Source organism: Rhinichthys klamathensis, unplaced genomic scaffold (genome assembly GCF_029890125.1).
Source record: "Rhinichthys klamathensis goyatoka isolate OS25496 unplaced genomic scaffold, OSU_Roscu_1.1 h1tg000564l_1, whole genome shotgun sequence".
Lineage (NCBI taxonomy): Eukaryota > Metazoa > Chordata > Actinopteri > Cypriniformes > Leuciscidae > Rhinichthys > Rhinichthys klamathensis.
This window is the reverse complement of record NW_026607030.1, coordinates 147,774-219,862: the sequence shown is the minus strand read 5'-3', so window position 1 is coordinate 219,862 and position 72,089 is coordinate 147,774. Positions and strand designations below refer to the sequence as shown.

The 72,089-nt window shown below is 40.1% G+C and overlaps 1 protein-coding gene across 1 annotated transcript; it reads left to right on the top strand.

Moving 5' to 3' along the window:
* Positions 1–24,494: 24,494 nt before the first annotated feature.
* gabra6b (gamma-aminobutyric acid type A receptor subunit alpha6b) lies at positions 24,495–65,074 on the top strand. The gene is made up of 10 exons (XM_056239442.1): positions 24,495–24,751; positions 24,833–24,951; positions 25,194–25,261; positions 25,835–26,055; positions 26,384–26,466; positions 26,555–26,698; positions 26,975–27,127; positions 40,845–41,092; positions 49,904–50,154; positions 65,065–65,074. The coding sequence occupies exons 1-10, from the start codon at positions 24,717–24,719 to the stop codon at positions 65,072–65,074; spliced, it is 1,332 nt and encodes a 443-aa protein (XP_056095417.1). The 5' UTR covers positions 24,495–24,716.
* Positions 65,075–72,089: the final 7,015 nt, after the last annotated feature.

Below are 72,089 nucleotides of genomic sequence, written 5' to 3'. Positions count from 1 at the left end.
TTACGTATGTAACCCTAGTTCCCTGATAGGGAACGAGACGCTGCGTCGTTCTGCCATACTCCCGGTATTCCCGTTAAGCGCTCCTTCAAGCCTATCAGAAGCTGATGCACTGTCCTCCAATTGGTGTTCTTAACCAAAATTAGACAGCCAGCCAAACTCCCGTCATGAAAAAACATGAGAGTCAGAATATAGCTTCTTAGCTCCGTTTAATAGAGACTCTTGTTGAGCATGAAGACATAAACAAAGGAGTGAAACTGAAAATAAGCACAAAAAATACACTAAGGTGAAATTGTCTCTCGTACAAATACCAACAAAGATAAATTACAATGAAATATAATGTCTCAGTAAACAATCTGTTCATAAATCGAGATCAAAGATTTATACTCGTATATGGTTTTAAATCAACATGAAATCGTCACAATCTATTAATAGAAATACTGTAATACAGAAAATATATAAACTACTTACAGGCAGTTCTTGCTAAGGAGAAATTGAAACATATCAGAGGATTGTTGCAGCTGGAACGATCTTTACCATGTGCTTTGACTAATAAACTGACTTCCTGATTCAGCCTGCAATACCATACTTGACCGCTAGAGGTCCTAATTACTCTAACAAAGACAATACCCAAAGGGCAGAACAGATGCGCTTGTGTTTTTGGGGTGCTTTATAGTTTCCTGGTCGATGACGTCACCCGCCTATGACGTTCCATCTCTCCATTGGGCTGATTCCATACGTGCTTCATGATGCACAACGCAGGGGCGTTCCCACAGCGTTTGACGCAGCGTCTCGTTCCCTATCAGGGAACTAGGGTTACATACGTAACCGAGACGTTTTTTGGACCAATAAGTAATACCTCAGTTTTATCTGGATTTCATAGCAGGAAATTACACGTCATCCAGCATTTTATATCTTTAAGACACTCTGTCAATTTAGATAAGTTGGTGTTTTCATCTGGTCGTGATGAAATATATAATTGAGTGTCATCAGCAAAGCAGTGGAAATTAATTCCATGTTTTCTTATAATATTACCAAGTGGCAGCATATATATTGAGAATAGCAGAGGGCCTAACACCGATCCTTGCGGCACTCCATAGTCTACTGACGTTATCTTCGATTTTTCCCCATTTAAACAGACAAAATGGTAACGGTCTGATAAGTACGATCTGAACCAGCTTAATGCCTGTCCCTGAACACCAGTGTAGTTTTGTAGTCGATCCAAGAGTATTTTATGATCGATAGTGTCAAACGCAGCGCTAAGATCGAGTAGAACTAGTATTGAGATACAGCCTTGGTCAGAAGCTAAAAGTAAATCATTTGTAATTTTAACTAGCGCTGTTTCTGTGCTATGATGCGGTCTGAATCCTGACGGAAATTTTTCATATATCTCATTTTCTTGCAGGAAAGAGCACAATTGAGCGGACACAGTTTTTTCTAGTATTTTAGACATAAATGGAAGATTTGAAATGGGTCTGTAATTTGCTAAGTTATTTGGATCTAATTGCGGTTTCTTAATAAGAGGTTTTATTACTGCCAGCTTGAATATTTTTGGAACATGACCTTAAAATAAAGACGAGTTAATAATATTGAGAAGAGGCTCTTCAACTACAGGTAACACTTCTTTCAGTAGTTTAGTGGGTATTGGATCTAATAAACATGTTGGTTTAGATGCAATGATAAGTTTATTTAGCTCTTCCTGTGTAGTTGTTCTTGAGGGGCCATAATTGAGGCTGAATCATAAGACACCATAGAGGATTGTACATTTACAATTGTGTTTCGGATGCTTTCTATTTTCTCATTGAAGTAATTCATAAAATCATTACAGCTATACTGTAACAGAATATTTTGCTCTGGTGATGTCTGTTTATTTGTTAGTCTAGCCACGGTGTTAAATAAAAACCTTGGATTATTTTGGTTATTTTCTATTAGTTTGCGGAGATGCTCAGCCCTGGCTGCTTTTAGAGCCTTTTTATAACGTGACATACTGTCTTTCCACGCGATTCTAAAGACCTCTAAATTAGTTTGTTTCCATTTACGCTCTAAGTTACGAGTTTCTCTCTTGATAACGTGCTTAGCACTGTTGTACCATGGTGCTTTAGTTTTCTCTCTAACCTTTTTTAATCTAATTGGTGCAACAATATCTAATGTACTAGAGAAAATGGTGCTCAAACTGCTAGTCATTTCCTCTAGTTCATCTGTTTGTTTGGGTTCACTTAGCAGCTGAGATAGATCAGGTAAGCTATTTGAGAATCTATCTATAGTGGTCGGAAGGATTGTTCTGCCTGGTCTATAACGTGGCGCAACATGACAAATTTCAGCAGTGCATAGTATAAAAGTTACCATGTAATGATCAGTGAGATCGTCACTTGGCGGTATAATATCCATATCGGTTGGATTGGTTCCGTATGATATAATTAAATCTAGTGTATGATTTAGACGATGAGTGGGACCACTGACGTTTTGCTTGACCCCAAAGGAGTTTAATAAATCTGTAAACGCAGTCCCTAACGCATCATTTGTGTTATCTACGTGTATGTTAAAATCTCCAACAATTATTGCTTTATCGGCATTGACCAATAGATCTGAGAGAAAGTCTGCAAACTCTTTTAGGAATTCAGCATATGGCCCTGGAGGTCTATATACAGTAGCCAAGGCTAGAGATAATAGGGATTTCTTTCTTACATCTAAGAGCGTAACATTTAGCACAAGTACTTCAAACGAATTAAACCTGTGACCTGTTTTCTGAGTAACATTAAGAATATCTCTATAGATTGTTGCAACTCCACCGCCACGACCGATCAGACGGGGCTCATGCTTATAACAGTATCCTGGCGGGGTAGACTCATTTAGACCGAAATACTCATTTGGTTTAAGCCAGGTTTCCGTAAGGCAAAGTACATCGAAGCTATTATCTGTGACCATTTCATTTACAATAACCGCCTTAGGTGTGAGCGATCTAATGTTTAGAAGACCTAGTTTTAGAAATTGTTTTTGTTTACTGATATTTAGATTTTCTGGTTTAATTACAATAAGATTTTTCCTAGATCCTACACTAGATTTATTGTTTGGCCTCACTAGACGAGGAATAGACACAGTTTCTATATAATGTTCTACACTACTTAAATCAATTAAGTTGGGACAGCAAAGACTGTGATTTGGACTTTGACTTACTAGTCAGATGGAGTGTAACGTCTTGGAGATGTTGTCCGACAGAACAGCCGCTCCGATTCTGCTGGGGTGCAGGCCATCAGCACGGTAGAGCCTAGGTCGCTCCCAGAACAGATTCCAATTATTTACAAAGAGCAGTTTCTGTTCATTACACAATGACATTAACCATTCATTTAGTGCAAATAATCTACTGAACCTTTCCTGTCCTTGTCGGTACGTGGGAAGCGGTCCAGACACGATGATTGTTGCTTCAGGCAATGTGCTGCGTACCGTCTCGATCAGGCTCCTGTAGTCCTTCTTCAGAACCTCCGTCTGCCGCAGCCTGATGTCGTTCGTTCCCGCGTGCAGCACCACAGCTCCGACGCGCTCGTCACCGTTCAGGATCTCGGGAACCTGTGCGGCGACATCTAGAACACGAGCACCAGGAAAGCAGTGAGTGCGCACCTTACCCTTACCTGAGGTAGCACGGACATGATGGACCATGTAAGTGCCGATGATCACGGCGTCGTCGCGTTCCGACTCGCGAAGAGGGGAGAAGCGGCTCCGGGTGGAGATCTCGAAGACCGGGAGGGGCGGAGAGGTTCTTGCTCTGGTCCTGGCTCGTGTCTTCCGCTGTGGGATCACCCAGGGTCCATGGTGTTGTGTAGGTGCCAATGTATGCATGCATTTTATGTATGCATGCAAAAACTGCATTACATCAGCCAAACGTTTTAACTTAGGTGAGCAGGGTTCTTAGTCTTACAAAATGCTAGACTCTCTATGTGCAATGCATATTTTTCTTTTCGCTGGAATAATTTGTTGTACTGTCCTATTCAAATAAATAAATAAACAACTGGGAAACTAAACTGCTTCCCATTATCAGTTACAATATGTTAAAGAATTCCAAAGCTTGTTACTGACAAGCTTTTGAATGACTGCTTCACTTGATCTTTTAGAGAGATCTCCAGTCAACGTGAATAATAGTTGATGACCACCAAGTATGTTTTCCTGTTTAACTCACATAGGTCAGCTGTAAGTTTCTGCCATGGGAGTTCAGGCAAGGGTTTAATGATAAGCGACTCTCTGTGTTGACTTCGTCTATGCTCATGTGGCCTTCTGAGCACTTTCTCAATACCCCTAGCCATTTACAGGTAGTTGGGCTATAAAAAAAAAAAACTAAAATATTATCTAGATGCGCTGTAGGCCAATACAGGAATTACTCTAGATCATAATTAAAGGACAAAGGTGGGCGCTGGTTTGAAGAAAACCATAGGTAACACTTTATTTCTTCTTGTTACACAACAATATACATGTTTAAATACTAATACTTTCATTCCAAACCGGGCATAATAGAAGACCATAATGAAATACACATGGGCAAGGCAAGTGGTGAACCCTATAAATGTTAAAAACCCAATACACACATAAAAATGTAGTCACACCAGAAATTGATCAATCACCTTAAACATGATACAACGCAAGCAGCACACTACCCCAGGAGTATAAGCAAATTAGTTACAATAATAATAATTTAAAAGAAATACGATTCTAAAATACACACACACAAAAAAAAAAAAATACAGAGTAAATAAAATACAAAACAATCTCAATCTGCTGGGCGCTTAGCCTAATCAACCAAAGATAAACACAGGATCATTGAATTAATATGGAGGCATAAGAAAAACAGTGGCTGACAAACTCCTCTACAAATGAATAAAAACAATCATGAGATCAAATTACTTATAAACATTTACTATTCGCAAGAATATTCATACCTGGAACATGGATAAGGACTGCACAATTGTGCCCTTCAAAACGCGAACTCATGCCACGTTACTATTATGCAAAAGCAACAAGTCAAAATCCAAAAGAAAAATCTCAATCATTTAAAAACATACATCTCGTGTCATGTAAGACTCCATACCTGCATCGATTAATTTAGAATGAAATCAAACTCAAGTACTGGTCTCGTCAAACAAGGCTGTTTCTGTAAACAATTAGCGCCTCCACAAAATGTCAGTCTAGAGTATACAGACTTCTTCAAACAATGGTGCTTCTGCAAATGATTAATCAAAATGATTTCTTTCAAATTTACCGCATTTTTATTCCGCTATTGAAACATATATAGACAGCTGACCTAAAGTCACATTTGCTGACACTGCCTACTTGACCCAATTTCCCATTTACCACACTTATTACAATGTGGACACCTCAGGACCTTTTTCTTCATAGCTTTGCTGATAGACTTGTTCGACTTCATGCAGCTCTGCGCAGACCGACGCGATAGTTTGCACGCAAAGGTTTATCTTGAGCACGAGATACGTTTCTTGTGAGCACGTGAAAGTCTGTATATATATTTTTTTGCAAAGGTCGTCCACTGCATGACAATGATCACTTGTGTTTCGTGTTTATTCTCACACCTTCAGTTCCACTAATGCTCACAAATCTGTTTTTTATAACAGTAAAATCTCTTTTCATGTAGTTGCCATGTTATTTTGTGTCATGTTTATCAAAATCAAACACTCCCACTTCATTGATAGTACAGGCTTATGTTGAACTTTATTTTTGTACAAACAGATGCTGTATTAAGTAATACATAAAGTACTGAATGAAAAATCTGTGCATTTGACAAATTTGCATTTATTTTACTTCAGCTGTGGTAAAGTATGGGAAAACGTCTCGGGTTATGACTATAACCCTTGTTCCCTGAGAAGGGAACGAGACACTGCGTCGTAAGATCGACACTTTGGGGACGCTCCCTAAGCGTGCGCCTCTGAAGTAAGAATGAAACTAATCCAATCCTGCGTCGTGACGTAACATGTGACGGCATAACCGGATGCATAAAAGTGACGCTGACACATACCATGGAGAAATAGTATGACCAGTTGGTGCCTCCCCAAAGGCCCAACATTTAGTGGTGCATGGAACGCCGCAATGGCAGCCACGTACACCCTACGTGTGGATGGGGAGAGATTCGCAGAGAAACGATCTTGAACAAACTCCAGAACTGAAGCCATTTGGCAGTTAACTGGGCCTAACTCAAGTTCTCTACACCAAGTAGAAAAATATTCCACTTGAGGCCATATAATCTCCTAGTAGTCGGAGCCCTAGAGATAAGTATGGTTTCGACCACCCCAGATGATAGACCAGCATCTAGGTACTGAGCCCCCTCAGAGGCCAGACCCACAATTTCCACAGCTCTGGTTGAGGATGGAATATAGTGCTTTCCGCCTGAGACAACAGACCCCTCCTCAGAGGAATCTGCCATGGCGGAGCTATCAGGAGTGAAATTAAGTCTGAAAACCATACTCGGGCTGGCCAAAACAGGGCTATCAGAAGAAGACTGATGCCCTCCTGACGGACCCTCTCCAGGACTCCCGGGAACAGAGCGATCGGGGGGAAAAGTGTACAGGCGAAGCCTTGGCCAGGCCTGTACCATGGCATCCAACCCCAGCGGGGCTGGATGAGTGAGGGAGAACCAAAGTGGACAGTGGGACGGACGTCCCTCGAGACGCAAACAGATCCACTTCCACTGGTCCAAACCTCTGCCATATGAACTCCACCACCTCTGGATGGAGTCTCCATTCCCCGGGCCTCAGCCCCTGCCTCAACAGGATGTCTGCTCCCTGATTCAGAACCCCCGGGACATATATTGCTCTTATAGATAATATTTTCCCTTGGGACCATGAAATGATCTGATGCGCCAATCTGGATAGAGGGCGCGATCTGAGTGTCCTTTGTCGGTTTAGATAAGCTACCACTGAGACATGGTAACCTTTGATGTCTGTGAGGAAGCTCCTCAGAGCCCTGCACACAGCCAACATCTCTAGGCAATTTATATGCCAAGAATGATGATGGTCCTGCCACAGACCCCTGGCAAAGCGGCCGTCCGAGACCGCGCCCCAGCCAGCGAGGAAGCGTCTGTCGAAACAGTTTCCCGGCGACATGACGCCCCTAACACTGGCCCTTGGGACAAGAACCAAGGTTTCTTCCATATTAATAGGGAACGAAGGCATCTGCGCGTAACCTTTATTATACGGAACGGATTCCCCTTGGGGAAAAAACCCTTGGCTTTGAGCCACCACTGAAGGGGCCTCATGTGAAACAGGCCCAAAGGAATTATGTTGGATGCCGCTGTTATGAGGCCCAGCAGTCTTTGAAATTGCTTTACAGTGATGGCCTGGCCTAGCTTTATCCCGGACACCATGGCCAGGATGGATTCGATACGAGCGGGAGACATACGTGCCCGCATTGTACCGAATTCTATACCACGCCCAGAAGAGTAGTCTTCTGAGCTGGGTCCAACACATTCTTCTTAGTGTTGAGCCTCAACCCCCGGTTCTGAATGTGGCCAAGGACGACATCTCGATGCCGAACTGCCATTTCTCGAGACTGGGCCAGTATGAGCCAGTCGTCGATGTAATTCAGTATACGGATGCCCTGAAGCCTCAGTGGAGCCAGAGCCGCATCCATACACTTTGTGAACGTGCGGGGAGAGAGTGCTTGGCCGAACGGAAGAACCCGATTTTGGTATGCTTCGCCCCCGAAAGCAACCTCAGGAACCTCCTGTGACACGGAAGGATGGAGACATGAAATAAGCGTCTTTTAGATCCATCGTGACAAACCAGTCCTCGGATCTGATTTGGTTCACGATAATGGGAATAGTAAGCATTTTGAACCTGAATCTCCTCAAAGAACGATTCAAAAAGCCCTAGATCTAAAATTGGCCTCAGTCCGTCATCCTTCTTTGGAACTATAAAGTACCGGCTGTAAAACCCAGACTCCCTGTCTGGTATGGGAACACATTCTATGGCCCCTTAATTCCAGTAGAGTCTGTACCTCTTGTTCCATAACCCGAGCCTGTTCTGGAACCACTGCAGTCGGTACCACCCCAGCAAACTAGGGAGGTCGGTGACCGAACTGCAATCTGTACCCATATTTTATAATATTTTATAATATACAGGACCCATATAGATATATTCGGAAGGCATTGCCATTCTTCTACAAAATCTACTAAGGGAACCAGCCCCTCGAGACTGGCCTCGGGTATTTTTCGAGCACTATTCTCAACTTCCTGAAGCGGAGGACCGGCAGAAAAAAAAAAGTCGATACAGATTTTGTGACCATAGTCGGTGCCCTGTTGCAAGCTTTTGGGGCGAACGTCACGGTGTGCGTTCGCTGGAAATCGATGTGGCCCGAAGCGTCAAAGACGGCGGGACAACATCTTCTTCCCCGAGGGCACCTGCTGCTAGAACAACCTCGATTGTTCCACAGCGGGGGGGCAGCCCTCAGAGGTCCTACACTACCATTAGGACCTCTTTCCCGAAACCTTCTCCGCCTGAAGGACGGCCCTCAGGTCACCCTTCTGGCTGGAGGACTTCGGTTGAGAGTGCTTCCTCTGTTGCCAAACTCCCGCAGGAGGGGCTCTAGAGGCAACACTCTTTTTTTTTTTTTTTTGCTTCCTGAAACCTGTCAACGACTGTAGTGACAGCGTTGGAAAACAGGCCAGAAGGAGATAGCGGAGCGGCCAACAGGAAATATTTTCCTCACTTAGATCTTTAAGAAGATCGGCCTGGTACGCCTGCAAAATCGTCATAGAGTGCAGGCACGCACCAGCCTGACCTTTTCTTTTCTAAATATTTTACCAAAGGAACCAGGCTCTCGAGCCGGGCTTCGGGTATTAATCGGGATTCGTTCTCGACCCCCTGAAGCGGGCTTCCGGCAGGGCTGGACCGAAAACGATTCTCGATTGGCGAACGCGAATGCTGCCTGGCCGCAAGCCTGTGGGGCGGACAGTGCAGCCTGCGTTCGCTGGAAACCGATGTGTCTCGAAACGTTTTTAATGGCGAAAGAGCAACATCGATTTCCTGCACCATATAAGCCCAGCCAACCAGTGCAGAGGTGTCCCTGTACGGTTTGTTGGGCAGCGCCGGGGCTTAAAGCGAAGATGCCGGATCAGGAGAAAGATAGCTCGCTAAAGGTTCCTCCATCTGCGGCATCTTGCCATAACCCGACTCTCTCGCACCCACCACATTCGAATAAACATAATGAATGTGGTGAGATACGTAAAAAGTGGGGTTTTTCCCAGGATCTACACATAAATAAATATTTTATAAAGATCTGGGAAAAACAGTAAGCCCCGCCTCTGAGGTTGTGAACGGTGCTGCAGGAATCTCTCGTCTAGTTCATTTTGACAGGGATCATCCTGCTTATTTTGTGGCCAGCTGATATATTTTATATATATATATATATTTATTTATTTATTTAGTCTGGCCACAGCACGCATCACAACCTCCACGAGCTCTACATAAGCAGAAACATAAGCCGGCGAGTGTGACTTATGTTGCTCGTTCCCGATGCTGAGCACATTAACTTTCTTATAAACAGATAGCTCGAGCACCGGGCACTCGTCACGGGCAGAAGAAGCCGCATCGCGGGCTTCTGCGTCGTGAACGAGTGTCATAGAATCTGCGGATGATGAACGAAAAGGTGCCTCAGCAGTCTCGTTCTCATCCGCGAGATCCTTCTGCGATCTCCACGATCTAAGCCGTCGCGCCGCCTCAACGGACGCGGGACCCGAATCGCGGGGATCGCGAGCCTAGCCATCATCAGGAAATAATATAACCAGGCGGGAGCGCAGCACTCTAATAGGAAGTGCTTCACAGTGTTCACAGGCAGCCCTCTCGAGAGCTGACTGTGAGTGCTGCGCCCCTAAACAATACACACACACACACAGCTGATGCGTGTCCCCACCCGTGGCACATATATATATAATCTTGGGCAGGGGTGCACACACTTAGTGTATTGTTCACTCGCCATATATATAGAGCTTTGCACAGACAAACAACACCAAATAAGACAGACAGTTTCACAGAGAGCGCTTGCTGAAAAGCGAAAGCTGATATGTGTATGTGTCAGCGTCATTTTTATGCATCCGGTTATGCCGTCACATGTTACGTCACGACGCAACACCAATCAGGATTGGATTGGTTTAATTCTTACTTCAGAGGCGCACGCTTAGGGAGCGTCCCCAAAGTGTCGATCTTACGACGCAGTTCGAGTTCCCTCGAAAGGGAACTGCATGAGCGTCACTACGGGAAGCAGTAAGTGTCCACCTTCACATCTCCGTGTTCAGCTCCTCTCCGCCTGCATGCGGCAACTCTCGCCGATCGGTTACATCCAGCCGCAGCCGATGTCCAACACACCTGATGTGTGAAAATCACACCACATCCCTATCCCAGATTGCAAGCAATCACTGAAACAATCTTGAGTCAATGTTGATGGGTCAAATGCTAATTGCATTGAATTAACATTACAAAGGGATGTCAATTCAATATCACTTTTGCACCTGCAATAATATTGAAACAATGGTAAGATTTCAACATAAATATCAATGGGAATGCCATTGAATCTACATTACACTATGATTGATTCTACATCACTGCTGTTCAATCAACATTAACAATTAACAAATCCAATCAATGGTAATGTCAGTGAATCAACATTACACTATGATTGATTCCACATCACAGATGTTGAATCAATATTGAAATTAACAAAAATGATCAATTGTAATGTCAGTTGAGGCAATTTATTTTATTTTACAGTTTAACAAATCAATGACAAACAGGTGTAATATAAAATAAAATAAAAACAATGAAAAAAATAACATTACTTTCAGAAGTCCAATATCTGTATAACTACAAGTGGTCCAACAGTTCAGGTTTAAAAAATCTGGCTTGCATCTGTAACGGTCACCAGCTGGAGTGCCTTTTAGAGCCACCAGAGGGCACTCCACATCAGACTATTGTCATTCCCTCACAAACTACATCTCCCATAACTCACTGCACGGACTCTGCGGATTACCCTTTCAATAAAACTGCATTTGGATCCTCGACTGCATTTGGATCCGTGTCTCGGAGCAGTTTGCTACAAAAGACTCCCCACCAATGGATCCAGCAGTGCAAATCATTCGTTTGCAGCAAGGTAATCGGTCCCTCGAGGACCACATCCAGGACTTCTTTAGCATTGCAAATTTCTCTGGTCTTCCTGACTATGCTCTCGTTGACTTCTTTTGTTACGGACTCAATGCTTATTACCAGATTAAGCTTATCCGTGTGGTCCTCGAGGGTCCCTCATTGAATTTTTGGATTATGCCATGCTTTTGTGTGGTTCCTCTTTCACGGTTGAGGAGGACATGTCCCCTAAAAGTTTTTTGGGGAGGGGCACCACACACCAAGATCCAGTGCTTGGCCCACCATGGTCACCAGCATCTCCAGCCATAATGGTCGCTAGTCCTGTGGTTCCAGTAGATTCCCGTCCTGAGGTTTCTAGACCAGAGATTCTTCACGTCATGCCTGCCGAGCCTGAGCTTCTTCACGTCATGCCTGCCGCGCCTGAGCCAGTTCTGGAAAAAAGACCGCACTCATCATAGTCGCCACGGCGATTTTGAGTGTGTGGGCAGTACCTACATAAGATCCAGCCCGTGAATCCTTGACCAAGATGGCCGCCGTCCTTCCAGAGTCTCGTCCCATCATGGGTGACCATCCAAAGTCTCGTCCCATTCATGGTCGCCCTTCCAGTGTCTCGTCCCGTCATGGCCGCCGTTCCAGAGTCTCGTCCCGTCATGGCCGCCGTTCCAGAGTCTCGTACCATCATGGCCGGCGTCGTTCCAGAGTCTCGTCCCGTCATGGCCGCCGCCATTCCAGAGTCTCGTCCCAAGTTGGCCGCCGCCGATCCAGAGTCTTCGGACAATATCCAATCCAATCCAAATTTATTTGTTGAGCACCTTTAAAAAAACAAAGTTGAACAAAGTGCTGTACAGAAAAAATAATCACATACGACACACAATTACATACAACAAAAATAAAAATATGCCCGACTCTACGCCTTTGTCTTTGGACAAGATGGCCACCTCTGCGCCTGACCAGACTGCATTTTCCTGGCCCCCTGAAGTGTCGGATCCGCCCTGGATGCCTGCTCCGCCCTGGATGCCTGCTCAGCCTGCTCCGCCTCAGTCACCAGGCCCTCTTCCGCTCCACGGGCCTGGCCCTCCATCCCGCCCCTGGGTCCGCCTCTGCTCCACCTCCCTCCTGGAAAATTTTAGGAGCGTCTGGAAGCCGCTCCTTCTAGGGGGGGCTATGTAGCGGTCACCAGTTGGAGTGCCCTTGAGAGCCACCAGAGGGCACTCCACATCAGACTATTGCCATTCCCTCACAAACTACATCTCCCATAACTCACTGCCCGGACTCTTCATCCATTAACACATTTACCTGTGTCTCATTATCTTGTTTAGCTCACCCCTTATAAGCCTGGTTTTCTCATTAAGTATCTGCAAAGTCTTGATTAGTGTTACACTGCCATTCCGAGCATTCTCCCTGGTTTCATGTCTCTTGGTTTTTGGATTTCTTGCCTGTTCCGCGGATTACTCTTTTGCACGTGTTCCCTGTGATTGTTATTGTTTGGACTGATTACCCGGTGTTTATGACCTTTTCCTGTTTTCGACTACGATTGTGGATTACCCTTTCAATAAAACTGCATTTGGATTCTCAACCTTTGTGTCTCGGAGCAGTTCGTAACAGTATCAGACTACTGCCTCTTTTCCTTTGGGTTCTCAGAAATCTGAAAAAGAAAGCATGATGTTACGTAAGAGCAAGTCAATTCAGTTGTCACAATTCAAGAATGTTAATATGTTAAACAATATGTTTCCTTTTTTAAATTGCTCATTGCTCAACTATATTTATAATGCTGTTAAATTCTGTAAATATAATCTATTTATCTAAAATCTACTAACTTTTCAATCTCAAATGGAAGCAGTATGGCAAGGTGTCCAATCTTTCCAGTTGAGTTTTTCTCCAGCCCTAATTAACACACATGAAGCAGCTAATCAAGGTCATTATGATCAATGAAAACTTCGAGGCAGGTGTGTAGGAGCTAAAGAGGAATAAACACCTCTGAACTATGGCTATAAATATCAGTTAATTTTCCATGAAACTACATAGCATTCAAGTGACAAGTTTATAAAAGAGTGTAACAGTGGCTACCTTAACTATAGGAATTTAATTGAAATTCTTTACTAATTCGGGCATCAGGCAGAATTAAATCCACCAAAGTTAATAATTTAATCCAGAAGAACAAAAACAACAGTCACCTAATTCAAAACAACAAACACACCACTACAAAAATAACTTTTTTTGCCTAGGAATTTTTGCCCAGCATTAATAGATATTATCATATATATCATCTAAAGCAGGGGTTTTCAAACGTTTTGTGTGTGTGGACCACTATTTGTAATCAAGAATTTTCACAGACCACTTTATGATACACATAATAAAATATGTCTACACACAGTCCTACCTGAATTAATCCGCACCTCTAACTAGGCTTACTAGCACTAAAACTATAACTGGTCATCACATCAGTACAACAGGCTTGTTGTAAACTAAATAAAGTTTACTGCACACAGCGGCTGCCACATATTTTATTTATTTATTTACTCAAGCGCCTGAGGGCATAATCAGGTTAATTTCAACAAGAGGCTTATTTCCATAGCAATGGAGTATGACATCTATACAGTAATAAGAACACTTGGATATAGTCAACATTTCAAAACCTTTGGCAATTTTAGGGGATTATTAATCTTCAGAGTTTTACAAGTCCTCAAAAAGTAGGCTCGAGTTTGTCCACTTAACAGCACATCCGCAAAACATTTCAGAAACGCGAGATCAAGAAACTAACTGGAAATTAAAATAAGAACAGGCCTTATTCATTCCATTCATAAACATTTTGTTTCATATAAACTGCCTATAAAGGCTATGCGTGTGATGTGATAATGAGAACATATTTGCCTCTACCTCTTTTCTCTTCAGAGAACCTGTTGCTATCCACTGATCCATGTTGTGGTTCTAACGGCACTGAACTTGAACGTCACGGCCAAGCGCCACTAGCCTATTTTAGTAATTACACAATTACATTTTATATCAATAGAGGCCTACATATTCTTTTTACTTTTTTTTTTTTTATGGGAATTTCCTGGTAAAATAAAGGTAAAAAAATATATATATTTTATTTTGCCTTTCCACGGACCACCTGCAGTACCTTCACGGACCACAGTTTGGGAATGGCTGATCTAAAGCAATTACAAGAAGTTTCTAAACAACGAAACAAAACATTTTTAAACATATAAAATTAAGTCAAAGATCGTACATTTAAAGGTGAATTATTTCAATCTGCAGGAGCTTTAAACCTAAATGCTTTCTTTCCAGAAACTTTCTTAACTAAAGACATCCATCCATCCATCCATCCTATTAAAACCAGTGGTTGTATCTCAGAACCAGATGCTTCTCAAACTTCTGGTCAGAGAGCCTATTCCTCTTTGGAGTGATGACAAGTTTCCCCAGACTAAAGAGTCTCTCTACTGGGGCACTGGACGGAGTGGCTGCATTATCTGAGCGAAATTTTCTTTATCCGTGCAAATCCATTTAGAGAGTCTATCTCTTGTGCTCCTGATTTGAAATAATCTGGGACTTGACTTTCAGTGGTAGAAGAGGTGTCATCCTCCTCCTCATCCTCAAAGGAAAAGAACTCATCCCCTATGGCTTGCTGGTCTTGGTCTAGGACAAGTTTACGGCACTCTGCCAGTAGACTTGCCTTGGCCTTGTCCTTCCAGTCCTGTGTCCGAAGCCAACGTAGTTTGAACTTGGGCAGGGTCACAGCAGCCAAGACAGCATCCTTGCTTCCCAGCACTTCTGCAAATCTTGTTTTGATTGCCTGAAATGCTAAGAATGCAAAAAACAAATGGTAAAATGGTAAATTAACTGCATTTATATAGCGCTTTCACAGACCCAATGGCCACCAAAGCACTTTGCAATTTGCCTCACATTCACCCATTCACTCACTCATTCATACACCGACGGCGGTGTCAGCCGTACAAGGCGCCATCCAGCTCGTCGGGAGCAGCTGGGGTTAGGCGTCTTGCTCATGGACACCTCAACACTTGGTCAGGTGGAACCGGGGATTGAACCACCAACCTTCCGGTTTGTAGACAACCTACATGAACCACTGAGCCACTGCCGCCCCAGAACATAATCGGAACTTGAATATGAGCCACTGCTGCCCATCAGAACATATTATACTATTTGTCTATATCCACACACACACACACACACACAGAGAGAGAGAGAGCATAATACAATATTATCAGTTTAAAATTATATTTGTGTATGACCAGCCTCTACAATTTCTTTACAACAAAACGCTTTGCAGGTCCATCATCTCTAGTAGGGCTGTGCGATTTGGAGACAATATCTAATTGCTATTTTTCTGACAGACATTGCGATTTGATTTGCAATTTAATTTTGTAAAGTCAAGCTTCAGCTCAATATTCTCAAATCTGGCAACCGCAAGCATGAATGCTCGTAGCGGCTTGTTGAAAACAGTCTGTAATTTTTTGCCGTCTCTTTTTTCCCCTGACAAAAACAAAGAGTGATTTTGGTCAAGTTTAAAAATGTTTTAACTACATTTAGTCTTGTCTTTTTTCTCAACGATATTGCATGTTTATTTAGTCACAGTTATCATTTAATGACGTTGGTGTCGTCTCGTCTTAGTCATGGAAAAAAAGGTTGTCAACGAAAAGTTTTCGTCACGGTAAAGAAATTAACACTACTATCTATCCAATTGATGGTTAGCTTCTTTGGGGTAGAACGGAGGTGCGTTCACTCAGGTTAGTAAGACAGCCTCACAAAGAGGACAGTGATGCTTTTGCTTTAGGACATATTTTTCATATTGTATCCACATCGCAGCCTTTTGCGATTAGCTAATAGCAACATTTCAAATCGCAATCGTTCAGGCTTGATCTCTAGTTACAGATCATCACTGTAAAGCCTAGAATATAAAGATGTTGATTTTTAATCCATCCAAATAAATAAAACTTGGGTGACTGGTTAAATATATTTCAATAAATTAAAGTTCTTACCGTGACAACTGCCTTTGGAAAGTCAACTAGGATTTGCAGGCCACTCTTCAGTTCCAAGGTCTTGAAAATCAACGTCTCCAGTGTGGGTAGGAGTGTACCATGGCAACAGTTGTCTTCTCCCTGAAGAATGTCTAAGGCTACTGTAAGTGGCCTCATGACAGTACAGTACTCCCTGATGAACTGATGTTCTCGTTCTGTGATGGCTTTCATCCCGAACTTGGACGAGATGGTGTAAAGCTCAGCCATAGGAATCTCACCGATTCGAGCCAGGGCATCATAAAACAAATTCCATCTCGTACTGCAAGGGACCAGTAGCTTCTTTGCAATGATGTCATCTACGGTCTCTGCAGCCACCATTGAACGACTAGCCTTGTTCCATAAGCCTGTACATTTTGTGGTAGCGCTTCTGTATATCGCTTTTGACAGGAACCACTTGTCAACATCAGTACATGAAAAAAGGTTTAAAGTGTGTGCAGCACATCTCTGATGTGGAGGAAATGTGATCACAACTTTACCACCATCATCATCATCACCACTGTTTTGCAATACATCATTAATGTCCGTAAAAGTCACCTCATCCTCGTCATCCTCCTCCTCGACTGGCTGGTATCTTTTGATGGCCTTGACGAAATTAGAGCCATTATCCGTGACAGTTGATGTAATTTTATGGGCTATGCCATGAGATGAGTGAATGTTGTCAAGCTCAATTGCAATCATGTCATGAGTATGACGACCTTTGAATCTTCTGCATGCTAGTGCTACTTTCCCTCACTCCATGCTGTTTGGATTTATACAATGCGCAGTTACGCCAAGATAGCTTTTATTATGTCCTGTCCAAATATCGGCTGTTGTAGAGATATATTCTACAAGTTCAAAGGCACTTCGGCATTCATTCTGGCATACTCTGCATCTACGTACTTTGAAAAAGTATTTTTGCATGGCGGGCCTACCCCCCTCTTGCAGGTATTTTCGCAACGATTGGCCGGAAAGAATCCGACTCAACTGTAAACAACGGCAGCATGTCATTTTTAATTACTCGCACTCGCGTCTCGCCTCCCTCTGCTATTGTATGCTACCGCGACAAAGCACGTATGCGACAAATGACATCAGAAAAGCGACAGTACATTATAATCGGTTATGGCCTAAGATTATTACTGAACCGATAGCGAATCGTCCTCGTCTGCATCGCGATGCATCGTAGAAACGATTAATTTCGACACCCCTAGTCTATACCAATGCCACCATAGTGAGAAGTGTCTGTCCTGTGTGAAACACCTGGGACCCTGGTGTAGAGTTCAAGTTCGAAGAGTAGAACCTTACAAAAGTGTGTGGTGAGGACCACCCTGCCGCATCACAGACATCTTGGAGAGCAAATCCTGACATAAGGGCCTTGGAGGCCGCCATAATCCTAGTAGAGTGGGAACGGACTGCCATAGGTGAATGTTGTCTAACCATCCCATAACCAAGTGAAATAGCCTCAACCACCCACTTGCTCATTCTCTGCTTTGAGGCTGGGACCCTTTGTTAGGTGGGAATTGAAATTGCAGATTTTACCAATGCAGAGCAGAAGACCATGGTGGAGTCAGTGAAGCTGAGGACCACAGTGGAGCCAGCGTAGCTGGAGACCACATGGAGATAGTGAGCATGGAACCCTGGCAGGAAAGAAAGCACAGAAAGTTTATTGATGGCCAAAATTACCGTGACAGGGCAGGCAGGGGGTTCAGAGTCAGCCTCCGTGGCTGTGACAGGAAGCACAGAGAGTTCAAAGATGGCCTTCTTAGCCGTGACGGGACAGGCAGTGGATTCAGAGATGGGCTCCTTGGCCGGAACAGGACAGGTAAAGTGTCCAGAGACATCCTCCTTAGCTGTGACTAGACAGGCAGAGGGTTGAGAGACAGCCTCCTGGGCTGCAACGGGACAGGCAGAGTGTTCGGAGATGGCCTATTCGTCTGCGACTAGGCTAACAGAGTAGACACTTCCTCCGGAAGAGATGTAGCGGATACCACCGCCTCAGGAGGAGCTGTAGATGTTTGTGTGGCCCAAACACACCAGATGGCGGTTGCCATCATAGCACAGATGAAAGTGGAAGGACCTCCATGACCACCGGGCTTGGGACCATCAGACTTGGAAGTGCTGACACCACCAGATTTGGAAGCGCTGAGACCACCAGACTTGGAAGTGCTGAGACCACTTGACTTAGAAGCGCTGAGACTACCGGACTTGGGGCCACCGGACTCGGGAACACTGGACTTAAAAGCACTGAGACCACAAGACGTGGGAGCGCTGAGACCACCGAACTTCCTTCCAGTTCAGACAGTTAGCAAGGGCACAGAACTGCAAGGTGTAGTCCTCTATGGTGTTGGTATCCTGCAGGAGGAACAAAATTTTCTCTGCTGGATCCATTCTGGTCAGGTCTTCTGTAGGGCTGGGCGATATATTTCGCATCACATTGTTATGCGCATCTCGTCAGTAAAGCCGGTTCCTTGATTAGTAGTAAATCGCCTTCACCTGCTTTCAGATGGAGCGGCATTTACTACAAAGAGCCGTAATTAACTGACAAGCTGAGCCATATCGCATTTATATCGCGGACGTATCGCTCTAGTCTTCTGTAGGGTTGGTGAAACTCAAAACGAGGTAGAGCTCAATTCAAATCCAGAACAAGATTGAATGAAAATAATATTCAAAATAATAGTTGATATCGGGCTCTGATGCTCCGACGCAGCTTTTAAAGCACTATTGTATCACACACTGCACCGATACTTGTATCGAAATGACAATACCATGTGATAGATGAGTTTGAAGCTTTAAACGTCATGCAGTTTCTGAAGGTCGGGACAGCTGGTTTGAAAAAAATTGGCGTTTCTCGAACCCCACCTGATTGGGAAATTATTATCCTGTCACTTTGAGGGCTGTCAGTAGGACGACTGTGTGTGTGTGTGTGTGTGTGTGTGTGTGTGTGTACACACTTATTTGGGATTCAGTAGAATAGTTGAGTCAACTGTAACCTCAACACCAGACAGAAACTGAATGAACGTCACACCTCTTTTGCATTTAATCATGTTTTATAGCTGTGGTCTCAGAGACCCCGAACAGAACATAAGGGTTAAACAGCTCACCCAAAATATTTTTTCAACTAGCTACTCATGTCAATTATTAATTATTATTATCACATACTTGTATATTTCATATTATTGATCAATATGTGAATCCGTTGACCAGGCTACACATGACACGATTTGTTGTGGCACAAATTAATTTAGATGAGATTAATTGGAAATGGGAGCTCTAGTGCAAGTTCTACCGGGAAGAATCTAATATCACGCCATTCATTAATCATGTCATTCATTAACCACAGTTCTAGCCAATCACTACTCGACATATGTATTATTTAAGCCCGGTTAACACCCATTACTACGTTCGCAGAACCTGACGCCGGTGTTGCGCCGAATTTCGACCCCCGCTAAATTATTACCCCCCTAGCATTGGTAGGTTTAGGATTAGTTGTGGGGGAGGGGTTAGGATTAGGGGCGGGGTTGGGATTAGGCATTCAGGTACTGACTTCAACGAGGGGGGTAATAATTTGGCAGGGGGTCGAAATTCGGCACAACACCGGCGTTCACCACCATCACCAGATCGGCCCCTGTCCATCCATCGGGGGTAGGCTCCGCCCCTGCCTTCATCTTCAGGCAGGAACTGCAACTGTCTTCTACCCTACGGATTTGGATTACGGATGGGGCCTACGCCAAAGAACTTTAACATTTAATTTGCATACAAACTTGTAACACACCATCTTAAATTTCAAAAGATAGAACGAAATCATTGTAAGAGGTAGGGTACCATCCGTTGAGTTTTGCAGTGATTTTATTTAAGTGCCGAACAAGTAACATCAAACGTGTTGTTCACCCTCCACTCAGAAACATACCATATTTACATATCAGTTCAATCGTTTATATGATAAGAAAAACCTGAGTATCCAACGTTGCTTGTCACAAGTCCAGCATTCTCAAAGTCAATGAAGGCACAATGATTTCAGTCAATAAACATCCACAAGAAGTTCGACAGGTTTAAGCAGTTCGAAGATGACAAACTCAGTCAATAAACCATTGATAATTCCCACGCGCATTAAGCGGTCGAACTTAGCATAAAACAGTCCAATAGACAAACTTGTCTCAAGACTTATTTAGGATGTGCTCAATTAGAACATAAGGCTTAAATGAGTAGCAACGAAAACAACAATTTCTCCTCAAAAACCAAACCACAGATGAATACCTTGAGCTACAGCTCACATCCATGTTTTTTGTCACCTCCCTTAACTTCACTTCTTCTCTGCTTATATCCACATCCTCCACCCTCAAAACTGAGGACATCGCCCCCTAGTGTAGCGGAAAAGCACAAATAACTGTGAATTCAACCTAGAACTATGACAAACTGTTAAATAAATCTTATTCATACTTTCTCTTGCCTACCAAGTCTTTCTGGTAGAACTGTATTGATCCCAGATTGATTGCACTCTTGTATGTCACGGACTTCCGAAACTTTGTTTGGTCACGTGCTTTTTCAAACCGTATATCCTCTACTCCGTGATGATTTCTTAGATATGGTGGAGAAAACAAGTCTGATCACCAGATATTAGTGATGATGTGACATTTGAACCGAGGCGTCAGAGCTCGTTTCGAGCATAAATAGGCGTGCCAGATGAAGCCGCGATTCAAGGCTTGTGTTGTTAACGTAGAAATCACGTGACCAATGTCAAACGAAGCCTCACTTTCTGTCAAGTCACGTGCGCGGTTCATTTTGCGTGTCGGAATGTTCAAACACCCTGGTCTTACTTTACTGGTAAGTTTTCATTTAGACTTATTCAATTACATTTTTAAATACCCAGTCATACAATTAAAATGAATACAAATTATTTCAGGAAAAAAATATACATATTTGCCATATGCAGTACATTATTATTCTATTACATAATTGATATTCATACTGGCATTAAATTCCACAGCTTAATGGTTAAACAAATTTATCACAGAGAGAAATTCAACACACACACATGCACTGTTAGGCTATTATTTGTGCACATAACATGAAACTAGGGAATGTACGGTGGCTGCGTCGTCCGATGAAGCTTCTTTCACAGGGTTTTGGCTGCTTTATTTTTTGCTAAACACCAGATGGCGTTGTTTTCGACACTCTCGAAGCTTTGAATCTATTCCCGGAACAATCAGGGGAAAGCCTCAGTGCTTCATGAGGCTTCATTTGCCCATCCCTACCAGATGTCGCTAATGCACATTGTGTTAAAAGCTTCGAGCAAAGAAGGCTTCAGAAAGCCTTGGTTTCCCATCACTACAAAATAATACAAATAATAACTAAACACCAGGGAAGACAAGGATCAAAACTGAACACCAGGTGCAGAACTGAGACCACCAAAGAAACAGTCGTACAAGGACAAGACCTGACAAAGAACACAGGAAATACTGGGGCTTAAATGCACAAGGGCTAACAATCTAAGACACACCTGGGAACAATCAAGACTAATTAAAAGGGGCAACCAATTAACAAAAGGACTACAAACATGGAACAAGGAACAGGAAACCCTTCAACATAAGTCCAGCGGCAAACAGAGGATGATCCAGCTGTTACATGTTCCATATGTTATTGTTCAGTACTCCCCATCCGTCGTTGTTTCACCTTGTGTGTATTTACCATTGACTGATTAATAAATATGGCTTACAGCAGTCTCCTCCATCATCCTGATCCTTCTGTGACAAGGATATTATTCATCTTATTCTTATTCAAATTATATGAATACCAAATGATATGTGCCAGGGTTAAAATAATGCAGCAATTTTATTGAATTAACTGGGTTGTCCAGCAGGAACCTTAAATAGATTGTTTGTCTAGTGATTTAACAGAAAGATATTTCATAAGGTACACATCTGTCACCGGTATAAATATAATGTCACATACAATGTGTCAGGATTATGCTCTGTTCATTGTGTTTGGTTCTGTCATTCTAAGGCCTTGTCCACACTAATACGTTTCATTTGAAAGTGCATCTTTTTCTTTCCGTTTTGGCCTTCCTTCCACACCAAGACGGCATCTCTATTTATGAAAACAAAGCTTTTTGAAAACGCTCTCCAAAGTGGGTACATTTGAAAACGGCGTTTTCATGTTATAGTGTGGACTGTAAAATTGGAGGCATTTAAAAACAAGGACATAAGTTTAGTCATGTGGCGCATATTGTACTAATAGATATTCATGTTTATACCAGTATTGTGCCTGTTATGTGCTATTCACTTTCACACTGTTGCTAAAATATGTTACTTTGCACACTCTTCATATCACAGTCCTGAAGATTACAGAATTTACTCACATTTGCTGTCCTGCGGCAAAACATGAGAGGCGTTGCGTTTTAGACCAAACTGTGCTGACTGAGTGCGACCTGGACGCATCAGTGAATGGTGAGGTATTTTGCTAAATGAAATGATCCTTTCAGAAGAATTGCACGATAACGTTATTATTTATTTTTCCGTATGTATCATGTAAGGTGTGCATGCGCAGTAAGGTGAATTTCGCTTTTTCAGGCGTTTTCCAAAAGTTTCGCATCCACAATGAAACGTAGGAAAACGCCTGAAAACGCTAGTGTGGACGGACGCCGTTTTCAAATGTATCCGGATTAATGTCGATGTAGTGTGCCTGTTTCATTCCGTTCACCTGAGGTTCATTAATTAACTCGTTAGTCCCTCCATTTGGTCATGTATATATTTTCCCTGTCTTGTTGTTTTCCTAGTATCCGGTTTCATCTTCGTTAAATGGCTGCTGTTTTGCTCCTGATACCTGCGATCTGTTGGATTTTTTAAAATAAAAAGAACATTCTATGCATTCTTCGTCTTCATGCGCTCTATATATCATCCACACATGACACAATGCCAGTCTGTGTAACTTGAATTAGAGGTTGGTATGATGTTCATATCACTGCCTTCAGTGCCCTGTTCATACCCCCCCTCCCCCTGTAAGAGCCACAAAACTACACTGTTATTTACAAAGTGCCGCACTGACCAAACAGAGAACATTTGCTTGGGTGTAGTGTTATTGTGACCAGAAGGACAGGATCCATGTCTGCTGGCACACCTTCAACCCCTGTTCATGCTCCAGTGACCCGCTCTGCTTGGGTTTTGCCTCCCAGTTGTTGCCATGCTTCAGTAGTCAACAGGCCTGCCTCTGTTGGTATTTCGCATTCAATCTCATTGTTCAACAGTCATATCAAAAACATCCTCAGCCATTATTATATTTCCTGAAAGCTCTATGATTCTCATATCTGGGTTTGGTATGGATCCAACTGACCTTATTTCATGAAATTATTGAGAGTGGACAGCAACTGGAAGAAGTAACCTAATGGCAACTTCACTTATCCAAGGTCTTTGATGAATCTGTGGAAGACTTTTAAAGCCTGCTGATCACATGTCACCATGTTATTGTCACACACTGATAGTGCACACTGAATGGCCATAACATTTAAGAGAAATCCAATGGTGGATGATGACTCGATGCATTAAAACCTCATGACTGTGGATTAGGATAATGGCTCAGAGTTGTTTCAATGTGAGTGGTGAAGGATTCGAACAGCATCATTTAAGTAAGCTCCTGTGGAAAGAGCTATCATTGGGGCAGATGTGATCCCATCAATTCTGAGTGTGTGAAAAAGGCTGTATCAGCATATAGAAAGAGCCATTTTATCACCATTTCATCAGACAGCCGATGATATAACTGAGCATGAAATTTTATTGCATCAGAGATTTTGTATTGAATAATCACAAAAGAAAAATAAATAAATACATAGTTTATAAAAAAATCCATATTTCAACAAAAACCAATAACAACAACATTTTTCTACTTAATATTATACATTCTCATCCTAACGGTAAGCAAAATAGCCATAAAATATAAACAAGTGAAATTTTTTCACGGCAACTAATAAAATCGAACTTCTAAATCTAAAGGCTATTTTATAACGTTTGGATATTACATAAGAGGAAACCTCTAAAATGTAGTATTTATCATTGAAATATGTCTAAGTAAGCAAACACAACATTCTTTTGGTAACACTTTAAAACAACCTTCATTAATAAGTAATTGGCAAATCATATTATATGATGCTTAAAAGATCAGTAGTGGCGAATTTAATTATACATATGAATATATTAAGTAAAGTTTCACGACATGTTTAGTTTTTGAATGTACATTAACTAATGATCAAGTTTGTAATCTGACAGAAAAGCAGAGCAATCATTATGCAAATTCAAACAGTAGAACATTCAGCAGTCTTTCTCTTCTAATCCCTCATAATGCTTCATTCGATCTTTGTCAATGTCCTTTGGTTACATCTCTCTGCCTCTTTAAAAGCACTTTAGTTTTCCATCAGAGTGAGTCAGAAGAGGAACTCCACTGAGGAACTCCAGCAAGACTTCACGCATAAAAGCTTTAGGATGCGCACACAAGCCTCGCAACCACACCAGCTCCTTTTGCACACATAAATTATGGGATGTGCAACTAACACCAGTTGACAAGGGGACACTTGGATAGAGAGTGCGCGTAAAGCATGGCTTGGATACGCACATGTTTTTTCCTGTCTTGGTAAGTAGCAAAGTGTTTTAATCAGACTTCACACATGTTTGTTTTTCTGCTTTGCTTATTAATGTATGGAAATGTTTACAGTGTTGGGCAGGTGTCGGCAAATCCACCGACTGAGACAAGGATTTATTTGGATAACATTACGCGCATTTTGGATAGGTTGTTAGATGGATATGACAACAGACTCCGACCTGGTTTTGGAGGTAAGCAACTGCAAGAATTACCTAACATATTAAAGTGTTACTTAATGTAGTTTATTAAATAGATTTACTTAAATTTTCTCCGTAAATGATTATGGACTTTGCATGCCAGACTTCCTCAAGTTCATCATCAGAAACTGCCTTACTGCTTTATAAGGTCATTATGTTTCAAATGTTTGTAATGAGTGAACTAAGGAGCATCTTTCTTTCTTTCTTTCACTTTTGTATATTTGAAAAAACTGTAGGTCCTGTCACAGAGGTTAAAACGGACATATTTGTCACCAGCTTTGGTCCTGTTTCTGATGTGGAAATGGTATGTGATTAAAAACAATTATATATGATACATGAAATCATGCATATAAACCTAAATCCTCTGTAATTGCATGTTTACTATGACCACTGCCTCTATTCATGTTGGCCTGGCTTCATTATTCTGACATTTGGGCAGGATGTCATTATAGAAGCTTAGGGATTTTAATCTGGTTGACAATCCCTGACAGTGAGGGTCCCGGCTCAGCTTTCTTTCCTCTGTTACACACTACACTATTTTTCCTACAGTGTCCAAAGCCACCTCGCTTGCCATGTGATGTACTGTGACAATCCGAAAGACAGTAAAGATAAATCTCTGCCAAGATTAGTGGGGAAAAAAAGATAAAAATACCATTCCTGATGGTGAATGTATACCAGCCTGATTCGTAAACATACCCGATGACCTGATGTGTTCACTCATACAAATGTATCGTGGGTTGCTGTTTATATAAAAAAAGAAGAAAATCACATGCTCGGCACATGACAGTTTAGATTTCTGTTGATTTAAAACTGCAGTCATGGAAACCACATGTGAATATCTAAAACACAAACTCTAAAAAGAATAATCATTTCTTAGGAATACACAATGGATGTGTTTTTTCGGCAAACATGGATTGATGACCGGCTGAAATTTGAGGGCCCCATTGAGATCCTGCGTCTCAACAACCTAATGGTCAGCAATATCTGGACACCGGACACTTTCTTCCGAAATGGCAAACGTTCTATTTCGCACAACATGACCACTCCCAACAAGCTGTTCCGCATCATGCAGAACGGAACTATTCTGTACACCATGAGGTAACCTGCGTGCCAGAACATTTGCTCTCCAAGTCAAAAGATGGACTGCACACTTGCTCTTTAAAATTGCAGTAGAAATGAAATAACACATTCTCTGCAGTCAACAACAACAACAGTGGATTATATTACAGTATATACCATGTACTGGTTAATTATTTGAAGAAAAAAAAACTGTAATACAATGTATTCTTATTCGTTTATGCCGATAAAATAAATAAATGTATTGTATACAAAGGATTTTCCTATATGAACTGCCACTGTATATAGGGTATAACAAGGTCAACTGTTATTTCACATAAATTAAAGGTAAAACGTGTATTGTTTTCAGGTTAACCATCAATGCAGAGTGCCCCATGCGATTGATAAATTTCCCAATGGATGGACATTCATGCCCTTTGAAATTTGGCAGCTGTATGTATATGTTAAAATGGCACATATTCCCTTTGAATGGTTTTACTGGTATGACTGACTTTAGTTTTGATTTGTGCCTATAATATAGATGCCTATCCAATGAGTGAGATTGTTTACACATGGAAGAAAGGACCATTATTTTCAGTGGAAGTTCCTCAAGAGAGTTCCAGTCTACTACAGTATGATCTCATTGGACAGACAGTGTCTAGTGAGAGGTTGAAGTCAAACACAGGTATGATCTTTGGGACGTTTGATTTAGTGACAAATGACTGTTGTTTTCTGGTTTGCTTACTTAATACCAACCTCTTGCCAACATCATTTTTTTCAGTTGAAATACTAAATGTTCTTTGTCCTGATTTAAATCAATCTTAAACATATGTGTTGAATGTGACATTTGTTAAACAGGATTTTATATTCGTCTTTAATGTATTTCTACGGAATGTACAGTTTCTTGAACACTTGTTTAGGATTGCCTGTGCCACTAATGTCGTATGTCCATCTGTTGCAGGTGAATACATAGTCATGACAGTGTACTTCCACCTGCAAAGGAAAATGGGTTTCTTCTTGATCCAGACATACATCCCTTGCATTATGACTGTGATCCTAGCACAGGTCTCCTTCTGGATTGACAAAGAGTCAGTACCTGCCAGAACTGTGTTTGGTAAGCATGGTTTTTGCTTCCTCACAAACTGATTGACTCACTGCGCAAGCACCAGTATGATAATACTAAATCCAAACAGTGTAAGATATAATTAATAATAATTCATTCAGTCCTGCAAAGTATTCATTAAACAGACTATAGACCCGTTAGACTATTTTACCTTTTGTGTGTGCTATTTATTCTATGTTCATTGTTAACTTGTTAATGGCTGACTCATTTGAAAATGTAGATGCTAGTAGCGATTAAGGGGCCAGATTATTTAAGATGATTGTAGATGATTTTAGAAAAAAATTATAAATACAATCACTTGGAATATGATTTCATTGCTTATAACTTTTGACCAATTTGTGGAGGTAGTGGGGTTGACAATGACATGCTCAAAGTTTGGTGTCAATCCAGCAAAAACTTGAGATACAGCCTCAGATACAGTTTGGCATCATGCCATCAAACAAGTTGATATGTAAAACGATAACGGTTTTGTCTGTCAACACAAAATCTATAACTTTTTGCTGGCATGGTCTGAAGATGATCTAAATTGAATTTGGTGCAATCGGACCAATGGTTCGGAAAAGTAGGGTTTCCTCCAAAATGGCCTATATGGAAAAATGATGTATCGTTTGACTTGGCATGCTGAAACCGAGTCAAACGAGATCTAAAGATGTTTGTGATTTTTGGCCAAACTGTTCAGAAGTTATAAGCAAAAAGAGCCATTTTTCATATCTCCTGACAACTAGCTGGCACTGCGCCGAAACTATGCAGGTATCCTCAGGTCATGGTAGTCATAACACAAACCAAGATTGGTCTGAATATGCCAAAGCTTTGCTGAGACACTATCATTTTGCCGTTATTTGAGAACGATTTGACTAATGATGAGAAATTATGTCATATGGTGTAATCGAATTGTCTTGAGCCAAGGAATCTGAGGAAAAAATTCTAGTCCTTATTGTTCAAAAGTTATTCGCATAAATGTGAGTGCAAATTTGGACAGTTGGTGGCGCTAGAGGGATTGAGGTAGAGACTCCAAATTTGCTGTGGTAAATGATTAGACAGTTTCCTATCTGTGTGCCAAATGTCCAAACTTTCCCTCAAGTGGTTCTATGGGCTTGACTTGACTCCCATGGTGGAAAAAGAATAAGAACAATAAGAACACTAGCGATCACAATGGGTGCCTGCGGACTTTTGGTGCTTGGCCCCTATTGACTATGTGTTGAGTCATTTGAATGCTTTACAGAAGTAGCACTCTGAGTTGCCGCCTATTTAGAGTGTTCCAAATCAGTCACACATGAAGCTACATTTAAGGTATGATGCGGTTTTAAAAGGCAGCAGCCTACATAGGCAATAGAGGACAAAGCAGCTTACTAAGTTTTGGAACTGAGCCAGAGAGAGCAGAAGAAGGTGTTTGAATTTTAAGCACACCAGATACAAAACAAATTATACTACACGGAAAAGTTACGGCACAATTTAAAGTGAAGAGTTGTGAATTGCTAGACTGATACTGAAAGTTCTCATAAATATACATCAACAAAATGGTAACACGTCTTTATTTAAGGGTCGAATTCGCACTTCTAACTAGTTGCTTATTAGCATGCATATTACTAGTATATTGGCTGTTTATTAGTACTTATAAAGCACATATTAACGCCTTATTCTGCACGACCATATTCTACATCTAAATCCTACCCAATGCCTAAACTTAAATGCTACAAAACTACAGTACTAAGTATTAATAAGCAGTAAATTAGGAGTTTATTGAGACAAAAGTTGTAGTTTATGAATATGTGTTCTCCATACTAAAGTGTTACCACAAAAAGAAGCCAGATGAATTTGCTAGGCCCCTATTAATATCTTGATGAGATGATGCATATTTTACTTTTTATGTAGATCTCATTTCTGCTTCATTATCTTAATGCACTCTTCTTGGCAGCTGTTGGCAATGGTCCTAAATCACTTAACATGCTTTGGCCCTTGTTCTGTGGTGGTGCAGTATAAAGAGCAAACATTTTGAGATCCTCTTCCTTGCCTTCCTCTGTTTGCTCTCTTTTCCATTTATAAAATAGAAACATGGGTAGATTTCTCAAGTTTTCAGTTGAAGTAAAGAAGAGTATGGAAATATCTTGCATTAAACTTTACTACACACTAAATAGTGCTACTTAACCCTTAAAGACAGAGACAGCCGAAATATATATTGGTTGTTCCTCTGAGCCAATAAGAATTATTGTTGAAGTGTAGTCCCACCCCCATGCCCAGATTGGTTAAAACTATCATCTGCTCAAACAATAAACTTAGGTTTTGGTCTTTTGAACCACCAATTATTAGCATGTTTCTTTGGAAATTTAAACAAACGCAAAGTGAAAGTAGTTGTGTGCATGCATATTTGTGTGCATGATACACATAATAACAGATTTGCATGAGAATACTTTTGATTCATTGTTCTGGTATTAAATAACAATGTTTCTATTGACTTTACTTCCTGAAAATTTTTTTTAGGGTCACATCTACATGGTCAGTAAACCAAAAAAACTGAAAACTGAAGTTTTTCACTGAAAAGCGCCTATATATATATATATAATACTATAATAATAATGTTGTAATAAATGGCTATAACTTGCTTAAGGATTGTTACATTTAGACAAAAATGTATCTGGAAGTCTAGAACATCCAAGTATAACTTTCGAAGGGAAAAAAAATCCAAACTTCAGGAGGTTCTCACGTAAAAAACCCCCACCAATATTCTGGTAAATTCATCCATTCTCAGACAAAATAAATGTAAAATTGGGACTTTAAATGAGCTGGATTGAAACTTCAAGTTCTCCTCTTTAAAATGATATAAGGCACTCGATTCTGTCTTCTAGAATGGGTTAGAAAAACGAAGGAAAGTACAGGTGAGTCAGGTGCCCAATGTTCTAGGTCTTTATGAAGTAATCTTAAAATGTATTAACTTTTACTTTGTCCTCATTGATTTTTCAGCTGATTAATTTTGCTATGCAAGAACCATCTTTGTGGTCTCCCGCTTGTGTTTCATTAAGGCTATTAGAATTAGTTTTTTGGCAATTCGGAGTGCATCAGTCTATCTGAATTTTTTCTCTTTATGAACACATCAGCATTTGAATTTTCAGTGCCAAAATGTGTCTTGGTAGGGACACTAAACGTATACATGTAGATATTAAAGATGATTTGACTATCAGTCAGGGAAGCTGTCAGGTGCATTTCAGCTTTAGTTGCCTGTAATTGGGATGTGTTCTTCTTTTGGTGATAAAGTCACAACTTCAGTATAAAAATGGCTTGCTCTGAGTGAGGTGTTAATTACAGCATGTCAGTAGATTACAAGCAAACATCGGCTCATGTGGAGAAGTGAGTAACCTACAGCATGTTTCTCAGTTCTGAGGTGAGAGTGTTATGCCTGTGAAAAATAGATGTGAACTTCAAACAGTGTAAAAAAGAAAGGGAGTGAGAGTTTCTGACAAATGACTTGCTTTAGAGAGTAGAGATGAATAGGTAGAGGCATTCACTGTCCATTTCTATTGTAGTTGCGCTACATCACAATCTTTCACCACTAAGAGCTGAAATAACCCAAAGCATTTGGTTCAGAGATGTAATTGACTGAGGTTCATTTGGACCAGCTTTTTGCCCTTAAAAGCATTATTTTGTCCCTAAGGCAATTAGTGTTTGTTCCTTTGCTTTCTTTCTCTTTCTTCACTACATTTCTATTCATGCTCAGGACACGGTAAACATGTTCTCGTGTACAAAAGCTCTGTCTAAATCTCAAACTTTGATTTGAAACTGAAGTTGAACATTCAATGATATTTTTAATAAGATTGTGAAGACAAAAGCTTAAATTATATTTATTCGTGGAAGATGTCAATTTGGTAGGGCCATGAAGTTGTAAATGAAGCTATGTGTGATATTCAATACAGTAGTTATGAGTGTAAGTTATGAGGTCAACTGACCTATTTAAGTGCATTGCTTTGAAACATGAAGTGTAAAAGTTTTCATGTCCCTTCTGTAAGAAATCCCACTGGGCTGTCCTCATAGAAGATACTCTCTCTCCCTCTCTCTCTCTCTTGAATGTAGTCTCTTCTTGGATGACAAAACTTATCTGCTCAACCAATTGACCACGATCTGCCCTATAGATCCCCCACATCAGTCCAACAAAAACACAGCAAGCTAGTCCTGATGTGGACAGGAGGGCAGATTTGATCAGCAACACCTTTGGCCTTAAAGTAACATGTTTTGAGAAGGTGGGGTAAAGTGTGGTGAAAATCCAAAAAGGAAAAGGATTGTTTTACTGATGAGAGACGTCTGTAAGAGTGTCCTTTATTGATGGTAGCGAGCGTGACATTGACTTTTTAAACATAATCATAGCAAATAGAAAGTAAATTGACAGCATATGACTTGGCTTGTCATCATGCTCTTGATAGAGAATAATAAAAGTTGCGACCCAGACTCATTGGAAATACGTGCCTCTACCTAATTTTTCTCATTTATTTATTTATTTGTGGAAATTCCAAAATAATACTTTTATTTATCTAGGATGCAAAAAAATACTTCAGCTAAAATAATATGTTTTGCATAATGTCTAAGTTCACTTTAGAAAATAATACATTTTTGTTCAATAAATATATTGTCATTAAAATATGCTTATTTTAAAAATACAGAAACAGAATTATTTAAAAAAGTTAAGATTCTGAAAGCATTGAATGAGATCCCATAATAATTTAATTTGGCTTTACTGAAGTAACAAATAAATATAATATTGTATTATATGATATTTTTTTAAACAGGATGTTTCATTTTAATATGGTGATTAGCATGTGAATGTAACCATGTCATGGCATTCTCATTTGCTACATAAAATCAAACATTTTAAAAACATTAAATATTAGATCAAAATTGCGCAGAATCAACGTTGTGCTTCTGTCCGCGATCGCGTCAAGGATCAGGCAAATTTCCACGTGCATCATCAAAAGCGGTTGTCAAGAGAAGTGAGAATAAAGTGAAATGTGCCTTTCCCCCGGTGCGCCTTCAGCCCCTTTGTACCCTATATAGCAAGATGGCAAAAATACTGAGAGCACTAAAGAAGGGGATACATGGAAATGCTGCTATAAGAAAGTGCTAAATGCTTTATAAAGTGTAAAAAAAAAATTACTACAAGCTTACAAAAAAAATTTACATTATTTTGAAAAAACCACATAGCCATTTAAAAATTAATCAGTATCAGTTTTTGTGACAAAAGGTATCAGTATTGTATCAAATTAAAAAAGTTTAGTATTGACCATGTCTAATACGTAAGATCACCATCATAATACTGAACGCATTTTAGCGCCACTCATTAGACATTTCACTTTGAAAATTTAGCTTGAGGTTATATCTATCGTATTGGTCTTAACATAAAATGTTTTTCTCCAAAACACTTTGGCCACAATTTTTGGCACCCCAACAATCCTTTATGAGTATAATATCTCGCAAGAATATTACCATTAATATTTAATTTTATTAGCACACTAGGGTGACTAGGAATATGAAATTGTCTAGCTATGACATCTTGTTTCACAGGAATATAAATATGAGGAGACACAAAGGCCAAATTCCCTTATTCATTCATCACAATGAGTAAAACCAAAGAATATAGTTCTGATGAGCATCAAAAGATTGTTGAGCTTCACAAAATATAAAGTGGCTGTAAGAAAATAGCTAAAGAATTGAAAATTCATCAGGGGCCGGTTTCACAAAGCTATTTTAGACCGGTCTATAGTGTTAGACAAGTCTAAAATTTGCTCATAGACTAGTCTAATGCAAGTTAGACTGTTTCACAAAAATAAAGACTAACTTAATTTAGACCAAAAAAATTAGACGCCTCCAACCCCCCCCCCCCCCCCCCCCCCCCCCCAGGCTAACTTAGGTCTAAGACTCTGTTACCTTGGCAACCGACAGTAACAATCAGTTGCATTACAAACAACCAAAAGCAAAGGGAAAATGTCCCTTTCCAAATTAAACATTTCTTCTTGTTACTACATTCTCCGCTAAATTTCCCAAGTAAAATGTCCTTGTAACTGTTATACTCCTCCAACAAACACATATTTTCCGCTGGGGTAAACTGCACTGAGCGGATGAATGCGCTTACGCGATCCGCCATGTTTACCCAGAATGCATTGTAGTGTAGTCCTACTTAAGATAGTCAGAGTCTTTTTAGATGTCTATGTGAAGTCTGACTATCTACTATATCTAAGATATAGTCTATCTTTGTGAAACCGGCCCCAGGGCAATAATTAAGAAGTTCCAATCAACTAAATATGTTACGAATCTGCCAGGAAGAGGACGTGTGTCTGTATCGTCTTAATGGATGTTGAGGAGGAGAGTTTGAGTGGCCAAAGACTCTTCGAGGATCTCAGATAGAGAATTGCAGAGATTAGTTGAGTCTTGGGGTCAGAAAGCCAAAAAAATAAAATAAAAATCAAACAACCCCTACATCACCACATGTTGTTTGGGAGGGTTTCCAACTCCATTATTTGTCAGACACGACTGGAACTTAAAAAGAGACTGGATTATATGGTCAGATGAAATTAAAAGGACATTGATCCACAAAGCATTCCTCTGCCTATTTTTTATAGCAGTTTTTGAACGCGGTGAGTTTTTGCAAGTTTGTGGCTCTGTGTCCTTGATTATTCCAGCCCGTTCTCATCCCAAGGCGTCATCCATGTGACGCTTTTGACATTTCGTCGAAATCTTACGCACATGGCATCCTTTAGCGTCAATCTGAGACGCAGAACCCAAGGCGTCATACAGGTGACGCGCGTCTAAATCCAACGCACATGGCATCTTTTAGCGTCAATATGAGACGCAGATCCCAAGGCGCCATAACCGTACCCTACCCCAGACCTAAACCTACCCATAACAGTGCATGTTATATTGACGCTAAAGGATGCCATGTGCGTAAGATTTCGACGAAATGTCATATGGCCTCACCTATATGACGCCAAAGGATGAGAATGTGTTGATTATTCACTGGAGAAGTGCGGACAATGAAATGAGGCGGCCCACGCTGAAACTGGATGGTGTAACCAATGTATCCCTAAAGCACTGTTAGCTAACTATGGTCGTAAATTCAATTGAATTCTATTGGTAACGACAGAACTTGCGACCATAGTTGCTTTTGGGAAACTCACACCTGGATAGTTCGCAGAACCCAGCGAGAAACATTCGTCAGAAGTTGCTATGCTGTGGAACATCTCACCCAGTGTTGTGCCTGAACGCGTTCAATGAATGATAGTTCATGAACTCGTTCATATTTTGGGCGAACGTGAACTGAACGTACTGAATTACTGCCTGATGAACGTTACTGTGAACGCGTTCATTCTGGTGTGTGTGAATGCACGCTCTCTCAGTTTAACTTCGTTCAATAGGGTGCCAGATTTCTATAGAGCCTTCCAGGCGAAAACCTGGCTAAAACACACGTAAACAGGCCTTAATATGTAGCGACAAAAACACCCAATCTGGCAACACCAGCCACCAGTGTCGCACACACCGCCGCATGCGTCATCAAAACAAAAAGCAGCATCGACAAAGCAGCGAAGGGCGTCGTATGATCATTTAAACGAGTTTTATGACAAGGTCTGTGAGGATGGGAAAAATCTTACATTTCTGTGCAAACCTTGCCCGTCGATAAAATAATTGCTGTCTGTGGTTGTATATGGGCTGTGGCAATCATTTTTTTTAAAAAGAGAAGAAGCTCGCAGCAACATATGGAAAAAAAAACCTATGAACTAGTTCATTTTTTGAAGTGTGAACTATGAACTGAACTAGTTCATTTTAAAATTTGTGAACTGAACTTTGAACTAGTTCATGTAGAAAATGAACTTTCCCAACACTGATCTCACCAGAGGTGCCAGCCGATCTCCGACTGCACCTTGACCTTGAAATCTACCGTCAGCGACCAGCCTAGGGTCCTCTCCAAACCGCACACTCACTGGAGCACACGCCAACCATAGAGAGCAAAGGGTCTATAACAGCATAAGGCACCGGCAGAACACAATCGTCTCTTGGGCCTGCTGGAGGTTTGGAAGTGCACTCATGTTGATTGGCACATAAATTGTCTAGAGATGCTAGCGTTATGCCTGGCTCTCAGGAGATTCCTTCTGTACCTATAAGGCTGTCATGTGTTGGTCAGGACAGACAATACATTGGTGGTCTCTTACCTGAATCATCAGGGAGGGTTGGACTCTCATGCCCTGTGCAGGCTGGCGAAGCGCATTCTACTCTGAGCGCATAAAACGTTTTTGTTCATCAGGGCGATCCGTGTCCTAGGACATCTGAACCTGGGGGCGGATTTACTCTTGAGGCAGGGGCTGAGGCTCGAAGAGTAGAGGTTTCATCCCATTGGTGGAGAACATGATATGGCAGAGATTCGGTTGAGTGGATACTATGATTTGTGACAAAATTGTTTTACAGTGTAATGAAATTAGTAGCAGTTGAGTTGTTGAAAGAAATCTGTAATCTAGCCAGCTATGGGGATAACTGGTGCAGTGTTGTGTTGTTGTTGTTGTTGTTGTTTTTGGACTAGACTATTTTACTAGACTGTATGACAATTGGATTGACAGTACTAATATCTTGATGTTGATTTTACTAATATACTAGTATTTTTGCAATAATCTAACAACATCCAAACCAACTACAAAATCAAAAACATAATGAATTATAGCTCCATTTATACTTATTTATAGAATAGTATTGCTATTCTATAAATACATTTATAAAGACCCATTTAGACCTATACTGGATTATGAGAAAAGTTATTGTTCATTTATATTATTTTTTTATAATTTAGTCATGCATTTCCTTTTTTAATGCGCATGCTCATAATCCATTATACCCTGATTTATAAGTATTAATTAGTCAGTCGTATGATTCCATGAATTTATTTATAAAGATGCAACCTGCATTTCTATAATGTTATTATATTATAGTTACAATGACATTTTAGTAATTCAGATATTTCTGTCAAATAAGTGAATATATTGTTATTAATAGCAGTGTTGTGTTCTTATAAATACTTCTTGTGAATGATAATACAGTTACTAACCTCTATAAATGCATCATCGACGGCTTTAAGTAAAACATAGAATGCAATTTTCCTAAAGCAAATATTTAAAAAATCCTGAATATGTGCTCATTATACATTTGAAGTTGTTTATTTGTAAATGTAGCTAATTAACAATAATTCCTGTAATAAAATTACAAATAAATTGTTGATTTTTTTTCATCTTTTTTTATTTTACATAACAGAAAAACACCGTAACAATATTTTTTTAAGTACAATTTCAGTAAAGTATAACTGCTATAAGCAATACCATGAATATGGCTGAGGAGCTATAGATTTTAACAACATATTAAAATCACAATTCATGACCTCTAATGCAAACATTAGCCATTAAAGACATTAATAATTAATTGGTACAGCAAGCAAGTTTCTCTGTTTTTTTATTAGTTTTTTTATATATATTTGATCATTTATAAATCAGTGTATAATAGATTTTGTGCATGCAAATTTAAAAAGCAAATGCATGACTTTTAAGCAATTATAAAAATAACATAAATGTATCTATAACTGTTCTTATAATGCAGTTTAGGACTTAACAAGTCTTTATAAATCTATTTATATAATAGTAATACTTAATTCTAAATAAATGGGGCTTTATAGAAAGTGTTACCAAAATATTTAACACAATAGAAGATTTATAGATCCAAACATTAAGAAGAAAGAACTGAATGAAATATAGAAAGGCCCTTTTTTTTTGATCATAAATTAAAAATCCCTTGCCTTTGGGTAACCATTCTGTATTTTATTAAACGAAACAATACTTTTCAAACTAATGCTCAGATGTAAAATAAAGTTATCTGTCATCTTTTAGACAAATCACTTTGAATCTGAAAGGCTTTTCAGTCCTTACTGTACTAATGGTTACTTATCCCGGAGCTATTCCATGGGAGTTCATGCAGAGCTCTGAGTAAATGACCTATTCAATAGAGCCAGCACGCACCAGCAGACCATGGGTCTCGATGATCCATTATGAAATAACAGTATATGTCTCCCCACCCCCTAGTTTTCCCATCAGCCTCTTTATGTTGGTTAAAGGACAAGACCTTACCAGAAACACAGGAAAATGCTCTTCGTCCATACTAGCATTTTCCAAGTTCCTTGTCCACTCTGAAATGTCAGAAAATGCTTAATTCATCTTACTGTGCATGCATAAAATGTATAAAAACTTACTAAGATGATACACAGACCAGACATAATCAAGTTCTCATGCTTTTTCTGGCACAATAGTTTGTATTAGCAAAAAACCCACCACTTGTGCATCCAGGTCGTTCTCAATCACCGTTCCACGTATGGTATAAAACATAATTACAGAAATATAATATGAAGATTATACAAAGTAACATTTACAGTATCTGTGCAAGTAAACAGATATCTATGGGTACAATACGTGATTAAATGTATCAACAATTTCAAATACCTACTGTCTCAGTGTAGACGGATGATTGTAGACATGGCTAAATACACAAAACTTTAAAGGGTTCAGTCAGGTGCTTAGCACCTTTTAGAGGTTCCCATAATTGGACCATTTTTATGGATTTAGCTTTAATTGACAGTTTTTTTTTTTTTTTTTTTTTTTTTAAGAATGGTATCATGATAATATGGAAGTTAGTTTCCGCCACAGATAAAAAAATTAAAAAGGTAATTGCGACCTTTTATCTCACAATTCTGACTTTTTTTCTCACAATTGCGAGTTTACATCTTGCAATTCTGACTTTTTATCTTTGAATTGCGTGATATAAAGTCGCAATTGTGTGTTATAAAGTCAGAATTGCGTGAAATAAAGTCAGCCTTTTTTTTCCTTAGAATCGGACATTATAACTCGAAAAGAAAGAATTGTCAGAAAAGATGTCAGAATTGCGAGATATAAACTTTCAAATGCGTGATATAAAGTCAGAATTGTGAGATATAAAGTCAGAATTGTGAGATATAAAGTCAGAATTGCGAGATATAAAGTCAGAATTGTGAGATATAAAGTCAGAATTGCGAGATATAAAGTCAGAATTGCGAGATATAAAGTCAGAATTGTGAGATATAAAGTCAGAATTGCGAGATATAAAGTCAGAATTGTGAGATATAAAGTCGGAATTGCGTGATATAAAGTCAGAATTGTGAGATATAAAGTCAGAATTGTGAGATATAAAGTCAGAATTGCGAGATATAAATTCAGAATTGTGAGATATAAACGTACAGTTGCGTTTTATAAAGTCAAAATTGCGAGATATAGACTAGCAATTCTGACTTTATATCACACAATTCCGACGTAATATCTCGCAATTCTGACTTTATATCTCGCAATTCTGACTTTATATCACGCAATTCTGACTTTATATCACGCAATTCTGACTTTAGATCAACGCAATTCTGACTTTATATCTCGCAATTCTGACTTTATATCTCACAATTCTGACTTTATATCTCGCAATTCTGACTTTATATCTCGCAATTCTGACTTTATATCACGCAATTCTGACTTTAGATCAACGCAATTCCGACTTTATATCTCGCAATTCTGACTTTATATCACGCAATTCTGACTTTAGATCACGCAATTACGACTTTATATCTCGCAATTCTGACTTTATATCTTGCAATTCTGACTTTATATCACGCAATTCTGACTTTATATCACGCAATTCTGACTTTAGATCAACGCAATTCTGACTTTATATCTCGCAATTCTGACTTTATATCTCACAATTCTGACTTTATATCTCGCAATTCTGACTTTATATCTCGCAATTCTGACTTTATATCACGCAATTCTGACTTTAGATCAACGCAATTCCGACTTTATATCTCGCAATTCTGACTTTATATCACGCAATTCTGACTTTAGATCACGCAATTACGACTTTATATCTCGCAATTCTGACTTTATATCTTGCAATTCTGACTTTATATCACGCAATTCTGACTTTATATCACGCAATTCTGACTTTAGATCACGCAATTCTGACTTTATATCACGCAATTCTGACTTTATATCACGCAATTCTGACTTTATATCACGCAATTCTGACTTTATATCACACAATTCCGACTTTATATCTCGCAATTCTGACTTTATATCTCGCAATTCTGACTTTATATCACGCAATTCTGACTTTATATCACGCAATTCTGACTTTAGATCAACGCAATTCTGACTTTATATCTCGCAATTCTGACTTTATATCTCACAATTCTGACTTTATATCTCGCAATTCTGACTTTATATCTCGCAATTCTGACTTTATATCACGCAATTCTGACTTTAGATCAACGCAATTCTGACTTTATATCTCGCAATTCTGACTTTATATCTCACAATTCTGACTTTATATCTCGCAATTCTGACTTTATATCACGCAATTCTGACTTTATATCACGCAATTCTGACTTTAGATCAACGCAATTCCGACTTTATATCTCGCAATTCTGACTTTATATCACGCAATTCTGACTTTAGATCACGCAATTACGACTTTATATCTCGCAATTCTGACTTTATATCTTGCAATTCTGACTTTATATCACGCAATTCTGACTTTATATCACGCAATTCTGACTTTAGATCACGCAATTCTGACTTTATATCACACAATTCTGACTTTATATCTCGCAATTCTGACTTTATATCACGCAATTCTGACTTTATATCACGCAATTCTGACTTTAGATCACGCAATTCCGACTTTATATCTCGCAATTCTGACTTTATATCTTGCAATTCTGACTTTATATCTCGCAATTCCGACTTTATATCTTGCAATTCTGACTTTATATCATGCAATTCTGACTTTATATCTCGCAATTCTGACTTTATATCACGCAATTCTGACTTTATATCACGCAATTCTGACTTTATATCACGCAATTCTGACTTTATATCTTGCAATTCTGACTTTATATCATGCAATTCTGACTTTATATCTCGCAATTCTGACTTTATATCACGCAATTCTGACTTTATATCACGCAATTCTGACTTTATATCACGCAATTCTGACTTTATATCACGCAATTCTGACTTTATATCTCGCAATTCTGACTTTATATCTTGCAATTCTGAGAAATAAAGTCAGAATTGCAAGATGTAAACTCGCAATTATGAGATAATTATCATTTAAAATGTTTTATTCTGTGGTGCAAACAAGCTACCAAGATAACCCTGTCCAAAAATCATGTCTGGTGTGTTTTGGTTTTACAAACTGCAAATGACAACCAAATGACTAATTGGCCCTTCTTTAAATGATAGTAACACCTAAACTTCCATATGAAAGAAAATAAATAAATATTTCAAGTTTATGCCCTTACATTTGTTTTGCTTTTGACTGTATCATTAGCCAAATGAAATGTGTTTACAGAAGATATTTGAAATGCTCTTAGAAAATGTTCCTGTTTCTACATTTTCCCAAATAAAAGTTCACAGCTCAGATTTGCCATAAATAATGAAGAATTTTTCTTTTTGAATGAGCTATTCATTAAATCACTGTTTTTAACTACTGTTTAGGATTAGGTTGAACCGAGGCTGTTTACCAAAACTTCCTCTGGAAACTGAAAACAAAACAGAGATCTTTATCAAGCTAACAGTTTTTTTTTTGTCTGTCTGTTTTTTGTTGGATTTTCATGTATTCTCGACAGGCATCACCACAGTGCTAACCATGACCACGCTGAGCATTAGCGCCCGTCATTCGTTACCAAAGGTCTCCTATGCCACCGCCATGGACTGGTTCATCGCCGTCTGCTTCGCATTTGTCTTTTCCGCCCTTATCGAGTTTGCTGCTGTCAACTATTTCTCCACCTTGCAGGCCAATAAGGAACTTCGGCGGGCCAACTTGGCCTGTGCTGCGGCCCAAGCAGCGGCCAAAAGTGACGGAGAAGCCGTTTCGGTAATTCTTATCTACATCTTTGGTTCTCCATTCATTCCACCCTCTCTTCTCTCTGCCTTCCATGGCTCACTCTCGTTTTAGCCGATAACAAGCACACTAGACGAAAGGAGACAGCCAGTGGCCTCCCTAGCCCCTAGCCCTAGCTGCTGCAGATTATATAACCAGTTCAATGTAGCAAAACATCCAAGCGAATGCATGCCAGACTCGAAGCGAGGGGATCTATCCTCTTTCTTGATTGCTGTAGGGGTAGACGCAGTGGCTTAGTACTCTTGCCCTGAGTGAGTAAATTACCATGTGAAGTCACAGACAGATTCCCATTTCATGTCATTGATGTCACAGGCATAATGACAAAGTATGTGGCTCAGTTTTGTTTGGTACACATTCAGAATTGTAGAACTGCTTCAGTTTGCTTAACCTTTATCAGCTCAACAACAGATTATATTGGCTTCCATGCAGTTTTAAAGCTCTAGACAAGAATATTTAACCCTAATATAGTTAGCTCATGACACAAGTGTATTGTACAACAGTGCTAGGTGCAAGATATTGCCTTCTTTCAACAGGCTTCCTGAATACTCCCCTGTCTGCCATTAATAGGACAACCTGTAGGCTTGCCACAAACACACCCCATTGGTTGAGCCAATCTGTCTGTGCTGTCCTGTTTGGTAGCTCAAATGTTTTAATTGCACCGAGTCACACTGTTCACACTCTTTTAGGCTGGGGATCAACCTACAAATAGCATTTTACATTAAATTGGCTTGGGATATTTCTGCTAAAAGTGTCTCATTTTAGATTCATTTCATATTTCTGCAAGAGAGTCACACGGACGCACACGTCACGTAGCCATGCATTGAAGACCTATGGCCAAGGTCTGTATTTTTGTTAAATAATACATAAAATTTCATATCATATACCCCCAAAACACTTGGAATATATGACACACGTCGCATGGGATCATTCTGCGATACGTATGCGTCTTTTTTAAAATGCTTGATGCTGGTCGTTATATGGACAAGCGCGAGTGGGGCATTTGTTTCTTTTTCTTTTATTCTCCTTTTTTTTTTGGTCCATAAAAGAAAGAAGGGTATACGGCATTAGAACGACACCAGGGTGAGTAATTTATGATTTTAGGGTGAACTATCCCCTTAATGTTTCCTTTGTAAAGGGTTCATAAAGGTGGTCATTAATGACTAATAACTAATTTACAAAGGCATTATAAGTAGTTGATAAACTGTTATAACTGCACGAATAAAAAGGGTGATTTTAATGCGGTAACACTTTATTTTAAGGTGCTTGTAATAAGCAGTAATTAACAGTTAATAAGACACTTATAAGACCTTATAAGATGCATATAAGATGCATATAAGCATTAACTACTTCATATAAGGGTTAATTAAAGGTCCAGGCCCTGAAGAGATCAGGGAAACTACTCCCTCTTGGGAAGGTCAATTTTTAAGGGCCTGGGAGTTTGTGTTACCATTTATGTTTGTTCGGCTGTTCTAAAAGTGCAATGTATTGATACTTGAGAAATGTATTATTTAATTTAATTTATTTATTATCATTAGTTAATGCTTATATGCATCTTATATGCATCTTATAAGGTCTTATAAGTATCTTATTAACTGTTAATTACTGCTTATTACAAGCACCTTAAAATAAAGTGTTACCAAAGTATTCATACGTGTTTCATTCCTGATTGATTTAATGATACAGCAAAAACAGACTAATATAGTGAGACTGAAGGGTGTTGCATTTGCAGTTATCTCATTAATATCTCGTCACGTTTCTTATGATGCACCAGAAGCTACTATTCTTCTTACTCTGCAAAAAGGTCATCCACAGCAATGTATAAAAACTATTTATTGTTTATCAAGATGAAAGTATCAATCTTTATTTAAAAAAGCAACCATAACTACTGTATATGAGAGATTCAAAATGAAAAAATAACCTGTGAAAGTGAGCCTTAATGTAACGTGGACACACAAATTATTTATTTATTAATTAATATTACACATACAGAAGAGATGATATTTTGATATATTATTCTGGTGAATTTGGTGAAATGTATTTTATTGTTGATGCACTATATCAGTTCAACTTTAAATTTGAAAAGAATAAACTTATTTTACGGCACATTGGAACATTACTGAGTATGAATTCTCGTGAAAAGTGGCTTATAAGTAAACTCACATTAAACAATTCAGAGACATTTGTCAATTCAGTTTTTTTTTTAAATGGGACCAAATACAATAACCTCGGATTTATCATTATTAAATTTCAGAAAGTTTTATGTAACCAAATGTTGATGTCAGAAATACAGGCATTTAATGAGTCAAGAGAAAGAACAGAAGCAGAGCAAGCAGAGATGTAAATGTGCAGGTCATCAGCATACAAATGATAGCTAAGACCATGACGATGGATAATATGACCAAGTAAATATTCAAAAGAAGAGGTCCAAGAACGGAGCTTTGAGGGACACCTTGAAAGAGAAAATAGGTGGAAGATTTGAAGATATGGACAGCAATGAATAAGTGTCTATTAGTGAGATAGGATGTAAACCAAGAAAGAGCGCTGCCCATGATGCCTATAGCTGAAAGACGAGAGATAAGTATGTGATGCTGTTATATCAAGCATGCGGACAGTAAGACAGCTCGAATCAGCAGATAGGAGAAGCTCATTGGTCATTTTCACCAGTGCAGTTTCAGTGCTATTGCCAGATTGAAAACCAGATTGATAGGGATCAAGAAGATGAGAGGGAACAACTTTTTTTTTTAGCATTTTAGAATGAAAGGTAGATATAGGTCTGAAATTATTCATAGCAGAATAATCTAGTACTGATTTCTTCAAAATAGCAGCAGCAGTTTTAATGATAGAGGGACAAACCCAGAGGAAATAGAGCAGTTGATCAGGTGAGCAATAGAAGATGAGATTACAGATAGGCAGCCTTTTAGAAGTGAGAAGTGAAGTGACACTGCGATTACACATACAGTATAAACACTTTAAAAAACATATTCTGCGATGTCACCTCAGTTAGCTTACCCGAAAAATCGGTGAACACGATGTGAGATTAAAATGTTGCTTCAGAGAACGTTGGAACCGTCGTGACAGCGTGACTTCTCATGAAAAGTGGCTTTATCGGATGCTCACTAGCGCCAACTACAGGCTTTGGTGATGTGAATCTTTTTTTATTTCCAAAATGTATCAGTGTAGCCTATTACAAACAATGCAAAACAAGATACAAATGATCAGAAATGATATAATAACATATAATTTACAGGAACTTCCACATATCTCTAATGTTGATAATCTAACTGTATTATTATAATAACGTGCAGTGTATTAATATAATATTGTCACTTCTAGTTTTGTAGATTCTTCTTTTGATTTGACTGTATTCTGTTGTATTTGTGTTCAGCTCCTTGTTTTGTTCCTGATTTATTTGGTTTCTAAGTCCTTGTTTGTTTCTATAGTAACTGATTTGGTTCAACCTATCTTGTTTTGTTGCTCATTTAGTCTCGTGTATTTATAGCCCTGAGTTTTATCTTTGCTTGTCAGATTTCATTTGCATGTGGATGGATTGTTCTCCTATATTTTTCCTATTGCTCTTCACAAACAACTGTGACAGATATGTATAATATGCAATGCATTCTTTTCATTTGTAATATTAGTAGGAGATACTTTTTATACTCTTTCAGCTTCACATCACTAAAGCATGTGGGTTCTGACATGTGACAGGAGTTTGCACAAGTGAGCATCTAATAAAGCCACTTTACATGAGAAGAAGTCACGCTGTTAGGATGGTTCCAACGTGCTCTGAAGTACAAATTTTATCTCATATTGTGTTGCTGATTTGACAGGTAAGCTTACTGAGGTGACATTTCAGACTATGGTTTTCAAGTGTTATGTGTAATTGTTGTGTTACTTCAATGTATTAGTAAATAACCACACTGGCGCTCCCGCGAACAGTTCTGTTTTATTGAAAGACATTATCTAACGTTCTGCATTGTTCTGTAATGTGTATTCAGTAATTGATTGAATGATTATTACAAAACTGTTAAAGCAGATAAAATATTATTTTTTTAGATGCCTTTATTTAGCTTGTATTTATCAAATGTTTTTGCCTTATAGATGTTATACTAGATTATCATTTGTTGGAAGACTTGATTGTTTCTCTGAATTGTTTAATGTGAGTTTAAGCCACTTTCCAATGTGCTGTAATAAAAGTTGAATCTTTTTAGTTTAAAGTTTACATTTCTGTTTACTTGTATAGTTTATCAACACTACCCACACAAACTCTTTTTTTTCTGTGCATTAATAATTAATAAACAAATGCTTCACATGTGTCCACTTTAAGGTTCACTTATACAGGTTACAAACATTTATAACTCATGAATAAATGGTTTAAAGGTGTCCACTTTACGTGTTATTCATGTTTTTTACTCATGAATAGATGGTTCACAGGTGTTTAAGTTTTGCAGGTAACTAATATTGGAACTCAATTTTTCATTTTTATCTCACCAAGTTATGGTTGTGTTCACAATATAGATTGATACTTTCATCTTGATAAACAAGAAATTAGATTTTATACATCGCTGTGGATAGGCATCATGAACTATTTGAAGAGTGTCATGAGTAAGACACAAAGTAGCTTTTGGTAAGCAACATAGTAAGAAAAGTGTCACGAATCATGAGATAATGTAATATGTAAATAAGTTATTAGTCATTAATGAACACCTTTATAAACCCCTACAAAGGAAACCTTGATGTAAAGTGTTACTTTTTATTCTTTTATCCCAGTTTAAAAACTCTTGAGGCTGACTTCCTGAAAAGTGGAAACACTGTGGCTTTTTTTTTAAACATCTTCTTGCTCAACCAATGGCAGGAGTTTGGGGTAAGAGTACCTCATAATTGGAAAAAAATGTGAATGGGATACGGTAGGAGAAAGAGCATTATGTGTGTTTGGGAAAACAATCACTGATTTTGCAATTCTTTTTGGTGACGCTACTTAGAAATAACACATTTCCCCATATTCTAATACATACATGGGGTGGCAGTGGCTCAGTGGTTCATGTAGGTTGTCTACAAACCGGAAGGTTGGTGGTTCAATCCCCGGTTCCACCTGACCAAGTGTAGAGGTGTCCTTGAGCAATACACCTAACCCCAGCTGCTCCCGACGAGCTGGATGGCGCCTTGTATGGCTGACACCGCCGTCGGTGTGTGAATGGGTGAATGTGAGGCAATATGTAAAGCGCTTTGGTGGCCATTGGGTCTGTGAAAGTGCTATATAAATGCAGTCCATTTACCATTATACCATTTTTACCATTTTAACATTTTTACCATATAGAGAGCCAGGCAAATGATATAATTGTGTGATTGTCCCATTGCCTTGGATATTTAGCCTGAGTTAGCTGCTGCCTGTTGCGGTGTCAAAAATAGCTGCGGTATTATGGCAGCTTGAGCCAGGTGCTCCCTGGGCGATTTCCCATTGCAGTAGGGGCGACACAGTGATCTGCAGCTGACACTCACAGCTTGGAAACCTGTTCAATGATGGAACCGAGTCATAGCCGTTTTCAATGCCAAAACTTCCGCAAGCCAGAAAGGGCGAAGGCGCTGCAAATAAAAGCCATAAATAACCTTGTTCACTCAAAGCAAAGATTTTGTTTTGCTTGAAGATAAAATAACACAATAAAATAAAATAAAAGAGTTCAGCTTTAGATCAGGATGTTAGTAGATACTGTGAACGTAGTCGATTTGGATGAAACAAATAAATGTATGGTCAAAGACAATTTCCAGTGTATATTAAATTGGAAAATGCAAATTTGTAATATTTCCTTATTATTAATTCCACAGTATAAATCACGCAACTATTCAACACTAATCAGCATTAGTCAACACTTCTGCAATGAAACTTACAGCATAACTACACAATTCTCTTCACACTCCACACCACTCCCCAACGAGATTTTATTTTCAACAAAATCAAAATAAATATGAATGACAAGGGTTTTTGCCATTTTAGCCTGTCCTTTATTTAGATAGGACAGTATTGATAGTAGCCAGGATTTGAACTTGAGCATCCCGAAGTGCAATAACAGTGCATATCAGTGTGCTGCTTGCAAAGCTAAATTGTTTATGCAAGGTTTCCATTCTGTTTTATGGACTTTTAGTTTGTTTCACCTTGTTTTCATGTGCTCTGTTCCTGTTCCTGTAGTTACTGATTATTTTCATCATCTTGTTCTAGTTGAGTTGCTCATTATCTGGTTACCCTTGTGTATTTATTCCCCTTAGTTTCTTCAGTTCTTTTTCAGTTATTGTCTTAGTTACACTAGGCTGTTTTGTTGTGCTTTATCCCCTGACTACTCCTGATTTCTGTGTCCTGTTTACTATCCTGAATGAAGAAGCTGCACTTACTAGATCTCAACTACTCCCTGCCACAACGTGACAGAATAACCGATCCAACAAATAGATCTAGCTGTGACATTCACCAGCCGTCATCACATGGGACTTCCTCTTATTCGTGAGTTGGATAATTTCTCCAAGTTTAATGATGTCAGTCTGAAGACTATCTATTGGGTCAGCATGCAGAATAGCCAGTAGATGGGGGATCTGACTAGGAGGGAGTATGTCCTCAACTGTTTGGACTCTTCCCAACCCGTGGTGATGGGTTCCTCAGACCCAGACCCAGAGACCACGCCCGCCATGGACCCAGAGCCCATCTAGCCCTTTAACACACCCACTGCAAACACAAAGCTAGAGCCTACCGCAGAACCAGATTGTTTTGGATGAATTGTTTGGAGTTAGATCCCGCCTACTTCTCCACCCTTCACATAGAGTTGCTCGCTAAGAGCTCAGTTAATTTAATGGACTCGCTGGTTCTGCCCAGTCTCCTGTTTCCCTCGTTGCTTCTGGTCCCTCCCAGCCTCCAGTCTCCTTTGTCGCTGCTGGTCGAATCCATCCTCAAGACTCCTCTGTCGCCACCAGTCTCACACTCCCTCCTCCTCTCACAACGCATTCAGTTCCTCGGCACCGCCACCACTGGTTCCCTTCAGCCCCTCTGCTCCTTCTTAAGTGGCTCCACCCAGCTACTTGGATCCACCTTGTGCTTTTAGGTCTCCAGCTTCGCCCCGGTGTGTCGATCCCCTAGTTTCACCTCGAGCCTCCAAGTCCCGGACTCCACCTCAGCTCTCTGACCCATCGGTTCCACCGTGGCTCCATGCTCCCACCGTGTTCCGCCATCCCTCGGGCTTCGCTGGGCTCCCACGTCCTTCTGGCTCTGCCTTGTTCCATTGTCATTCTAGTTTTACCTCAGACTTCCGGGTCTCCGGTTACCCCTTGATCCTCCACCACTCTGGCTCCGCTGGGCCCCTCCTTCCCTCTGGTTCCAACATTGTCCACAGTCCCCCATGCTCTGTCCCGGTCTGCCCAAGCCCCTGTCTCCAACTGTCTCCTGTGGCTCTGCCTTGGTTCTCCTGGTAAAGCCTGGTCTTAGTCTCCTGGGCTCCACCTTGGTCTCTCCCACTTTTAGTTCCACCTCAGTCAGTTGGTCTACTGGCTCCATCATGGCTCCTTCCTCCGTCGGTTCCACCGTGGCCCTTCGTCCTAATGGCTCTGCTCTGGGTTGCTTCCTGGCTCATGCCTCTGTGGTCTCCTCCCTGGCTCCTCCCTCTAGCACCTCCTCCTTGGGCCTTCCCTCTGCTTTCCTCCTCCCCCCATTGACTCTTCCCCCTGCCTCTCCTCCAATTAACTTTTGGTTTCTGTTTTTCCCTCTACATCCACTTATGTGTAGTTTCGGTTTATGGCACAAGGATGCGCCTTCCGGGAGGGGAGGAGTAATCTTAGATTTTCATTCTGCTTTATTTTAGTTTGTTTCACCTTGTTCTCTTCCTGTTTCCTTTGTTTCCCATGTTTCCACTTGTTACTATAGTTTCTGATCATGTTCCTGTTTCTAGTTGAGATGCTCATTATCTTGTTTCCCTTGTGTATTTATACACCTTAGTTTCTTTAGTTTTTTGTTGGTTATTGTCTGTTACACTAGGCTGTTTTGTTGTGTTTTATCATCCTTCATTGTCGCTGTAATTAACCAAATTATTATGGTTTAATTAGCTTATGTGTGACCCTGGACCACAAAAGCAGTCTTATGTGTCCATTTTTAAAATTGAGATTTATACATCACCTGAACGCTGAATAAATAAGCTTTCCATTGATGTTTGGTTTGTTATGATACAACTATTTGAAATAGGGAATCTGAGGGTGCAAACAAATCTAAATATTGAGAAAATCGCCTTTAAAGGTGTCCATTTCTGTTGGCGATTGTGCTGCATCCACTTACAAAAATAACATTTTGATATATTTAAGGTAGGAAATTTACTAAATATCTTCATGGATCATGATCTTTACTTAATATCCTTTTGACATAAAAGAAAAATCGATAATTTTGACCCATACAGTGTTTTGTTGGCTATTGCCACAAATATAACCGTGCAACTTAAGACTGGTTTTGTGGTCCAGGGTCACATATGTAGAAAGTTAGATAATGTTTTTATGGAACATTTTAAGGAAGACTGAATATGCTAATAAAACTATAATAATTGTCTTAATTACAGTTATTAGATAGTATGTGTTAGTTTGTTTGTTTCATTGGAGGAAAAAAAAAACTGTAATATAATTGTCTATAGTATCACATTACACTAGCTGCACTGTGTTTGTTTGTTATTGCATTTGCCCAAATTTAAACATTTAAATTGTGTCACCAGTCAAAAAGTTGGATAACTGTTTGCCTGTTCTTATGTCACAAATGATTCTCTCTGTGCCTAGAATCCTCTAGACCCTGGAGGTGTGTTGAAGAAAAGGCTGAACTCCCTCTCCCAAAGAGATGCTCCTGACAGGTTCTCCAGACCACCCCAGTGTGAGTTCCATCAGCATGGTTCCACTTTCCCTGCCAACAACATGCTGATAGGAACTAGTATTATTGACAAGTACTCACGCATCCTCTTTCCTCTGTCCTTTGGGGCCTTCAACCTGGTCTACTGGATTGTCTATCTCACCAAAGACACTATGGAGTCCAGGTAGGGATCTGCTCTGTTTGGTAGACCATGCCGTTTCATTCTTCTAAAGAATATGAATAATAATAATAATAATAATTCATTACATGTATATAGCGCTTTTCTCGGCACTCAAAGCGCTTTACATAGAAGGGGGCCAATGTGCAGCGTCCACCTGGATGATGCAACGGCAGCCATATTGCGCCAAAAAGCCCACCAGCTTATTGGTGGAGAGGAGACAGAGTGATGAAGCCAATGAGTATATATATATATATATGGGGATGATTAGGAGGCCATGATGGACAGAGGCCACTGGTCAAATTTGGGGGATTTTTTGTGACCACAGAGTTTCAGGACCTCGGTTTAACGTCTAATCTGAAGGACGGTGCTCTTTGACAGTATGTGTCCCCGTCACTACACTGGGGCGTTAGGACCCACACAGACCACAGGGTGAGCGCCCCCTGCTGGCCTCACTAACACCTCTTCCAGCAGCAACCTATTTTTCCCAGAATGTCTCCCATCCAGGTACAACCAGGCTCAGCCCTGCTTAGCTTTAGTGGGCGACCAGTCTTGGGCTACAGGGTGACATGGCTGCTGGCCATATATGAAGAATAGGCTTTGACAGGAAGTTCACAAAATTACTTGAAAAGACCATTTTAAATGTAAATTCAGGTTCCTGCCTAGTTATCATTTCACAAATATACTTTGTATAATAATAATCATTATTATTTTTATTACATTTATAACATTTATTTAAATATATTCTAACTCTATATAAAATAGTTGATTAGAGAGATTGGAAGTAGGGAAGAAAATATTCACTGGTTGAAAATTGCTTACAACAACTTTTACTATGCATCCAAATGCAAATCTGAACAAATTATAAAGAATATATTAAATTCTTGCCATCTCCGAGAGAGAGAGAGAGAGAGAGAGAGAGAGAGAGAGAGAGAGAGAGAGAGAGAGAGAGTGAGAGAGAGAGAGAGAGAGAGAGAGAGAGAGAGAGAGAGAGAGAGAGAGAGAGAGAGAGAGAGAGAGAGAGAGAGAGAGAGAGAGAGAGAGAGAGAGAGAGAGGTAGGCAGAGAGATATCATGCAGCCTATTATAACTTATAAGGTTTAAAGCATCTAAATAGACATATCAAGTATCTAGTAGAAAATGTGTATGATTCAGTATCTTAGTTGATATTACTCTTAACAGAGAGATGGCCTCTGAGAGACGGTCAGAGACAGTCTGTTGTGCTTCTTTCATATATTTGTGTATCATACAAAGCTTAAATCATTTATAAGACATATCAAATTGTAGAAAATGTCTATGATATAGTATTTTAGTCATTATTACTCTTGTCAAGCTATGATTTCTGAGAGACACATCTTTTGTAACGAGTTGTCTGGGGTTCAAAACTGGCCCATGTACAACTTTTATAAAACCAAGCAAAATAGCTACAGCAAAGCAGTGGCTGTACTGTAAATCAAAATCAGGACTCATTTGGTTGCTTTTTGTTTTGTAATTTCACTGAAAGAAGAACAGGTCACAGACTGTGTTGAGTATGCGTCTGAGTGCTGTCTGCTGGTCTAAAGAACAGTGCCATTCTCGACTAATGTCTCCACTACCAGGGGTTGCTTCTGACTAAAAGGAAGCATAATGCTTAATGTAACTTAAATGATTTTTTAAAAGTGTACACTCACTATTAAGATGAAACCTGCGTACTGGCTCAGACAGAAAAGGGCGGGAGTATGTATTGAGGAGTTCCTCCCAGATCCAAAAAGCAATTAGTAAGACTATGTTGCAAAAAAAAAAAAAAAAAAATCTCATTCTGAAATATTTGACCCACATTTACAAAGTACTGTCCACATATACACATCAGTGGGGCTTATTGAGTCTTCAGGAACATGGTAGTGGACCCTTTTCACAGAATGTGATGATGCATTTCCACAGTTATTAACATCATAAATCTTTTTTATATATATATATATATATATATATATATATATATTTTTTTTTTTTTTTTTTTTTTTTTTTTTTAAAGTACAATTATAACAGTGTGCTTTGTTTGATATTACCTTGTCATTCAATTACAGAAAACTAGTTAATGCTGCTGTGTGAGTGTTACTAAAATGGCCAACAACATTTTTTTTGTTTATATCTTTCTCTCTTATGACAGGGTTATAATAATGCCCAGGGTTATGTTAGGTTCTGTTTAGTTTCACTGTGTTTTGATGTCGTTCTCCCTGTTTTGCCTGAATTCTGTTTGCTACTTAGGTCCATTAGTTACTGATTACATTCACCTGTTGTTCAATGAGTTTCTTCATTATCTTTGTATATTTAAGTCCTCAGTTTACTCTGTTCATTGTTCCGTGTCATCAAAGACAAGGTTGTTTTATTTGTTTCCCCTGTGTTATCTCCTGTGTATTCCTGCTTTGGATTTTTAAATTAAAGGGCCCTATGCAGTGCCGTGTTTTTCACACACAAAAAAAAAACAGTTTTTTGCTATTATCAGCCTGACGCAGTTATCATTTTCACGTCCTGTGCAATGATGTTTAATTAGCAAATGCATTTGCGCCCATCTGTGCGCCCATGGGCTGCTGGTCTGAAAGCGAGGTGTGTTCAGGCGCATTGTTGACGTGTTGCTATTTTGAGGCAACTGAAATAGACTGCGCCATTGACCAACTGAAACCTGGTCTAAAGTCAATGGCGCAATATTTTTATTTAAAGGGCGCATTAGTAATATGAGCCTATAGGCGGGTCCACAACGCGCTTACACTCTGTTTATTACACACACAAACATGCCAAATATTAAAAATAAAAGGATTACAATGTAAAATATTATTATTGTGTACATAAAGATATGGTGGAATCATTGGCTCCTCCCACTATCACCTCGATTCACCATTTCCTACATTACTCCATATAGTCCACTTGAAGGAGTGAATGAAAACGACTGAGTGAAATCGGACACTAAGTGCGCCGGAAGGGCTGCCAATTTTGCATAGTTTGAGCTTGCTGTTTAATAATCATTTGAAACGTAGCATACTAGCAGCTTCAGTAGTAATGAAAAAATGTATCTTGAACTCTGACATGGAAACTAGCATATAAACCTTAATTAAACAATTTAATAAATTAAAATGAAATTTATACCTGCATGATATTACACTGGACCAGCACGGTTTGAAAAAGGCTGGATGATTAGATTCAGCTGCGGACGCCATCTTCTGGCGACACGCGGGAATTCATTCGGCACTCGACTCTCACAGTGCGTTATGGGTATTCTCTAGCCGTTGAGCGTATCGGTTGTTCACTCATTATTGCGGTGCATTGTGGGACTGAATGAGTGCACTCAATAACATCCACTACGGTTTCGGACACAGCTACAAATGGCTGTCCCCTCAAATAGTGCCCTATTAAAGGGTATAAGGGCGATTTCGGACACAGCCCTAGATTCAGTTTCCTTTTTTGAATGACAAATGTAGATTGAATGTAGAAATGTAGCCATCTGCTGGTATAGACAGTTATCTCCTCACATGCAGGTGCTCAGACATAAAGTATGTGCTAGTTGGCAGTTGGCGGTTGGCTGTTGTCCATTGTTTCCCAACCCTGTTCCTGGAGGCACAGCAACAGTGCACATTTTGGATGTCTCCCTTATCTGACACATATAATTTTGGTCTTGGTGATGAGTTGAATCAGGTGTGTTTGATTAGGAAGAGTTAAAACAATGTGCAGTGTTGGTGTGCCTCTAGGAACATATTTGGGAAACACTGCTGTAGTCTTTGCAGAGTGGAATAGTGACATGACGAGGGGCGACAACACAGTTACCTTCCGTCGCTGCTAGTTCGTTGATGTCGGTTTATTGTACATGGACTTAAAAGCTTTTCTAGTTGTTTTCTTTAGTTTTGATAACAATTTGATTCCAATCTTTTCCTTCCAATAAAATTAGATCCATAACTCCTGAACTCCCTGCAATTCGTGACAGTGTGTGGTTGACAGTGTATGTGTGGACTGAAGTAAAAACAGTTGAGAACTACTGATATGACATTAACTAAAAGTATATATAAAGGTATATCCCACGCTACCTTCAGAGATCTCTCTGGAGGGGGGAACGGAGCGCTTTCAAACTACCTCATGTGTTATTCACTTGTGAGACAACACTAACTGTATACGAGTTATGTGATTTGTATTGTATTGTTATAACTCAAAGCCTCATAAATTGGATGGATATTTTATGGTCTTGAGAATTCCACAGAAGATTTAGATTATTTTAATTACTGATTGCTATCAGGATGTGAAAAGACTTTGCCCCAGCATTTTTTTTTTTTTGTTATGAAAAACATTGCCTACTCTACCTTTAAATGCATTTTAGGTAAACTGACAAAACATTAATTGTAGTTTAAATAACTCAACTGAGCTACTAAATTAAACGTTTTAATGTTGTAGCATTGAAATGTTTCTGAGAACTGATTCATTGTTTTCATAATATTCTAGACATAATAATATTAAGTCATATTAAATGGTCTATTTTGGGAATGTCCTAAATTTGAGAGACGTTTGTTCCAACAAATTAATAAACATGAAATTAAGCTTTTCATATACAAACTTAACAGTTTTAACCTGTCCTTGTGTCACCTTTCTCTTTTCAAACCATTAGGGAAAAATACAGAATGAAAAAAAAAAGGCCTCAAAGCCTCTGATAAAGCTGCCACGGGACAAAAGGACAGTATGAGATATCTCCTCTCTCACAAAAATACACGTTCAGTATGCCGGTGTGTGCTTGACAAAGAAATCATACTGGGCACTTTCAGCCTGCTGGTGGCGTTTTCATGAATAGTTCCATTCAGGTCCAGACGTTAAGAAGCACATTGTTTGAGTTGACTAGCGTGTGTATGCACAGTTTCACAGAAGCTACTGCTGGTGATCAGCTCTTCGCTTGATTGCCCACTGGAGTGCCTGATGTGAGAGGAAGTGCTTTTCTCATAAATCAAAGGCAGTGAATGTCAGCACAGTCTGAAATCCCCCATTTTCTCATCTTCACGCAGGCCTGTGCCATAACTTTGGTGTAATGACCATTCAATTACTGCCTAAAGATATGTCAGTAAATGTTGGACGTGAGACCCAAAGACCCAGATTTATCATATCTTTATGGATTCACACTCACATAGCACAGTTTAAGATACCTTTTTTTGTTTGTGTGTTTCTGTATGAATTTGTTACATTTAGCACTCCCGGGCATAGGATTATTTCATTGAATGAATGAATGAATACATACATTTACACAAAGCAGGGGATGCAGCGATGCCATTATCTGTAAATGTATCTGTACTCAGCTAGAATTGGATCTGGGTTGGTCTTAAAGGTGAAGTTTGTACGATTTTTATATGTTAAAATACATTTGCTTAATCCAGTTTAGTGTTTATTGACTACTACTAGTATGCCATTCATGGGTTTATCTCCCCCAAAAGTGTTAACTTGAGCCGCGTTTCCATCGAAATTACCCGGAAAAATGAGTCCCAGGAACTTTTTTCCCCCCAGACCTGTGGCTGTCTACATTTACACTGCGATCTAAAGTACCGTGAAGATTAGGCAAATAGTCCGGTGACATAGGAATGCGCGCAACGTTTCAGTTACCGGTCCATCTGTCTTTTTTTTTTAACTCCATTGTTGATTCGAATAGCAAACAACTGTTACTGCACGCACCGCAACAGATGGTGGTTAAAATAAAATGCTGCGTGGAGTCAACCAATCAAAATGCGGCATGAACCAGTCCGCATGTTCAGCACCCAAGTCCCACCTCTGAAAGTTCCTGAACTTTGAAGAAGTACTTCCTCACGAGCAGGGACTTTCGGAGGGGGAAATATTTACCCGGAACTTCATTTAGACCCTGGCTCCTGCGGTGTAAACACATCGAGTACCACCCCAAAGTCCCTAGTCTAGCCAGTGTGAGATCATGGTTGATGTGTTACATGAGAAAAGAAGTTCAGATTTGTTTAGAAGTACATGTCAATATTCGCTGCGTCAATACGTTCAAAGCTTAATATCTGCTAACTCTTTATTGTGATGATCTTCCAATAGACATTCTCTTGACTATAAGTAACGTTGCACCTACATGTCTACTAACTCTCGTTAGAGTGTTAGTAGAGTATTAGTAGATTGGTAGGGTTAGGGTTAGAATGAGTTGGCATGTAGTTGCAAAGTTACTTATATTCAGTAGAATGTCTGTTGGAAGATCATCACAATAAAGAGTTAGCAGATATTAAGCAGACAATCTACTAATATTCTAATAAGAGTTAGTTGACATGTAGTTGCAAAGTTACTTATAGTCAACAGAATGTTCAAAAGGGACCATAAAAATAAAGTGTTACCCTTCAAAGATTAAACAGGTCAGGATGAACACATCAAAACGAACAGGACATTGTGATGGAACACGCTATAATGGATGCTTCAATACCAAATATAATTGTGATTTGTTTTGCACTTCTCAGCCACTGTAATACTGTACGTTTCTGTCTTACTAGCTCCCTGAGACGGAAAGCATTTATGTATTTTATTTATTTATTTATTTATTTAACAGGGACCATACAGTCAAACATAGTCACAATACAAAGCCTGTAACTGATGCGCAGCATATAGAGTTTGTAGCTAATGCTAATTTTCAACTCCTGTCCCTGGTTGGGCATTACTAAGTACATTATAAATAGATACATACAAATAGAAAACATTCACATTTCTTCAAACACACACAGTTTTATTCTTTATTATTTGGACAGATTTGCATTTGTATGCAACGAACTGCTCTGAGACAAGAAGGTTGAGGATCCAAATGCAGTTTATTTAAAGGGTTGTCGACAATCGTAATCCAAATCCAGGCAAGGGTCATACACAAGCACAAGGGCACTCCAGCAGGTGACCGATACAATAGTAAAGTTGTTTTTAGAAATTTTCAACCACTGAATATTTTCTTTCAACTTCCATGTTCTCTAATTAGATATTGCATATAGAGTCCTCTTATTTGAGGCTGTGGATGATTGTCTTGACATAACTCTAGTTCCTCTGGCAATTATAACAAACTAGGCTTTTGTTGTATTTAACATTTAGTATTATTGTTTTAATTAGAAAATATTTCAATATTTTTTTATAATTATAATAAAAAAGAATTGTTCCCTTTCAAGGCGCCTGCATTCATGGGGATCACAGAGAGATCTGGCTGAAGATGTTAAGACGGCCTCGGCCCTTTCCCAACTATCGTCAGCCAGTTCTCACGGTCCCGTTCGCGAGGCTATGGGACGATGCCTCGGGTCGAAGAGACTTTTGCATCTAATCTCTCGCCCGATGCTGCATCGTCCCTAAGGGCTCCGGCTCTTCCCTCCAAGCCATGCCGTACCACTTCGGCGCTGGTTGGGAAGGCATATATAGCGGCAGGTCGGGCTGGTGCGTGCCTGCACACAATGGGGCTTCTGCAGGCGTACCAGGCCGACCTCCTCAAAGAGGTGGACGACAGCGGGGAGGTCGCCTTCGACGATATTCGAGAGATGCTGCGAACGGTCGATCTGTCTCTCCGTGCTACTAAAGAGACGGCCCGCGCCATTGGCCGCTCTATGGCAGCATTGGTAGCCACGGAGAGACACCTGTGGTTGAATCTGTTGGGCATCGGGGACAAGGACAGGGCCTTCCTCCTCGATGCCCCGATTTCGTCTTCTGGCCTCTTCGGCGACGCAGTCAATACTGTCGTCGAGAGGTTTCAGGAGTCGAAACGACAGTTAGCTGCATTAAAACAGCTCATCCCCCGCCGTCGTTCCAAGTCTCATGGGTCTGCTGCCAGGGGGCAGTCCCATGAGGCCGCCGCCAGCTCCTCACACCTGCAGCAGCAGAAAGAGAGTGTTGCTTCTCGCGCTCCCCCGAAAAAGGCCTGGAGCCAGGGGCAACAATCTCACGTGAAGTCCTCCAAACCGAAGACAGATCTGAGGACTGTCGTTCAGGCGAGGAAGGCTTCATCGTAGAGGTCCTGACGCGTTGTGCAGGCCTTTGAGGGTAGTCCCCTCCGTGATCGAGCAACAACAGCTCGCTCCTTCACGGAGCCCTCAGGAAATCGATGTGTGCTTCCCGCCGCTAAGTGCGCTTCGGGACACATCGGTTTTCAGCGAACGCAAATCGCAGTGTCCGCCCGAAAATGTTGCGGCCCCGTCGAGTGCGTTCCCTCTCACGAGGCCTGTAGAAAAATCAAGTCGGTTAGTTCCTGCCAATCAAATGCTTCAGGTCACCGATATTTCAAATACAACACCCGAGGTCAGTCTCAAGAGACTGATTCCCCTAGTAGATTATCTACACACCTGGAAAGGTCACCTTCAAAATATATCTCAGTGTACATTTCTGAAATGCACTTTCTGTAAAGCTGCTTTGAAACAATATGTATTGTGAAAAGCGCTATACAAATAAATTTGAATTGAATTTGAATTGGGTCCTACGCACAGTGGAGAAGGGGTACAGAATTCAGTTCGAGTATCGTCCACCACGATTCAGAGGGGTGGTTCACACACTGATCAGTCCAGAGCAGGGTCAGGTTATGAAGCAATAAGTTCAGTCCCTCTTGGCAAAGGAGGCCATAGAGCAGGTTCCTCCTCAGGAAAGGGAATCCGGGTTCTACAGCCGGTACTTCATAGTTCCCAAGAAGGATGGGGGGTTACGACTTATAATAGATCTCAGGGTATTGAACCGGTCTCTGAGGTTAGTTCAAAATGCTAACTATACCTCTTATCGTGAGTCAGATCAGGTCCGAGGACTGGTTTGTCACGATAGATCTAAAAGATGCTTACTTCCATATTTCCATCCTTCCTCAACACAGGAAGTTCCTAAGATTCGCATTCGGGGGCAAAGCGTATCAATACAGAGTTCTTCCATTTGGCCTAGCACTGTCTCCCCGCACCTTCACGAAATGTATGGATGCTGCCCTTGCTCCATTGAGACTTCAAGGCATTCGCATCCTCAACTACATCGACGACTGGCTCATTCTGGCACAGTCAGTAGAGATGGCGGTTCAACATCGAGATGTGGTTCTAAACCATCTAAGGTGCTTAGGGTTAAGACTCAATGTCAATAAAAGTTCATTAATTCCTCTACAGAGAACTACTTTCCTGGGGGGTAGTGTGGGATTCAGTCACGATGCGGGCACAGTTGTCTCCAGCTTGTGTACACACCATCTTGACCATAGTAACGAGTCTCAAGCAAGGCCAGGCCATCACTGTCAAACACTTCCAAAGGGTTCTGGGCCTTATGGCAGCAGCGTCCAACGTGATACCATTTGGCCTGCTGTACATGAGGGCCCTGCAGTGGTGGCTCAGGACCAGAGGGTTTTCCCCGAGGGGCAACCCATTTCGCATGATCAAAGTAACGCGCAGATGCCTTCGTTCTTTGGACATGTGGAAGAAACCAAGGTTCCTGTCCCTAGGCCCTGTGTTGGGTGCACCGTGTCAGAGGAAAATTCTAACCACGGATGCATCCCTCACAGGCTGGGGTGCGGTTATGGAAGGCCGCTACACCAGGGGTATTTGGAGGGATCATCATCTTTCATGGCACATCAATTGCCTGGAGATGATGGCATTGTTTCTGGCTCTCAGACATATCCTTCCGGACCTCAGAGGCCATCATGTTCTAGTGCGAACGGACAATACGTCGGTGGTCTCATATATAAATCGGCAGGGGGGCCTGAGATCATGCCCTCTGTGCAGACTGGCGCATCAGGTTCTCCTGTGGTCCCAGGGAAAACTTCTTTCAGTCAGAGCCATGTTTATCCCTGGGGACAGCAATGTGGGAGCAGACATCCTGTCGAGGCAGGGGCTGAGGCCCGGGGAATGGAGACTCCATCCAGAGTCGGTGGAGTTAATATGGAGGGAGTTTGGTCAGGCGGAAGTGGATCTGTTTGCCTCTCAAGAGAACTCTCACTGTCCGCTCTGGTACTCCCTCACGCATCCAGCTCCTCTGGAGCTGGATGCCATGCTGCAGACGTGGCCGAGGCTGCGTCTGTACTCATTTCCCCCGATCGCTCTGCTCCCAGGGGTGATCAGCTTACTACTAGTAGCCCCGTACTGGCTGGCCCGAGTGTGGTTTTCGCACATCATGGTTCTTCTAGCAGGCCCTCTGTGGCAAATTCCGATCAGGAGGGACCTTCTTTCTCAGGCCGAGGGCACAATATTTCACCCTCGTCCAGAGCTATGGAAGCTGTGGGTCTGGCCCCTGAGGGGGACCAACTCGTAAATGCGGGTTTCAACTGAGGTTGTCGAGACCATTCTAAACTCTAGAGCCGCCTCCACGAGGAAACTATATTCATTAAAGTGGAATGTTTTTACTTTATGGTGCAGAGAACATCAGGTGGACACAGTTAACTGCCCAGTGGCTTCAGTGCTGGAATTCCTCCAGAGTTGCTTCTCTGACGGGCTCTCCCCGTCCACGCTAAAGGTCTATGTGGCGGCCATAGCTGCCTTCCACACACCTTTAGGGGTGGGCACCTTGGGGAGACACCCACTTATTGTACGTTTCCTTCGTGGAGCTAGGAGGGTGAGGCCTGTCATCCAGTCCAGGGTCCCTACGTGGGACCTGGCTGTGGTTCTTGAGGGGTTATCCCTGGCACCCTTTGAACCTTTGGATGAGGTGGCTGAGAAATGTATGTCTTTCAAGGTAGCGTTCCTACTCGCCATCACGTCCCTGAAAAGAGTCGGGGACCTGCAGGCTTTATCTGTCGCTCCTTCCTGCCTTGAGTTCGCTCCTGGCAAAGTAAAGGCCATTCTCCAACCTAGACCTGGCTATGTGCCTAAGGTGCCGTCAAATGTGGCACAGTCTATAATCCTCCAGGCCTTCAATCCTCCACCGCATGTGTCGGATGAGCAAGCTAGATTACATTTACTGTGCCCGATCCGAGCCCTGGAGATCTATGTGCAAAGAACCTCGGGCTGGAGGAAGTCGAACCAACTTCTCGTGTGCTTTGGGTCTCCAAAGAGGGGTTTTCCTGTTTCAAAACAAACTATAAGCAGATGGTTAGTGGAAACAATTTCTTCAGCTTACGAGGTGCGCGATTTGCCTTCACCTCTTGCGTTAAGAGCCCACTCTACTAGGGGAGTGGCTTCCTCTAAAGCCCTGCTAGCAGGAGTTTCCCTTCAAGAGGTCTGTGATGCCGCAGGCTGGGCTTCCCCTCACACTTTTATAAAACACTACAGTTTGGATCTGCCCTCTACACACCGGGTTCACAGGTTCTCTCGTCTTGAGTGTGCCAGTTTGCTTCACATCAGGGCGTATTCTCTCAGTGTGGCGCAGTGGGCATTTCGTTCTCCAATGCGTCGATTCTCGACGCAGCGCGAATTCCCTTGAAAGGGAACGTCTCGGGTTACGACTGTAACCCTCAGGGAACGAGACGGTGCGTCCCTCGGCCACACTTTTCGCGCTCCTGAGAACGACTTGCTTCGAACAATCAGAAGCTGACGCTGCTATGTTCCGGTGTCCTTTTATAGCTTCCGCTCACCGTCACATGCGACGTCACGGCTGACGTCATGACGCAACACCAATCAAGATTGGACTAGTTCCATACAGGCTTCAGACGCGTCACGCTGAAGGCGTTCCCCAATGTGTCGCTTCTCTACGCAGCGTCTCTTTCCCTTCTCAGGGAACGAGGGTTACAGTCGTAACCCCAGACGTTTTTTGAGTTAAATTTCAAACAGGCTTCTTTTGTAATAACATGAACTCACGGTTAAAGCTCCACCCACATCAAGATTTATTTGAATACAAATACAAATAATTTTGAGATTTATACAGATACAGATATTGTCTCCGAGGCACACCCCTTGATCAATACTCGAACTAAATCATATTTAACTCCAGGAGAGGAAGCCATTAGCTACATATAAAAAGTAAACAGGTTTTCTTGCATGAGGAAGAGTTAAACTACAAATCATGGCTCCAAAATATTGTATTGCCCACCCAATCAGAAATTAAGTGAAGTCAGCAACATCATATCATTTTGATCTCCTAGTGTCACGCTTGCCATAGCTGGCAGGACCCGGGCCTGCTGCAAAAAAAGGTTTATTCAAAACCTGCCAACATGAATAAGCAAATCTATAGCGGTATTCCTAACCTTCTCAGCCTGGATAGACCTTTTGCTTATCAATGAAGTCTAGACAGTGTGATGCAAAATCAATATTATGTATGTAATAAAAGCTGACATTCAGTTCATTTTTAGTTGTCAACACAGTCATTTTCAAAGCATATCAAAGGTGAAATGTGGATGAAAACCATTAAACGGTTAACGGTGTGGGCTAACCCATGATGGGTTAGCAAGGACAGACATATTTGTTAACGTGTTTAACTGACAGCTCTAAAATATATAGTGGCACTTTAAGTTTAGATAAGAACTCCAGTAATATGTTTCCAAATACTGCACTTTAATTTCAAGTGAAAAAGTGTATCCTCACTCTCAGGGAATAGAAGCATTGTTGATACTGTTTTTGTGTTAAGGTTGAACTTATGTTTCACTTTATGATTATGGCCTTTTCTATTGCTATAGCCTAATTATAGGCAATTATGTTTCATGTATTTTGACTTATTTAAAAGACAGAGTTTTAAGAGTTCCTCTCTTTTTCTTTTAAAATATACAATTTTTGTAAGAGCTACACTAAAGTTGGTAGTTTGATAAATGCAAGTTAATTTTTAATCTTGGGAACCGTGGGTTTTGTGAACCGTGCCACCCCTAATATATATATATATATATATATATATATAACGTGTTTAACTGACAGCCCTAAAATATATATATATATTAGGGGTGGCACGGTTCACAAAACCCATGGTTCGGTTTGTATCACGGTTTTAGGGTCACTGTTTTCGGTTCTGTACGGTTCTTGTTGTTATTTTTTCTTTTAATCTTTAACACTCCAGAAATGTACTTCAGCATATGATATATAGCTTAATAATCCACAATTTAGGATACAGTATTAACAAAAATGTTATATCATGCAATCATGCACAAACTGAATTTGACTTGACTTTAAGGACATTATTGGGACCATCTCCGAGGAAAGCTAGGTGAGATTTTGATACAGCAAGAGAGAAGACATTGATGACATGCTTGTAGAATGTGTATCGCTATCTCTACTGGAACTTATGTGCATTTTTAGCACACAAAGATTAAAAATTAACTTGCATTTATCAAACTACCAACTTAAGTGTAGCTCTTACAAAAATTTTATCTTTTAAAAGAAAAAGAGAGGAACTCTTAAAACTCTGTCTTTTAAATAAGTCAAAATACATGAAACATAATTGCCTATAATTAGGCTATAGCAATAGAAAAGGCCATAATCATAAAGTGAAACATAAGATTTCAACCTCAACACAAAAACAGTATCAACAATGGTTCTATTCCCTGAGAGTGAGGATACACTTTTTCACTTGAAATTAAAGTGCAGTATTTGGAAACATATGACTGGAGTTCTTATCTAAACTTAAAGTGCCACTGTAGCTGCTATATATTTAAATATCATAACATGAAATCCAAAATGTTCCCACACACCGGACTTATACGACGCTGGCGCATCCTCCAACTCCGGTTATCTCTCCCACTTGCCACTTCTCCGCGTGACGTGTCCTGCAGCACTCCATACTCCGCTTTTACTGGCTTGTTCGACTTGAACCGGCGCTGAACTGTGCGATCGGTTTATGACATCAAAGTACCGCGAGAGTGATTGAAAAGCATGCGGAGCCGTCGCTCTCGCGGTACTTTGATGTCATTCGCCGATCGCTCTGTGCAGCGCCTGTTCAAGTCGAACAAGCCTCATATGTATGTCCACAACCGTCTTATTTCGCGCGAAAAGGAAACATACGTCTGAGGTCACATACGGGCACAAGGCTACATTGCGCATGCGTCGAACCGTGAGACACACACACGCTCCGAACCGAGACAAGCGAACCGAACGGTTCGGATGTTTTTTCATGTACCGTGCCACCCCTAATATATATATATATTTTAGGGCTGCCCGTTAAACGCGTTATTAACGGCGTTAACGCAAACCCAATTTAACGGCGTACATTTTTTTATCGTGCGATTAACGCTCTTTTTGGCCTAGCAAACTTTGTAGTTTTTTCACATGCTTTTGCAACAGGGCGCGGCATGCGCCGTGCGAGGACGTTTTGTTGCTTCGTCGACCAAAGCACAAGCGGATCTAGCTAGACCAGAAAACAAAACAACAGGCACGCCGCCGCACACACTTGTTTGGGTCTGCGCGAGCCGGCCAAATAGTAGATTAACGTTACGTTTTGAGTGGATGACGAGCGCGAGACGCCGAAATGGATGCCAATAAGATTCTGAATGGAAAGTTTACTTTTAAAAAGTTGCCAAATGGTTCCATTGACAAGACCAAAGTGATCTGTGTGTTTTGTCGTTGTAAACTGAGCTATCATCATCGCAGCGCGTCCAGTCTGAAATACCACTTGATGATGGCCAAGCACACACACACACACACACACACACACACAGCTGATGCGAATTCTCCGCCCCCTCGTCAATATCAGGACCTCGTCAGTATTTCTTTCACCCTTTTATTGATGAGAGATAATTTGCTCCAAGTGAGAATGTTAGTGTGAAATTGAACACAGTATATGTCAATATTGTTTTCAATAAAAAACATTTCCACAAAGCAAGCCGATCCACTTTTCCATGTTGATAAGAGCATTAAAATGATAAAAAAATAATGGGACAAAAAGAAATCAAGAGACATTTAGAATAAATAAAAATGTGCGATTAATTGCGATTAATCGCGAGTTAACTATGACACTAATGCGATTAATCGCGATTAAATATTTTAATCGTTTGACAGCACTAATATACATATACGTACATATATTTAAACCAGTTGTTTGAAGTTCTTGCTTTTCGTCTTTTGGTTTACTTTCCTTTTTCTTTCTCTTTCAGGGAAGTGTGAGCACTGTTAGAAACAATGGAGAAGGGTGACTGAAGACAATGACCATAAACTAACGGATGGACGGAGGAATGAGAGAAACGATAAGGGTCAGCTGCTGAAGATTTAACTGTGATTGTCCTGAGAGGGCTCAATGTTAATCTTCTTCACCTTTGCCCCTTCCCTCTCTGTCGGCCCGAATAGCATGTATTGACCTCTCATTGCTCTGGCATGAAACTATCTGACTACAGAATGATTTTCCTACTCTCTAAAGACATTCAAGTTGCAATAGCACTTGTTGGTACTCTTGTTATGACATTCTTCCTTCACACATCCATCACAACACAAAAAAACTCAGCAGACACTCACAGTAATGTGCAGGTAAAGCATTCCAAGGTGGAATACAAGCAGCAAATACAAGCCTTATAGCAGCCATATTACTTTTACCTTGAAAAGAAGCATCAGGCAATACTAAATTGAATCAAGGCCATCCTTTGATATAACAGCTTGAGTCCATTCATCGAAGGCTGTCATACAGGTCCAGAACTTCCAAATAGTGTACCATTCTACAAGAAACAATCTTTGGATCTGTTGGTTGAGAACTCACAGACAATTGTTTGAACTGGTGCATTATAATCTTTGAGCATTAAAACATCATGAAGGATGCACGTGATTTATTCATTCATGTATTTTTATTTTCATAGGTTACACATGGTCTTGTGAATGGCTCATGTTATTCGTCCCTTGTATGACTCTCCAGACAATCATTGGACCTAGCCAAACCATTACACATCCCCGTGCTGATACATACATTATGGTTAATAAGACACATTATGGATTGGATTTTAGGTTGTGATATTTTACTTTTTAGAATTAAGCAACTACTCTGTCTGGTGTCAGTTTTGTCCATCTATGCCTAGGGGAATTTTCGGTTGCATTTTATTTTACAGTATATGCACTTACTATACAGTGTACTTAAGAAAGTAATGAATAAAATAAGGTAACTACATGGGTTAGAGTTATGTTTAGGGGTAGGTTTTGGTTATGTAACTAGTTATCACACAGTTATTTCAATTTCTAAAATAATAACAACATGTATTATGTAACATGTAATATTTCACATGTGCATGTGAAACGGTACCGTAAAATAAAGTGCTGGATTTTCCTCTTGGCACGTTGAATAAATGTGCAGTTTGTGCAACTGATGCACCTGCAATTTGGGTACTAACTAATTAGCCTTCTTCATCAGCGATATATTTATTGCAGCCTAATATGACTAATCTTTACAACAGCATTACGAGTTAAGATGATTTATTTATTGTGGCTATGGTCCACCTTCTCTACAAAAGTCTTTCTAGACACTGGAGTCCACCTAGATCAAAGAATGTGTGCTACTTTCTGACTGTAGCTATTATCTTGAATATTTTTTTCCCTCTCTTTTTGCTTCGTTGAATGAAGTTTTCGATAAAGGCAGCACTCCTTGGGGACCAGCTATGACTATGTACAGTATGTCTCAAATGTTTTGTTTTATTCATACATTTAAAAAAAACACACAGATATGTTCTCACTGCTACAGAAACGCCCTTTTCAAGGGTAGATTCACATTGATAAATTGTTGTTCTCGTACAAGGTGCTATAATAACTGAAGATGATTTATTTGTTGGCCTTCACCAAAGCACATTGTAAAATGTATGTTTAAATAGATCATCACCCAAATCTGCATTGGAAGAAACTAACATCTAAAGCGGGTTTCCTGGCAACAGTCCATCTGCAATGAAATGAGTTCATTTATGTGTGTGTTTTTTTAGAACACATTTTATTTCATTTTAAGTCATGGCTTTAAATTATGTTCAATTCTTATTATAATGGTATACTGACTGCCATTTTTTTATGGGGACCCACCCATAAAAATGTTCCCTGTTTAATGTACATGTGTAACTATGGATAATTTATAATATACATAATCATACTGTTTTGTTGTTATGACTGCATGGCCTCTCATGTAAACACACTGATTAGCAGGTTCTCTGACCTGCTTATATTTTATTTGTAAAGAATCATAAGAGGGTGTGTGTGTGTGTGTGTGTGTGTGTGCAGATCTGGCTATACTTGGGCCAAATGTCATTAATTATATAGTGAAATATTATGACAACCGACCAGTAAAGGACCAGTAAAATGTCCTCACTGGTTAAAAAGGTTTATAAACCGGCCAAAACGTGTTTTTATTTAAATCTAGTGTTTTGCATGTTTCTGTGATGGGTATGTTTACGGGTAAAGGTCTGTTGGGTTAAGCGATAGAAAATATCAATAACTTGATATAAAATCAATGGAAGTCTATGCAATGTCCTCACTAATATAGTGAAACAAATGTGTGTGTGTGTGTGTGTGTGTGTGTGTGTGTGTGTGTGTGTGTGTGTGTGTGTGTGTGTGTGTGTGTGTGTGTGTGTGTGTGTGTGTGTGTGTGTGTGTGTGTGTGTGTGTGTGTGTGTGTGTGTGTGTGTGTGTGTGTGTGTGTGTGTGTTCCAGGCCATAAAATAAACATTTAATGTAAATTCGAAGTTAATTTTTTTACTCAATTCTTCCAATAATTGAAAAATTGGCTTCAACCATTCACTCTACAAAAAATAAGTGAGACATATCTTCAGACACAAAATGGCTCCATGTATTATGCGCCATTGGAGGTCACCAGTTCTCTAATTAATAAGGAGTTTAAGTCATCTTGATACCTTAAGGGGATCCATCAAATCCCATTAATCCTTGCCATTTAAAGTCTGAAACACATTTTAATGATTCAAAATGCATCACTTTTAAACAGGTATAATACAGTTCTCTCTTTCAAGTATTACATTACAAATTAAGTTCTAGAGTTTTACAACTTTTCTTCATCCTTCAGCCATGTCTCCACAGCTGCCTTTACCCCTAAACTTGGAAACTCAATCATCTAATTAATACAATGTTGTTTTGTTTCCTCCTCCTCCACTAACAACAACATTGATGGTATTACAGAAAGAAGTTCAGTCCAAAATCTTTCTACAACACAGGGTGAATTAATACCAACCATTCACCCCTACTTATTAAGAGATGAGAGACTTTTACAAACTGGGCTTTCACCAAAGCAGCCTGCATTGAAGGAGAGTTCAAGATTTTCATAGGTAATGCATGATTATAAAGAGGTTCCTCTATGATCCATGATCCACTTACAATACCTTGTTCTCAAACAATTCTTCAAACATTCCTTGATTTTAGAACTGTCTTATAAAAAGGTGTTAATTCGACTAGTTCCACATCATTTAAATTAATTAAAACCAATTGCAATCTAGTCCCAGTCATCCTCCTCTCCTCAAAAGACCACAAGTCACATGAGCCCAACACATTCATCCTTCGATGCAAAAGCCTCCGAGCAGCTTGTAGCCTAAAAGCAGCAATCCTCCATCCTATATCAATTAATCCTTGAAGAGGCAGGTAAAGTACTGCTGTCAATGTCAATGCTGACCTACAGGGGCAGATTAAGGTTTAAGCGGGCCCCTAGGCTCAGGAAATTCTAGAGGCCCACCCCAACCACCATTAGGGGCATACATATTAACAAAAGAAAATGATATATTTCAGCTTTTACTAAAAGTAATCTCCCAGGTTTTTCATGATATATAGATACGATTTTTGCTTTCAAAGTTAAAACAAACAAGATAGCAACTCCTGCACTAACATAAGAGCCATTACATAAAACATATGCTCCCTTCCAGCACAATCCCCATTCAAACTCATTGCTCATATTCGTCACGTCGGAGACGTAGTCGACGTGTCGGCTAATTGGGATCACGCTTAGGGAGCCTGTCATCTTCGAGTATCGATAAAACGAGCCAATTCACGTGCGTGCTTTGCATTTATATTTTATATTTTTATACTTTTGCGTATTTATACCCGCACGGGTATACATACAGAAGTGGATGCAGGCACCATTTGTCTTTTGCTTCGGAGCCGACCGGTTTTCATGTCATGTCTCTGTCTCTGAAGAGTGTTGAATATTGAAAATATTCGTCAAAAACAGCTCTGTTTTCAGCACGCCGTTTCAGTGCATATGACTTTAAATGATAATGAGCTTTGCTCACCCCGCCTCTCTGTTCTGTGTGTACACCGTTTGTAACACAATAACACAATAACCATAACCGTTGTTCATTATAAACGTGGGATTATGAATTATATTGAGAACATCGTACATAGAAAACATGCCGTAATGTACCCTGAGTGTTAACCTTAGACGCATTTATAGTGAAGCGTGCAAGCGATTTGCAAAGATTAATATAAATATTAATGTAAAGGTTAATAAAAGTTACACTCACTTCAGTTCTTCTGGAGGTTCAGCAGGAACGCGAATAGTTGGTACCGATCCTTTATTCATGAGCAGCTTCTTAGCAAAACCAGCTCATACTGATCCTCGTTTATAAAGCAGTCTGGTGTGAGAAATGATTCGCGCAAACATGAGAGCATTGACGTTGCTCGTGGGGAATATTCCCTTCGAAAACAAACACAGCCACTGCGTCTTCAGCAGTGGCTGTGTTTTGTCTAAACCCACGTGATGGGTAGGTTTAGGGGCGGGGTCAGGGGTATGTCATTCGTACGAATTCATACGAATTCGGCAACTCGTCAAATATGTACGATTTAGCAAAAATCTTACTAATTCATACAAGTGAGGTCGTACGAATTGTAACGAATTAGCCATCTTTTAATCACTCGTCAAATTCGGACGAATTGGTCGTGAGATCGGGTTGAGCGCCTCATATGAGGTGTTTCTTGGTATTTCTCCCTCACATCTGCTTCAAGGTCTTGATTGTGGCATTTCTTTGCAGTTTAGAATCCAGTATTTCCAGTATAAAATTCTGTAATTCTTTTGTCTTTTATGAGTTTATTAAAGAACTTTGTCTCGTCTTCTGTCCTAACATACAGCGCCTTCTTTAAAGAATGATCGACTTTTACGTACGCCAGGTGACCTGTAAATGCGCAAACAACTGTTTCCATTGCAGTTTTGCGAAATATTCCTTTGTCGAATTGCCTGAAACACCACCTCATGCGAGCATAAAACATTTCTGGCGATATATATTGCGATATAAGGGTGTAATTTTTGCGGAATTTACGTGTTTCCATTGGGCGAATTTTCAATTCGCAATTTCAATTTGCGCAATTTGAAGGGTAATGGAAACCCGGCTATTGTTGAGTTTTAAACCTGACATTAAGAAAATGCAGAAATAACATTTTGAAAGCGCAACATTATACACTAATCTCTCTGTATAATGATGTCACTGATGTCTCCATATGTTTTTGTTTGCCATTTAATAAATGAGAGCTTTTAATGTTTTTTCCCTTTCTGATTGATTGTTAAGCTGTTGCATTTTTTTTTCCAATAAAATAAATTTTAGCATGCTTATGTAATATGTTGTCACATGTAAATTATGGTAAAGCCTTTTTGTTTTCAGTATTCTATGACCTACGGCCTGATTACATAGCATGTAGACTGTTCTTGTACATGCTGCTGTATGTAAAGATTTAATTTATTTTAACACTTTTAAACTATTTTTCTTTCAATTTTGAAATTGTAATGTTTGTTGTTCTGTTGTGTTTCTTGGGGGGGATTGGGGCTTATTACAACTAGGCTGTTTTATTGAGCAATTTAAAGATAAAAAAAAAGCAATATGGACTTTATCTGCAATTCATTGTGCCATTGTATTTAAGGCCATTTAATTAAGGTGAAATTTGTGATATTAATTGCAATGGAATAATATTCTCTGGTCTAAAACTAATTTAACTACTGAGCCATAAATGATTCTAAGTGTCCATGGACAGAAATTATCAGTATTTGCAAGCACATTTTGCTTCAGCTTTATCTATAGCTTGGATCTATTTTAAAAATCAGTTTTAAAAAGTTAAAATGCTCATTCACTTGAATTATACATGAATTACGTATGTGCATTATCTGGAAGTTCTCGAATGTATTGTCCTTGGGGTTCATGTCTAAGAATGAATGACTTTGTACTGACAGTGAATTGCCCAGACTAATATCTACTTACTCTAAGTATCTCTGTAATATCTACTTATGTCTCTCCTACAGCCAAAAGGCTTGAGATTATGCTCAGGGTTGCCCTTTATAGTCAAAAAGGGGAGAGTGCCACCTATTGGTACACAGCTTGTAACCTGCCCCATGCACTTACTCCTCCCGTCTTCCTCCACCTGCCTAGTGCCCAGTCAGATGTGTTAATACCAATACCAATCAGGTATGCAACTACAAACTTTTGTACCATGCTCAGTTTGTGCTGTTTAGAGATGGCGAGCAGTGTGTTTTGAGGAACAGATGGCTGACAAAGAGGCCCAAAAGGCATGATGGGTTGATTCAGAATCTTCTGTGCATGAAATATTGACATTCTATTCGTTCTTTTTTACTCTCTTGAATTCCTGCATTTCCCAATCAACAGTCAGATACCACAGCAACTTATGACTCCTCACATATGTTGTATGATTTAGGGATTTAGTCTTTTCCTTTTTTTTTGCTCTTGTGATGACAATCAGAATGATCTCTTTTTTTTCATTCAAAACTGCCAAAATTAACTCCGCTCTGCTCCAACAGCAGACTGTCGGATGACACGTGATTCAATCTGCGTTCTGACGTAAAAAGCAGAGAAAGAGATTAAAGGGAGAGAGGAGTGAAATTACTCATGCCGAATCACGGCAGACTCTTGTCCCTCAAATGCCAAGCTGTCGTTAAATAAACATGACAGTGGAATCCGGCTCTCTCTAGATCCACACTAGACTACGACTAAACGTGCCCTCATCCATTAGTCTTCAACAATATGGCACTGTTGAATCCCGTTTCAAGCATGTGTGGGTATTTATGTTCACATATGTCCTTCCACAGTACATTGCAATCATGGTTACATATACCTCAGATGGTATTTAGGCACATTCCAGGGGTACTTTGAAATATGTTGATTCATTTTTGTTAAAACTGGAAGTATTTTGTTGCTTGTAAGACTGCAAAAGCTAATTAAAGATA

What these genes read in the sequence shown, in the direction of transcription:
- gabra6b (XM_056239442.1), top strand. Translation starts at nt 24,717, where the DNA reads ATGGCTTGGATACGCACATGTTTTTTCCTGTCTTG. An exon ending in CTGTTTCTGATGTGGAAATG is followed by an intron (nt 25,262 to 25,834) that starts GTATGTGATTAA and finishes ATCATTTCTTAG; the next exon opens with GAATACACAATGGATGTGTT. An exon ending in CCCTTTGAAATTTGGCAGCT is followed by an intron (nt 26,467 to 26,554) that starts GTATGTATATGT and finishes CCTATAATATAG; the next exon opens with ATGCCTATCCAATGAGTGAG.